Raw genomic sequence first — 55,008 nt, forward strand, 5'->3', positions numbered from 1 at the left:
ACTAATAAATTATGTTTTGAATTATTCCAACCACGTGTTATTATCACTGATAAATGTTGTTGTCCATAGCACTACAAGCCACTGTACAGGTTAGTAACGGACTAAAACATGTTAGACGGAGCAGCGTGGCACGCTATACAATGTTGTTAGAGATCCGACTAACAAATTGGCTTTAATTCAAGTATACTTGGACTGTAAAAGGCCAACTATTTAGAACAACAAAATATTGTTGAAACTACTTTGAATGTGGATATTTAGGCCTTCATCTACAAACTTATAATCCTGTGCGATTATTATTAAAATACTTTGTCTTGATTAAGTAGATAACAGATCTATGGGGACCACATAAAAATCTCCTAAATTGAGTAAGTAGGGTTCTGCCTTTTTAGGAGAGTGGTTAATCACCTCTGTTTAATGACCAAGACTGACAAGCTTGTATTAAGAGATTGTATACCCGGCTGGTGCGAGACTCGAGATGCTATAGGAATCTGAGTAAATGAGAATAAGGTATAACAACAAATCAAAAGAATATTCAATCATAATCTAAAATAATGTGAAAGGAAACAAAATAATCTAATCAATGTTTTATAATTGGAGTCAGATGAAACGAGGATAAATATATTAATATTCTAAACCACCTCATACTAAAATTGGAGTCAGGTATGAGTTAAGTTTAATATAAATCAGCATTGTGCACTGGAAAGGCCGAACATGCAGTGAACCTTCATCCACCAGTGGATACCGTCATTGGACCAACTGGCTGGACCTTACAATGTGAAGACAAAGGCGGAGTTTGCCCGAGTCTGGTAAAGATGGTGTGCCGCCATTACACAATAAATATAAGAAAAAGAAAAAACAGCTACTAGTCAGTGTAGGATATTCCATATAGCACCTAATAAGCTAGTTTTTTTTTTTTTTTTTGCGTAAGATCACCCTCAAGTTTCCCTTTTAAATATAAAGGAGTTTCAGGAAATGGGCTAATAAAGTAGTTTTAATTTAATAAATGATAATTCTTTGCTACGGATTTCCAACATTCTTCACTGTTAAATCCACATGATTTGGATTTCGTAATTTAAACAGAATTTAAATTAGTTGTTTTGCTAGCTTACGTTGTTATTTCTAAAGTAAACAATTATTCCGTGCTGAATTAATGTAATTAATGTGCTGAGTTAATGTACTGAATTTTTGTATTTAATTTAATTTAATTTGTTAATCAAATTCGGACCCTCTGCTTCCACATTTGGAATGGTCTTCCTTACATATACAGCCGTGGATGCGCACATCACTTGTGCAACACTGTATAACAAGAATCACTATTTTGACATGACTTTGACGGTTAGGTTTAGTGTTCGGGTGGGGGAAGACTTTAATAAAATACAATTAATGGGAAATTTAATCAATAATATACATGATTCTCATGGTTAATCAGCCTTACTACTGTAATAGAGAAGACTCCAGATCTGTTTTTACATTACTGAGACGGTTGGGTTTGAGAAGCCCCTGTCTGCAGCCTGTAGATCTGGATGGGGATGAATGTGGGGCGGGGCTGCACATTCAGCCACGCCCACCTGTAATTTCATTGGTTAGTGGAAACGTAATAGCGTGAATGCCCACTACGTGATATCAGTAAACAGGAAATGCATTTACAACTTCTTAAATGTTGTTTTTATTGTTAATAAACACAAAAATACACAAAAGTGGACATTCTTGCTGAGTGTTTTATCTGTTAATTATGTTAACAGTTATGTGAATTTCATAATGGTATTTCTCCTGCTAAAAAATATTACAAAAGACTCAAAAGACTGTTTTCACAATGGTATTACTTAAGAAATGCAGTGATTTTAATTCTGATATTTTAATGGTTTATCATTTTGCTTCAAAATGCTATTGCATATTGCATATTTACAACAAATAAAGACGGAGTCTGAAAAAATAAATAAATAAAAATGCAGTGTTTTAGTTCAGTTTAATTTTTTACCTTTGAATGGGAGAGTTCTCTGGAAAATTTACAATTGAAAATATTAAAATTATACTTTGATTTAAGGCTATTCAAAATATTAGCCATGTGTCCTGTTGTTTCTCTTTCAATACTGCACTGCTTTGAGTTTTATTAAGAGCAGAAATAAGCTATTATTTATTAAGGGAAGTATATGTTTGTAACCTTTTTACTTATTAATTCAGAGTATTTCATCATATAATGGATTTATTTTTACTTTGATGCTGCTATGAATATAAACGTATATTATCTGTTATATGTAAATGTTTCAGCATGAGTAAATTGTTTTATTAATTTTTTTCATATTACATGGTGTGTCATCTATGAATGCAATCAATTTCCTTATTTATTATTTACTAAACCATTAAAGTTTTGTTCAGTTTCTCCATTTGAATGAAGACAGTGCTCTGCTGCCACCTACTGGGTGGTTTAAATATCTGTTCTACATTTTAATTAATAAGTTACAAATGATTTTATAATCTAATATTACTGAATTAAAATGCAGTCTTCTTGGTTTTATTTTTGTAATATTTGTAAATACAGGGTAAATACTTTCATACCACTTTTTAACAACACTTCTGGGTCCATTTCTGCACTGTAGATCTTTAAAAAAAAAATTTTATAATGATTTTGTTTGGTTATTAAGAGTCACATACAACATTGTTATTCTATTTCATTTAATTAGAAAATTAAATACACTTAATATTATATTAATAGGGTGGCGTGGCACAAATGGACAGTTTTATTTATTACTTATCTATCAGGACACAAATTAATGAAAATAAATTTGACAATAAGTGCAGCACTCATGTAAACTTCTGAATTTTTTATTTGACAAATGCTGATAAATACATACCAACTTCATCTTCAGTAAAAACACCAACACAAAGCAATACACTCTGTTGAAAGTCCTTCTTTCTCGGTTCAAGTAAAAATCTGGCAGATGTTTTTTTTAGATGTCAGATGTCTCACCTACAGAACATCTGTGTATGCACATGCACACATGTACAAAAGGAAGACTGACAATTATAGAAAATAATAATATTAATTTAAGAGACAGCAGTTTGTAATTATTATTACCTTTAATAAACATAAAAACAATTATATTTTTTTTTACAGGGAAATTCCACTACAGAAGTAACAATCTGCTGAGCAATATATTGGGAAGTCATTTGTTGAACAGAATGCTTGCAGGACCCCCCTCTCACCATAACCAACAGACAAAGCACTTTGTCAAAGTATATGGCTCTCTGATTGATGACACCTAAAAAAATCAAGTACATATTTAAGCAAGACACAACCATAATTCAAAGTTTTAAAACTAACGGAGTACTGTAAAAACTGCTTGGCATATTCTGTACTCTTTATCATGTGTACACACACACACACACACAGCCTGCTTCTTGAATTTCTTAGTTCCGTTTTCCGCACCAAATGATTATAGCACCTTGACATGTCTTGTTTTTGTACATTTGTCAAAACAAAATGAAAGATATGGGAGGCAAAAGAACTTAAAATATTATCACTTCTCACATGCATATGTTACCAGCCTCAGACAGTGAAGTATGAGAGCCAGTAACTTAACATTTTCTCTTTATACTTTTTAAAGCAGCAATAAACATCTGTATACAATTCAACACCTTTTGTGTCTTACCACCACCATATGCCTTCATTTCACACATAAATTTATCTTAATGATACACATATATTTTAGACATGGTGAGGTATTGTACAAAGAAAAATCAGCATCACTAGAGTACAACAACATTATAAATTTGATTAAATATACAATTTATCAAAATCAACAGTCTTCGTTTTATATATCTATATTGCGTTTAACCTTTTAGACTACCACCATTTTGTGTTTTCTCTTTTACCCTTTAACTGCAGTGAGTAACATCAGTATAGCACAATATCCAGTTTAACCTGACAAATCCATCCAGATTTTACAGAAAATACAGTAAAAGTTATTTAACATCTTTCATTAACACATTATGTTTCTAAAGTATGATGCATTGTAAACTCTATTATTCAACTTGTAATTACATAAACTGAATTGCACATAAAGTACTCATTTTTAGAACTCAACAATCACCTTAACTGCACAACCATCATGTATGATGTTCATGAACCTCTTAGATTTCAATATAAATGAGTATTGGGTTATAAAACCGATTTTACATACCTGTAAGAAAGATGCAAGACACACAGATTAGGATCTGCTGCGTTCTGGCGCTTTCTTTAATAGCTTTGCCCTTTGACCAGAACATAACTTCCTCATTGCGCTAGTGTAATGCGCCCTCTACAGGCATCTTGCCGAACACACTTCAGTTTATGTAACAGAACACAAGTATTATTGAGGTCTTTTTAAATATAAAACTAAAAGAAAGATTTAAAAATAATAATTTGGGGTGCACTATTTTTGCTTAAAATTTTATATTTTACAGTTACATTTACAGTCTATCACACATATGTGAGGGGTGTAAGGTCTGTCTTCACATGAACAATTGACTGAAACTATCACACCTTTCACAAAGTGAAATTAAAAAGACTGTACAATGTTTAGGGTAAAAAAATAGAGACAAACTGCCTGAAATGTTTTATTTTATCAAAATATTATGGGCCAACTTTTTGGAACTAAATTGAACTAGTTTTGAGCACAAATCCAAAAGGTTACCAAAATGCCTAATGTATCAATATGATATTTAATAAATTTATAAAAACATGTATATGGTATAAAAATGGATCTTTATAGTATTAATAAACATCTCAGTTCCAAAAAATGTGAATATTCTGAATATTTGTTCATGTGTCAGTTTAAACCAGGGTTAAGAATCATTATAATCAAATATATAAAATTTATATAGGGGAATTTTTTAATCAAAATATTATTTTCTATTTTGTCTGAAACATATTCAGTAGGCCCACACTGAATCCATATTCCATATTTACTCAGTTTTTAAATTCATTTCACTAATATTAACAACGGATAACCGAGCAACGGATCAATCAAAAGGTCAATGAAGAGGGAGGAGTGGTATAATTTTGTATTCAATAAAATACAATTGTATATTCATATAAAATGCATGATAAACATTTTTTTTCAACCAAAAATATGCATTTATTTTGTTTAATATGTATAATAACATGCATAATTTCAAAAATAGTTTTGGCACAATGGCGCCCCCCCCCCATGTGTGGCGCCCCTATGCGCCACATACACTGCATACCCCCTTTTTGCGCCACTTCATGCCACAAAGAAAAATATATATTTTTTATCTTTGATATCAATAAACTTCATGTGATGGACTGTGTTGCTCAAAACTCTTTAAAGTTTACATTATTTTTTTAAGTGAATAAGACCGCCAACTGTACGATCAACCTGGAAAACGCCAACCCTAACACAGAAAACATTTTTTTAAAGGCTTTAAAACTTCATATCTCCTTAAAGGCCTTTAATTAAATAAATTACACATAATACGTAGCCCGTGAGGTGTACTGCACTATAATTTAACCATTTAGGCTACATGACAGAAGACGTGTACTTACCATGCAGAGATGAAAACCGGAATCGAAAGCATACATTACATCAACGTCAATATGTTTCCGTGAACCAATGAAAGACTTGTAGGCGGAGCGACATGTTCAGTCCTGCCCACTTATGGGCGGGGCTGAATATGCAGCCCCGCCCCGTATTCAGCCCCGCCCCGATCTGCGGGCTGCAGACGGGTGTACTTGTTGGGTTTAGGGTTGAGGTGGGGGTAGATGCCCTTGTAAACACTCACTCCAACGGGTTCGCATGGCTCTCGGTCCCACTCAAAATGATCCCAGCAACCAAGCCAACCAATTTTTTGAGAGGACAGCGTTGGCTATAAATCAGCCTTTACTCTTCCTACAGAGGTAAAATATGTATTCAGAAGATCTTTCCAACAATATATAGTATGTCATGATTGGATTAGGATTTAATTTTGATATAGTGAAGTAAACCCAAGCGTGCCGCAAACGGAGCATTCACAGTTAAGCGAGTAAAAAGAAAACAAGTAACTCATAAAGGTTTGGAGCCACTTCTTGAATAAACAATTGAATGTTTTGGGTGATTCCTTCCCATTTTAAAAATTAGAAAATAGAATTTAGACAATCCTCTTTTAGTAGAGCCAAGCAAATCCTTCATTCACAACTCAATCGTTTTATTAGTTCTTCAAAAGTCTCATCTTACACCTGTCGCATTTTTACCACCATAGAGTCCACAAGTGTCAGAATCTCTCCGAAATAACCGTCCTCCTCTCCTACGTCCTGCTCTGTGAGCACCAGCTCCTGGTACTGTTTTTGCAGTGCACTCAGAGAGGCTGTTAATCCGGCGTTCTGCTTAAACTGAATCTGACACTGAGCCATCATGGCAAGAAGAGTGCGCAGAGCTTTCTCTCTCCAGTCGTGCTCGGGTGACTCTAAAAGCTCAGGCACCAGACGGCACCAGCCCTGCTCCACCAGCACCGGCAGAAGCGACACTTCAGCATACTGACGCAAACGCTCCTGGTGAGAGGAATCTGGGATAATGTCCAGTCCCACCTGCGAAATGAGCTCCTGCAACACAAAGAACAGGGAAATGAGCTCAACATTAGAGCCGGGTTATGCAATGGGATCAAGAAAAAGGTTGCAACATCCTAAACCCAAGTGAGGAAAGTCTGAACAGTGAGATATAAATATAGAAGACCAAAACAATTCAAATAAAAAAATGTCTTTGGGATTAAACAAGAACTGTCACGATATACATATATAACCAAAATTTACTGAGATAACAATATTATTGTCATTTTAAGATCATTTTAACAGTGTAATCGAAGCATTAAGCAATTGCGCTCTTCCAAAGAACACATAATATTTTATTCTTAAGAATATTTTATTTAATTATAGTCATTTTAACTAATAAATAATTAGACATTGGAATCAGAATGTGAAAAGGTATATACTAAACTAATAAATGTTAACAAAAAAAGTGCAAGGTAAAAAGTAACAGAGGCTGCAATATCAGCTACAAGATCTATGTTCAGTTGTCAGACACCCACATGAAAATATACTATAGTAATTTATAGTAAACACTAGAGTGTTTTTTAACCATAGTGACACAGACACCTCCAAAGGGGACAGAGAGGCTGTGCGATCGTTGCTAGAATTAGTTTTTATGTATGGGTGATGTACACTTACCGGCCACTTTTTTAGGTACACTTGTCTAACTGCTCGTTAATGCAAATTTCTAGGCATGCAGACATGGTTAAGCAGATCTGCTGCAGTTCAAACTGAGCATAAGAATGGGGAAAACAGGTTATTTAAGTGACTTTGAACATAGCATGGTTGTAAGTGCCAGACGGGCTGGTCTGAGTATTTCAGAAACAGCTGATCTACGGGGATTTTAATGTACAACCACCTTTAGGGTTTACAGAGAATGGTCCAAAACAAAGAAAATATCCAGTTCAGAGGGCACTAATGCCTTGTTGATGCAAGAGGAGGATAATCAGACTGGTTTGAGGGGATAGAAAGATAGCAGTAACTCAAATAACCACTCGTTACCACCGAGGAATGCAGAAGAGCAACTCTGAATGCACAACATGCCCAACCTTGAGGCGGATGAGCTACAGCAGCAGAAGACCACACCGGGTGCCACTCCTCTCAGGAAAGAGCAGAAAACTGAGGCTATAATTCACACAGGCTCGCCAAAATTCGACAACAGAAGATTGGAGAAACGTTGCCGGGTCTGATGAGTCTCGATTTCTGCTGCAACATTCGGATGGTAGGGTCAGAATGTGGCTTCAACAACATGAATGCATGGATTTAAGACCATAAGTTCTGTTGGAAAGAAAGAGGGTCCAACCTGGTACTAGTTCGAAGTACCTAATAAAGTGGCCAGAGGGTGTATATTGCATCATCAAAAATGATTGAGGTCATGTCCGTGTGTTGTGAAGCAAGTCGATATATTTATTACTGTGACAGGCCAGATTAAATCAAATTGTGATTCAGTTTATTTTTCATCTTTTGGTAAAAACAGCTTTCCACAGTTATCATGTTGATCTGAAAATGTCTACTCTTCATGTTGTGTTTGTGTCATATGCACACTATATATATTTGATGTTCATGCATTTAAATGATCAGAACTGAAAACACTACGATTGTAAAATTATAGAAAAAAATAAATGACTATTGTTTTATATTCCAATAAATTTAACATGTATGATAATGGTGGTACGGTGGTGCAGTGGGCAGCGCTGTCGCCTCATAGAAAGAAGGTTTCTGGTTCAAGCCTTGGCTGGGTCATTTTGGTGTGGAGTTTGCATGCTCTCCCCGTGTTGGCGTGGGTTTCCTCTGGATGCTCCGGTTTCCCCCACAGACCAAAGACATGAGGTATAGATGAATTGGGTAGGCTAAATTGTCCATAATGTATGTGTGTGAATGAGAGTGTATGGGTGTCACCCAGTGATAGGTTGCATCTGGAAGGGCATCCGCTGCAGCAACCCCGGATTAATAAAGGGACTAAGAGACTAAATTCCTATGATATCAAAGCAAAATGATCGTATAACAGATCAGAGATAATATAAGAAATATTTTAATTAGGCACTGAATATTTCACTATTTTATTTTATCAAATATTTTGGTGCTTAAAGGGATAGTTTACCCCAAAAATAAATCTGTACTCATTATTTATTCTCCCTTAAGTGGTACCAACCCTTCCCTCCACTGAATACAAAAGAAGATATTTAGTAAAATGTTGGATACTATTAGGCAATGTCATCTATACTAGGAAACAAATACTAACAAAAGTCAATGGCTACTGATTTCTAGTTTTTTAAATATATATTTTCTGTTCATGAGAAGAAAGAAGCTCAAATATAACTGAAAGGCGAGTAAAAGATAACAGAATTTTCCTTTTTTTTGGTGAACTTTCCCTTTAAATATTTAATAAACTCATAATACCTTCTTATAATTCTCTTAAAAAACAGAATGTCATTTTTTGTAGTATTGTTAAAGTCTTTACTGTCATTTTAAAGCACTGTAATGCATCCCTGATGATCCCTAGCACTCTTGCGCCAAGCTGAAACTAGCAAACAACAATTTCGACATACCTTCTGTTAAACACAATTTTTTTGAAAAATGTTGAAAACTGGTAGCCATTGCCCTCCATATATACCTTTTCTACTTTCAATGTCAACAGCTACCGATTCCCAACATTGTTCAGTGTTAAAAAATTTAAAAATCTAAATTTACAATGCTTATTTTGCTAGCTCACATTGTTATTCTTAAACTGGTAGCCATTGACCTCCATGTACATTTTTGTCTACTTTGGATGTCAATAGCTGCATTTCCATTGTCATGCTTCAAGCAAGCAAGCAGGGCAGACTGCATTTCTACAGTCACTTCCAGAGCCTGATTGAGCCAAACCCTGGCTTCCTTGGGGCCAGCAGCCGGCTTTTTTCTGCTTTTTCAAGGTATTCGGCAAATACCTTGGCCCAAAGCAAGCCAGCTGGGGCTTCGGGGTGGTTTGTAAGAGTTGAAATATTACAAATATTTTTGATGTCTTTGACAATTCAAAACATGAGCTGAAAACAGAGACTGGTGACTCCACAACCCAGCAGGTGGGAATGCGGGAAAAACCAGTTCCTGCTGCATTTGCATCTGAGTCTGCTGAAACTCGGCATCATCCACCCCATCTCACACATTTGGTCATTTCAATGTTTAAATCTTCTAGATTAACCAAACTGACTTTAACTATCATGTTTGATATCATTTGAAATGTCTCAGTGTGATTGGTACAATGGTCTCATTCTCTCAGAAATAGACATAATCAAAACAATAAATATATAACCTCAGGCATCTTTTGAACCACTGTGAAGGGTGTGACTTTTCCACAGGCAGCACTAAGTGTGAATGCCTTTTGTTATGCACACACCCCCTCCCTTGAGGGAATTATTGGATTATTTAAGGTAAGATTTGAGAAAGGCTCAGCGCGATTCTGCCTAACCAGATCAGCCCATAACATGGAGCCTGCTCCATGTTATGTATATTTCAAAGTCAGGATATGCATCTTTTCATCTTGGATTTGTCTGTGATAATTTGATGTGTTGTATTGATCGTTTATGATTTAACTGATTGAATTTGGCATAATACATTTACCTGACTAATAAATTATGTTTTGAATTATTCCAACCACGTGTTATTATCACTGATAAATGTTGTTGTCCATAGCACTACAAGCCACTGTACAGGTTAGTAACGGACTAAAACATGTTAGACGGAGCAGCGTGGCACGCTATACAATGTTGTTGGAGATCCGACTAACAAATTGGCATTAATTCAAGTATACTTGGACTGTAAAAGGCCAACTATTTAGAACAACAAAATATTGTTGAAACTACTTTGAATGTGGATATTTAGGCCTTCATCTACAAACTTATAATCCTGTGCGATTATTATTAAAATACTTTGTCTTGATTAAGTAGATAACAGATCTATGGGGACCACATAAAAATCTCCTAAATTGAGTAATGTAGGGTTCTGTCTTTTTAGGAGAGTGGTTAATCGCCTCTGTTTAATGACCAAGTCTGACAAGCTTGTATTAAGAGATTGTATACCCGGCCGGTGCGAGACTCGAGATGCTATAGGAATCTGAGTAAATGAGATTAAGGTATAACAACAAATCAAAAGAATATTCAATCATAATCTAAAATAATGTGAAAGGAAACAAAATAATCTTATCAATGTTTTATAATTGGAGTCAGATAAAACGAGGATAAATATATTAATATTCTAAACCACCTCATACTAAAATTGGAGTCAGGTATGAGTTAAGTTTAATATAAATCAACATTGTGCACTGGAAAGGCCGAACATGCAGTGAACCTTCATCCACCAGTGGATACCGTCATTGGACCAACTGGCTGGACCTTACAATGTGAAGACAAAGGCGGAGTTTGCCCGAGTCTGGTAAAGATGGTGTGCCGCCATTACACAATAAATATAAGAAAAAAAAAAAACAGCTACTAGTCAGTGTAAGATATTCCATATAGCACCTAATAAGCTAGGTTTTTTTGTGCTTAAGATCACCCTCATGTTTCCCTTTTAAATAAAAAGCAGTTTCAGGAAATGGGCTAATAAAGTAGTTTTAATTTAATAAATGATAATTCTTTGCTACGGATTTCCAACATTCTTCAGTGTTAAATCCACATGATTTGGATTTCGTAATTTAAACAGAATTTAAAATAGTTGTTTTGCTAGCTTACGTTGTTATTTCTAAAGTAAACAATTATTCCGTGCTGAATTAATGTAATTAATATATACAGCCGTGGATGCGCACATCACTTGTGCAACACTGTATAACAAGAATCACTATTTTGACATGACTTTGACGGTTAGGTTTAGTGTTCGGGAGGGGGAAGACTTTAATAAAATACAATTAATGGGAAATTTAATCAATAATAAAAAATAATAAAAAATATTACAAAAGACTCAAAAGACTGTTTTCACAACGGTATTACTTAAGAAATGCAGTGATTTTAATTCTGATATTTTAATGGTTTATCATTTTGCTTCAAAATGCTATTGCATATTGCATATTTACAACAAATAAAGACGGAGTCTGAAAAAATAAATAAATAAAAATGCAGTGTTTTAGTTCAGTTTAAATTTTTACCTTTGAATGGGAGAGTTCTCTGGAAAATTTACAATTGAAAATATTAAAATTATACTTTGATTTAAGGCTATTCAAACTATTAGCCATGTGTCCTGTTGTTTCTCTTTCAATACTGCACTGCTTTGAGTTTTATTAAGAGCAGAAATAAGCTATTATTTATTAAGGGAAGTATATGTTTGTAACCTTTTTACTTATTAAATCAGATTATTTCATCATATAATGGATTTATTTTTACTTTGATGCTGCTATGAATATAAACGTATTTTATCTGTTATATGTAAATGTTCCAGCATGAGTAAATTGTTTTATTAATTTTTTTCATATTACATGGTGTGTCATCTATGAATGCAATCAATTTCCTTATTTATTATTTACTAATCCATTAAAGTTTTGTTCAGTTTCTCCATTTGAATGAAGACAGTGCTCTGCTGCCACCTACTGGGTGGTTTTAATATCTGTTCTACATTTTAATTAATAAGTTACAAATGATTTTATAATCTAATATTACTGAATTAAAATGCAGTCTTCTTGGTTTTATTTTTGTAATATTTGTAAATACAGGGTAAATACTTTCATACCACTTTTTAACAACACTTCTGAGTCCATTTCTGCACTGTAGACCTTTAAAAATATTTTTTTATAATGATTTTGTTTGGTTATTAAGAGTCACATACAACATTGTTATTCTATTTCATTTAATTAGAAAATTAAATACACTTCATATTATATTAATAGGGTGGTGTGGCACAAATGGACAGTTTTATTTATTACTTATCTATCAGGACACAAATTAATGAAAATAAATTTGACAATAAGTGCAGCACTCATGTAAACTTCTGAATTTTTTATTTGACAAATGCTGATAAATACATACCAACTTCATCTTCAGTAAAAACACCAACACAAAGCAATACACTCTGTTGAAAGTCCTTCTTTCTCGGTTCAAGTAAAAATCTGGCAGATGTTTTTTTTAGATGTCAGATGTCTCACCTACAGAACATCTGTGTATGCACATGCACACATGTACAAAAGGAAGACTGACAATTATAGAAAATAATAATATTAATTTAAGAGACAGCAGTTTGTAATTATTATTACCTTTAATAAACATAAAAACAATTATATTTTTTTCTACAGGGAAATTCCACTACAGAAGTAACAATCTGCTGAGCAATATATTGGGAAGTCATTTGTTGAACAGAATGCTTGCAGGACCCCCCTCTCACCATAACCAACAGACAAAGCACTTTGTCAAAGTATGTGGCTCTCTGATTGATGACACCTAAAAAAATCAAGTACATATTTAAGCAAGACACAACCATAATTCAAAGTTTTAAAACTAACGGAGTACTGTAAAAACTGCTTGGCATATTCTGTACTCTTTATCATGTGTACACACACACACACACACACACATAGTCTGCTTCTTGAATTTCTTAGTTCCGTTTTCCGCACCAAATGATTATAGCACCTTGACATGTCTTGTTTTTGTACATTTGTCAAAACAAAATGAAAGATATGGGAGGCAAAAGAACTTAAAATATTATCACTTCTCACATGCATATGTTACCAGCCTCAGACAGTGAAGTATGAGAGCCAGTAACTTAACATTTTCTCTTTATACTTTTTAAAGCAGCAATAAACATCTGTATACAATTCAACACCTTTTGTGTCTTACCACCACCATATGCCTTCATTTCACACATAAATTTATCTTAATGATACACATATATTTTAGACATGGTGAGGTATTGTACAAAGAAAAATCAGCATCACTAGAGTACAACAACATTATAAATTTGATTAAATATACAATTTATCAAAATCAACAGTCTTCGTTTTATATATCTATATTGCGTTTAACCTTTTAGACTACCACCATTTTGTGTTTTCTCTTTTACCCTTTAACTGCAGTGAGTAACATCAGTATAGCACAATATCCAGTTTAACCTGACAAATCTATCCAGATTTTACAGAAAATACAGTAAAAGTTATTTAACATCTTTCATTAACACATTATGTTTCTAAAGTATGATGCATTGTAAACTCTATTATTCAACTTGTAATTACATAAACTGAATTGCACATAAAGTACTCATTTTTAGAACTCAACAATCACCTTAACTGCACAACCATCATGTATGATGTTTATGAACCTCTTAGATTTCAATATAAATGAGTATTGGGTTATAAAACCGATTTTACATACCTGTAAGAAAGATGCAAGACACACAGATTAGGATCTGCTGCGTTCTGGCGCTTTCTTTAATAGCTTTGCCCTTTGACCAGAACATAACTTCCTCATTGCGCTAGTGTAATGCGCCCTCTACAGGCATCTTGCCGAACACACTTCAGTTTATGTAACAGAACACAAGTATTATTGAGGTCTTTTTAAATATAAAACTAAAAGAAAGATTTTTAAAAAATAATTTGGGGTGCACTATTTTTGCTTAAACTTTTATATTTTACAGTTACATTTACAGTCTATCACACATATGTGAGGGGTGTAAGGTCTGTCTTCACATGAACAATTGACTGAAACTGCTATCACACCTTTCACAAAGTGAAATTAAAAAGACTGTACAATGTTTAGGGTAAAAAAATAGAGACAAACTGCCTGAAATGTTTTATTTTATCAAAATATTATGGGCCAACTTTTTTGGAACTAAATTGAACTAGTTTTGAGCACAAATCCAAAAGGTTACCAAAATGCCTAATGTATCAATATGATATTTAATAAATTTATAAAAACATGTATATGGTATAAAAATGGATCTTTATAGTATTAATAAACATCTCAGTTCCAAAAAATGTGAATATTCTGAATATTTGTTCATGTGTCAGTTTAAACCAGGGTTAAGAATCATTATAATCAAATATATAAAATTTATATAGGGGAATTTTTTAATCAAAATATTATTTTCTATTTTGTCTGAAACATATTCAGTAGGCCCACACTGAATCCATATTCCATATTTACTCAGTTTTTAAATTCATTTCACTAATATTAACAACGGATAACCGAGCAACGGATCAATCAAAAGGTCAATGAAGAGGGAGGAGTGGTATAATTTTGTATTCAATAAAATACAATTGTATATTCATATAAAATGCATGATAAACATTTTTTTTCAACCAAAAATATGCATTTATTTTGTTTAATATGTATAATAACATGCATAATTTCAAAAATAGTTTTGGCACAATGGCGCCCCCCCCCATGTGTGGCGCCCCTATGCGCCACATACACTGCATACCCCCTTTTTGCGCCACTTCATGCCACAAAGAAAAATATATATTTTTTATCTTTGATATCAATAAACTTCATGTGATGGACTGTGTTGCTCAAAACTCTTTAAAGTTTACATTATTTTTTTAAGTGAATAAGACCGCCAACTGTACGATCAACCTGGAAAACGCCAACTCTAACACAGAAAACATTTTTTTAAAGGCTTTAAAACTTCATATCTCCTTAAAGGCCTTTAATTAAATAAATTACACATAATACGTAGCCCGTGAGGTGTACTGCACTATAATTTAACCATTTAGGCTACATGACAGAAGACGTGTACTTACCATGCAGAGATGAAAACCGGAATCGAAAGCATACATTTCATCAATATCAATATGTTTCCGTGAACCAATGAAAGACTTGTAGGCGGAGCGACATGTTCAGTCCTGCCCACTTATGGGCGGGGCTGAATATGCAGCCCCGCCCCGTATTCAGCCCCGCCCCGATCTGCGGGCTGCAGACGGGTGTACTTGTTGGGTTTAGGGTTGAGGTGGGGGTAGATGCCCTTGTAAACACTCACTCCAACGGGTTCGCATGGCTCTCGGTCCCACTCAAAATGATCCCAGCAACCAAGCCAACCAATTTTTTGAGAGGACAGCGTTGGCTATAAATCAGCCTTTACTCTTCCTACAGAGGTAAAATATGTATTCAGAAGATCTTTCCAACAATATATAGTATGTCATGATTGGATTAGGATTTAATTTTGATATAGTGAAGTAAACCCAAGCGTGCCGCAATCGGAGCATTCACAGTTAAGCGAGTAAAAAGAAAACAAGTAACTCATAAAGGTTTGGAGCCACTTCTTGAATAAACAGGTGAATGTTTTGGGTGATTCCTTCCCATTTTAAAAATTAGAAAATAGAATTTAGACAATCCTCTTTTAGTAGAGCCAAGCAAATCCTTCATTCACAACTCAATCGTTTTATTAGTTCTTCAAAAGTCTCATCTTACACCTGTCGCATTTTTACCACCATAGAGTCCACAAGTGTCAGAATCTCTCCGAAATAACCGTCCTCCTCTCCTACGTCCTGCTCTGTGAGCACCAGCTCCTGGTACTGTTTTTGCAGTTCACTCAGAGAGGCTGTTAATCCGGCGTTCTGCTTAAACTGAGTCGGACACTGAGCCATCATGGCAAGAAGAGTGCGCAGAGCTTTCTCTCTCCAGTCGTGCTCGGGTGACTCTAAAAGCTCAGGCACCAGACGGCACCAGCCCTGCTCCACCAGCACCGGCAGAAGCGACACTTCAGCATACTGACGCAAACGCTCCTGGTGAGAGGAATCTGGGATAATGTCCAGTCCCACCTGCGAAATGAGCTCCTGCAACACAAAGAACAGGGAAATGAGCTCAACATTAGAGCCGGGTTATGCAATGGGATCAAGAAAAAGGTTGCAACATCCTAAACCCAAGTGAGGAAAGTCTGAACAGTGAGATATAAACATAGAAGACCAAAACAATTTAAATAAAAAAATGTCTTTGGGATTAAACAAGAACTGTCACGATAAACATAAATAATCAAAATTTACTGAGATAAACAATATTATTGTCATTTTAAGATCATTTTAACAGTATAATCGAAGCATTAAGCAAGTGCGCTCTTCCAAAGAACACATAATATTTTATTCTTAAGAATATTTGATTTAATTATAGTCATTTTAACTAATAAATAATTGGACATTGGAATCAGAATGTGAAAAGGTATATACTAAACTAATAAATGTTGACAAAAAAAGTGCAAGGTAAAAAGTAACAGAGGCTGCGATATCAGCTACAAGATCTATGTTCAGTTGTCAGACACCCACATGAAAATATACTATAGTAATTTATAGTAAACACTAGAGTGTTTTTTAACCATAGTGACACAGACACCTCCAAAGGGGATAGAGAGGCAGTGCGATCGTTGCTAGAATTAGTTTTTATGTATGGGCGATATACACTTACCGGCCACTTTTTTAGGTACACCTGTCTAACTGCTCGTTAATGCAAATTTCTAGGCATGCAGACATGGTTAAGCAGATCTGCTGCAGTTCAAACTGAGCATAAGAATGGGGAAAACAGGTTATTTAAGTGACTTTGAACATAGCATGGTTGTAAGTGCCAGACGGGCTGGTCTGAGTATTTCAGAAACAGCTGATCTACGGGGATTTTAATGTACAACCACCTTTAGGGTTGACAGAGAATGGTCCAAAACAAAGAAAATATCCAGTTCAGAGGGCACTAATGCCTTGTTGATGCAAGAGGAGAAAAATCAGACTGGTTTGAGGGGATAGAAAGATAGCAGTAACTCAAATAACCACTCGTTACCACCGAGGAATGCAGAAGAGCATCTCTGAATGCACAACATGCCCAACCTTGAGGCGGATGAGCTACAGCAGCAGAAGACCACACCGGGTGCCACTCCTCTCAGAAAAGAGCAGAAAACTGAGGCTATAATTCACACAGGCTCAATAAAATTCGACAACAGAAGATTGGAGAAACGTTGCCTGGTCTGATGAGTCTCGATTTCTGCTGCAACATTCGGATGGTAGGGTCAGAATGTGGCTTCAACAACATGAATGCATGGATTTAAGACCATAAGTTCTGTTAGAAAAAAAGAGGGTCCAACCTGGTACTAGTTCGAAGTACCTAATAAAGTGGCCGGAGGGTGTATATTGCATCATCAAAAATGATTGAGGTCATGTCCATGTGTTGTGAAGCAAGTCGATATATTTATTACTGTGACAGGCCAGATTAAATCAAATTGTAATTCAGTTTATTTTTCATCTTTTGGTAAAAACAGCTTTCCACAGTTATCATGTTGATCTGAAAATGTCTACTCTTCATGTTGTATTTGTGTCTTATGCACACTATATATATTTGATGTTTATGCATTTAAATGATCAGAACTGAAAACACTATGATTGTAAAATTATAGAAAAATATAAATGACTATTGTTTTATATTCCAATAAATTTAACATGTATGATAATGGTGGTACGGTGGTGCAGTGGGCAGCGCTGTCGCCTCATAGAAAGAAGGTTTCTGATTCAAGCCTTGGCTGGGTCATTTTGGTGTGGAGTTTGCATGCTCTCCCCGTGTTGGCGTGGGTTTCCTCTGGATGCTCCGGTTTCCCCCACAGACCAAAGACATGAGGTATAGATGAATTGGGTAGGCTAAATTGTCCATAATGTATGTGTGTGAATGAGAGTGTATGGGTGTTTCCCAGTGATAGGTTGCATCTGGAAGGGCATCCGCTGCAGCAACCCCGGATTAATAAAGGGACTAAGAGACTAAATTCCTATGATATCAAAGCAAAATTATCGTATAACAGATCAGAGATAATATAAGAAATATTTGAATTAGGCACTGAATATTTCACTATTTTATTTTATTAAATATTTTGGTGCTTAAAGGGATAGTTCACCCCAAAAATAAATCTGTACTCACTATTTATTCTCCCTTAAGTGGTACCAACCCTTCCCTCCACTGAATACAAAAGAAGATATTTAGTAAAATGTTGGATACCATAAGGCAATGTCATTTATACTAGGAAACAAATACTAACAAAAGTCAATGGCTACTGATTTCTAGTTTTTCAAATATATATTTTCTGTTCATGAGAAGAAAGAAGCTCAAATATAACTGAAAGGTGAGTAAAAGATAACAGAATTTTCCTTTTTTTGGTGAACTTTCCCTTTAAATATTTAATAAACTCATAATACCTTCTTATAATTCTCTTAAAAAACAGAATGTCATTTTTTGTAGTATTGTTAAAGTCTTTACTGTCATTTTAAAGCACTGTAATGCATCCCTGATGATCCCTTCCAAAAAAAAAAAAAAAAAAAAACATTAGCATGGCAGTGCATCAATTATTTAGGCTTGCAAACAAACATTAACCTTCTCGATGATCATATCGTAGAGAACTGTGATGATTCTGACTCGCATGGCCTCGGCTCCTGGTGTCTGAAACAGTTCACTGAGCACCTGCACACCACCCAGCTTCAGAAAGTGACTTTGAGCAAACGGGAAGTGACGCAGTAGTGAAGCCACAGCAAACAACACCTGTAGTAGAGCAGAATTAATTTAATACATTCATCTACATTGACACATTATCCATGTTACAGACTAGGAATGGGACAGTTCATGAAAAAAAAATACACAAACATATTTAACACACATCTGAGTCTAAACTGAAAGTACACAAACGTAGAGGATTTTTTGAAATGACAGCAGCCAAAATTAACACGCTGCCATCATTACTATCAACAACAAAAGACTAAATAAAAACTTTAAGACTGAAATCAGAATACACTGGGCCTTAAGAGTAACTGTTTTTACTGTACTGTGAACGGTAGAGTATGAGGCTATGCATTTTATGCTGATTTATGGTATTTCTTAATGGTACTTAAGAGTTACAATGTTAAATGAATCAAACAGAAAACCATGATATGAATCTACAATTTTGTGAGCCATCCCACCCCTATTACAGCCAATTTACTGTCTTATTAGACGATAATGCTTTCTGGTTTGTTGTACCTTTTTCTTGACTGTCATTGGTCTCTGAGTGGCAAGCAATGTCAGCAGCTTCTGTAATGCACCGCCTTCTACTGCCTCAACCTGCACTGAAGGATTACTAGAAAAACAATACACACCACAGAAGGAATTACAAAAGAGGAAAGGTGCAGTAGCATCCACTATATTGCATTGTCTACTATATAGTGTAGCAATTAATCAAGCACAGCTCACAAAAACAGATTCTTTTCATTATTGTTTCTACTTGCTATAAACTTGCTTTCTCATTACCCTAATCACAGCTCAGTGCTGTTTCTTTTTTTCTTTTTATTTGCATTTTACTCAATAACACAACAATTTCAAAGAGATAGTAATTATAAAGATTTTGTTCTCATAAAATATAATCTAATGTTTTATTGTGCCTCTCAAAGTGCCGGCTTGCCAGACAGACTTACATGTTATAAATCAGGGGTCCTAAACTGGTTTGGCCATGGGACCCACAGTTTTACATGGTCATCAAGCCGCGACCCAAATTTTTAGGAACTATAATACAATTTTAGGAATTATACTTAATTTGTATTTATTTGTTCACATAAACAAATAGTGACAGAAACATCATAAGAAAATCCCCAAGACATACAAATAAACAATATTTTATTGCTGTCATTTAACAAAATGTATCAAATTATTGAAATATTACAGAGTAAAAACAACAAATACTGTTAAAAATAAACTGTTAATAAAACATGTTTTCTGGTTTCTAATTGTTGTTTATATTTAGAAGGTTGCATGCTCTCTAATGGGAGCACCTCACTACATATGACACTGAGGCTTTAAGTCTTTTTTGTCGTCAATATATCCATACTGTACATATTCAGTTGTACTTGCGCTTCAACATATTTGTTGCAATAATTAAATGAAATTTCACATGTCAACGGTAGGGTTGTCGCGCACACATTTCAAAATAAAAGTCTGTCATAAGCAAAATAAGTAAAAAATTTTACTTTTGTTGTTTTTTTTGATCACACACTCTGCAACCCACTGAAAATGTTCCCACGACCCAAAGAGAGACACTGTTATAAATCACCAACAACCACAATTTCAGCTAAAAATCTACTTTGTTGCTTAACTAAATAAAAAAAAATCTTGGAAGGTCTGATGGGGATATTTTGAAGGAAAATTCTGAAAGGACTTTTTTTTAATAAATAATATAATTTTGTGAGACTTTTTAACTTTAACTCAATAACACCATTACACCAACCTATATTTTCATGTAAATTTACTCACTGATAGGCAGTGTGGCGCAGCTTAACCTTTTTTTGGCTCATATTTTTGGCCGTTTTTCTGTTTTGCCAAAAACCAAAATTGCCTTGTGCATCCCTAGTTTTCACTAAAACTAGGGGCTCTCTAACAAAGCTGGTTTCTGGTGAACTACTGGAAGTCTGAATTGGGAAATCTTACGCTGTCACACTGAATCGATGTGATAAAGACACCAATTTACAGTTGAAGTCAGAATTATTAGTCCCCCTGAATTATTAGCCCCCCTGTTTATTTTTTTTCCCCAATTCCTGCTTAACGGAGAGATTTTTTCAACACATTTCTGAACATAATAGTTTTAATATCTCATTTCTAATAACTGATTTATTTGATCTTTGCCATGATGACAGTAAATAATATTTTACTAGACATTTTTCAAGACACTTCTATACAGCTTAAAGTGAAGCTTAACTAGGTTAATTAGGTTAACTAGGCAGGTTAGGGAAATTAGGCAAGATATTGTGATTAGGATGGTTTGTTCTGTAGACTACTGAAAAACAATATAGCTTAAAGGGGCTAATAATTTTGACCTTAAAATGGTTCATAAAAAATAAAAACTTTTTTTCTAGCCGAAATAAAACAAATAGGACTTTTTCCAGATGAAATAATATTATCAGACCTGCTGTGAAAATTTCCTTGCTCTGTTAAACATCATTTGCAAAACATTTAAAAAAGAAAAAAAATTCAAAGTGGGGGGGGGCTAATAATTCTGACTTCAACTGTATATAGAGAGAATGTTACTTGCCTAGAAACAGCAGATCCGAGCACAAACGCAGCGCACTCCTGGAGACGAACATCTGTACTATTTAAAGATCTGATGACCAGACTCATTCCTCCCATGGACACCAAATTCTGGGCATTATCAACCTACACAATCAATTAAAAAAGGATTCAGTGACTTCATTTCAGGATTATTTTGATTCATAATAAGAACAACTGAAGCTTTACCTGGTGCACGAGATACTCCAAGTCTAGAAGAGCTGCGACTCTCTCTTCGGTTGTGCTGTTTGTATTATTGAACTGGTCTAAAAGCCTCCTCATAACCTGAATATCAGTTTCCACAAGCATGTCCAGAGCCTCCATGTCTTTTTTCAGCTCATCCATTGGCCGAAATTTTGCTCTCACTGCATCTTCTTCCTATAAATCACACACAATTTAACCAAAACTCGAAACGCAACAAAGACAAATGGTTGGAGATGAACTGAAAGGATCTTACTTGTTGATCTACAGGGTCGTCCGCTCCTTTTTTAAACTTTTTCAGAGCCTTTTTCAACTCCTCGGCTGTAAATGAATGGCTGTCCATGTTCATCATACCTTGCCTTAACCACAGAGGAAAAACTATTTACTTCATGATACAGGTCTAAGAGGAGTCATCCAAATTGAATCTGCATTTTATACACACAGCAAGCATATTAAAGGCAAGTACAATTCACTAAATGCCTTCTTTCAAAAGAGACAAACATTTATCTATGATCCAAAACATTCAATATTAAAATTTAAGATTTTGAAATTTGATTAACAGTGTTTAAAATGAATTTTACTAATGCATGAATGCACTTTAATGCCAAACAATTCCTTTAAAATACAAAAATTGATATGCAAAAATGATTAACTGAAGTATAATTCCCATGAAAACTGCTATAACTGCAAAAGTCATTCAGTATAATGGTCTGGACTTTGATTTTACAAATATTTAGAACTTATAATGTAAACACATAAAGAATAGCTAATTATAAAAAAACATATATTTGTTTTCTTCATCATGTGTTGATTGTGATATATTAAAATGACTGTGGATTATTGTTTTTCATAAGTGTTGAAATAACCAGTGGATTTTTTTTTGTCTAAAATATGAAGCTATATTCATCTAAAAAATTAAAAAAAAAAAAGAAAATGTATGTGACACTATCAACAGAGGCAGATTTAGTGATTTGGGAGCCATAAGCAATTTCAGGTATGGGGCCCTAACTTTAGCACAGTAGCAGACTCGAGCAAAATAAAGTAAGATTCAGAGTTCCACATAAGGTGGTTATTAATTAGCAAATATTGTAAATATTATGAATGTAAACATTAGCTTAGCAAGTTACATTTCAACCCTGTGTCCTAACAATACGCTACGTGATGAGATTTGCAGTAACAAGCAATTTGGCTGATTGCATTAGACGAAGCACGACATAAATTTAAATATAGCCATTCAGAAGCACAGAATAGTGCACTTACTGCTCTCCAACGAAATGGTAAGGTTTATAATCTAAGTAATGCATATGAAACCTCTTTAACATTATTATATGTAGATGCTGAATCACTGATTTGTATTGATTTATAACTGAGTCACAGTTCTAAAGGTCAATTTCAGACAGTTTATTTTATTTTCAAGATCTGAAGTGAACTGTCTGCAGCTGCTTTCAGTAGCATGGCAAAAAATCACATTTTTAGCATTTAACACTGAATAAAGCACATGAGGTCTACCCGGAAGACCATTGTCAACAACATATGTTTTCTGTTGTTCAGCTGCAAGAAACAGAAGCCATTACTAATAAATAATAATATTCCTTTGAAATCAGCCTTTAGGCTCGATCGTCAATCTGGCAACCTGCACTTGCATTTGCTTTGATCCAGGAATGTAATTCCTATTTCAACCATACTGCACTTTTAAGTGGAACCTTTATCTTCTTAATGTAAAATTAAATATAATAAATTCACAAATAAAAAAACAAGTTCACAAACTAACTACGTACAGCTAAAGAGCTATATTTGTGATTAGACTTTAGTATTTGCAAGTACAGTATGGAAGAAACGCTCCACTATTCATGGGGGCCATCAGTTTTAAAAAATAAGTAATAACGTCAAAATCTTAATGCTTAAAGACAGATTTTACAACATTCATTCATTCATTTTCCTTCGGTTTAGACTCTGAATTTATCAGAGGTCACCACAGCGGAATGAACCACCAACTATTGCAGCATTTGTTTTAAGCAGTGGATCCCCTTTCAATCGTAATCCAGTACTAGGAAACATACATACACTCTTAAACACATACTAATACTCTACGGCCAATTTAGTTTACCCAATTCACCTATAGCGCATGTCTTTGGACTTGTGGAAGAAACCGGAGCACCCGGAGGAAACCCACACCAACATAGGGAGAACAAACTGGTCTAGCTGGAACTCGAATGATGGATTCGGATTTCTGCCCTCCAATCAGGTCTCATCATGGATCAACGTTTATCCTTTTTTGCATGTCCTGTTTCTCATTATCTTTATTAGATATGATTGATTATTTAAATGAGTATTTAACTTTATTTAAAATTTTAAATTATTTTAACCAACGAATAAGTTAAACACACTGCTTTAAGAAAGAATGTTTAGTGCATTTGCCTGTCTATATGTAACTTTTTCAGGAGCCACCAAACTAGGTCAGAGGTCAGGGAGACCTTAAGTGGAACTGATGGCTAAGGACTGGAAGCGACTCTTTCTATTGCTATTTCTGAGTTATTACTGTCTAAAATGTCTAAAGTGATTTTTGCTATTTTTACGGTGAATTATTTTAAAGTGATTCTACTTTTTATTCAAGATAGACTTTGTATAGTAAGAATATAACTGCCTGAATGTAGATTATACTGGTTTTTAACCAGTTTCGATAAAAACGTCTAAGAGTTGTCACACCTGCTGCAGTGCCCTCTGGTGGTTTTCAAGGGCACCAGTTTTTGTTTTTGTTTTTTGTGTTTTGTATCCTAGTCATGTGATCACTCCTTGTTTCCAGCTGTCCCTCATTGTCTAATTAGTTCTCTCTTTATAAGCCCTGTTATGTTGTGTTTAGTTTGCCTTTGGATTTTTCAATGTTCTGTTTAGGTTTGTCGTGCTTTATTCGTGATCTGGGGGCTGTTCCAGAAAGCAGGTTATGTGACATACCCGGGTAAGTTTGAGAGTAAGTAGGTGGATAACCTCAACTTTGGTTCCAAAATCGAAGGTAACTTCTGGGTATGTTAAGTAGCCATAGCAACTTACTCTCTGAAGATAACCTGCTCCGGAGCAGGTTATGTTTAGAGAGTAAGTTGCTATGTTTTAGAGTTTGTCTGTTTTAGAGAGTTTACTGAGCATTGCGTGCTCTTTTGATGGGAATATTTATGGATGTGGACACGCAGATACAAGTTTTTTCGTTGTGAGAGGGTTATAAGTGCATAGTTTTTTTCATAACCAAATTCATAATGTCAATGTATTTAACAAACCTTTTTGAAATCAAATGTGACAAACCGCGGGTCTGCGCTTACCATAAAAAACATTCAGTGCAGCTCTTTGTATTCGCGTCAGGGCATTTTAGGCAACTGTACAATGTGGCAGTAGGACCACCTGTACAGTATGCCTGGCACTGAACAGTTTTTTACACTTTCGTACAGTTCCTTGGTCATAAATCACTGCGTATCATTACACAGATGATTCAGAGCACGGGAATAGCGTAGTGGACAGTGCGTCGATAAAGAAAAACGGAGCGCACAACTGAGCGAGTTCTAATCTCACTTACAGATCTTGTGTTTTTTCTCTCCTTCTGCACCCTCACATTTTTCTGTATATTTAAGTGGCAGCTTTGTCTTTTGTAGGAAAATATATCTTTAATTTTAGATGTAGGACGTCATTCTTATATATATACATTCACGCACACACACACACACACACACCTACATTTTTTAATATAATATTTTTTTCAGGGTTTCTAAATGCTATTGTGTGCATTAATTGCAGCCGATTTTAAAGATCCATCAGTCACTAAAGGACACTGATAATATAAAATTTCTCCAAAGTATAAGTGTGCAGGTACAACTTAATTTTCTATCCTTAATCTTTTGGTGTTTCAACTATTAAACTCATTACTGCTTCCACTTACCAGCTCATCACACACACCCCACCTCATCACTATGTTGAGGCTAAATGGCTGATTTTCAGGAAGTAATGATTCAAGTGTATAACACAAATATAGTAAAAAAAAAAAAATAAAAAACTATAAAGCAAATGTTGCTTAACACAATGTTTATTTTTATTATATTTGTATTATAAAATAGAATCATTACTGGGCACTACATTGTTACTTGCTGGAGGACAAAAGATACCCTTTTCTGCCTTATACGATGACACACCCTACCTGCAGCCTGACCCAGAGGAAATCTCAGTGACCCAAGCAGACAAAACAGATGGAAGAGTGCTAAAAAATATAATTAATCAAAAAACTATGTTCAATCAAATAGTTTGGTCTGTTCATTTCTTCATTTCCTGAAATAAAATGAATGATTTTGTACACTGCTTTATACACACACCTTTCAACGTGCAACATATTTTTCATATACATTTCTCACCTTAAGGTGATGCTCATGTGACTTTATCTTTGAAGATGGACCTTATACAGCTACTTTAGAATTTAAATATGTAGATAAAAGATTTTGTGATCCAAGAGTAATATTCAAATATGGAAAAGTGCAGAAAATTCTTACACTGCTTGTTAGTTGAGGCAGAAGGAACTTCGTCTGCATGCAAAATAAAAAGAACCTAAAGCTTCCTGACAACAATCACTTACAACAGTGACAGAGTTTGTGGTTTAAGTCAAAAACTCAACCGCTGAAAAGCCTTTATTATAGGACACAGCAGTTAGACAGGCCTCTTTCTATTAGCTGCATGTCAGAAAGAATATTCTAGAGTGTTAAATAAAGAGCTCCAGTAATTAAATATTACCTTTTATGATAATGTTTCTGTGTTTAATGACTTTGGACAGAGTTCTAGCTCCAGAAAGATTACAATTTCTATAAGCCTTATTAGTCAATACACATATTGTGGCCTTAAGAAATTAATGGCAAGAAAAATAAATGCATGAATGGTTACACAACATACTCAAAAAGGATGTTAAAGAGTAGTTTAATTTATCATTACAATAAAATGGAGGGTGGCATGTGTAATTTAATGAACTAATACATTTTCTTATTATTTATTTTTTATTTTCTTATCTATTTCTTATTCTATATTTCTTTCCTTCGTTGAAGCAGATGTGTAATCTCTGTGTTTAAAACCTCCAGCTTTGCCTCTGTAAAGTGCGTTGCCCTTTTTTTCTCACCGTGACTTTCTATGGTGACTCGTGAATTCGGCGATCTACTGAAAATGCCTTCAGGTGTGTGCCGTGCACGCGCATTAACCCGCGGTTATCTTCAGGAGGTTGATTTAACTAACTCTTGTCACCTGTTTTGGAACCAACATACTCGCGGTAAGCAGGTTTTGGGTAAATCAACCGAGAGTTTAGGTTTTAGCAGATGGTAAGTTAACCCAGCTTTCTGGAATACCCCCCTGGTTCATCGTGTTTGGTTTGTTTGTTTGTTCACTTTGTTTAGTATCATTACTATGTTTTTGGATACCTGTTTAGTTTGTGTTTGATTCACTTTTGAGCTTAATTTTTGCACTTCATGTTTTCCTCGATTTTGGTACCTTGCCTGTCCCTTTGTCATTTTTTTGGGGATCTTTATTGTTTGACAATAAATGTGTTTTGCTGCACTTGGATCTTTCCCTTGTTTTTGTGATACCCAGTCGTGACAAGAGTACACTCAGCCTTGGATAAGAAACAGATTATACTTTGTGTGTTCTATTTGATTGTTGATCCGTTTCACAGGTCTGGAGCCAGCCCTAATCAGTCTAAGGGATGTTTGACGTTTATGCTGAAGATTTTGTTCAGAATATACGCACGAACCCCACATGAAATGTTCCTAGTCTATCTGTGTTTTAACCAATCAGGTTAGAACTCCTATATGTATGACGCAGTTAATGACGTTATGTGAGAGTATAATTGTTATTGATTGGTGATTGTAAGCAGAGCGGCCTTATTACACAGTTATTATGTTAATACACTTTTTGATCCCTTTACCTGTTTCCATCCTTCCAGTATTTAAAACCTTCCTCCTCTCCCATCTTGACCTCCCTTTGTCCGGTCTGGAGATTGAGTCTGACATGAGAGCCTGCTGGAACCGCTTGACCTACATTGATTACATGTAATGTTGAATTGAGCTGTTCATCAACTGTTTGATCAGATAAAAACACGGCAGTCAGCATGGGAATAAACCCACCTGGTCTGAGAGTTTGCCACTTGTCTGTGGGTCTGAAAACCTCCAGATCTTCAGGATCTTCATCCTCTAAATGCGTCTCTTCAGCGTTGTTGAGATCATCAGAGTCTTCTTTGATCAACAGAGCTGTTGGTGACTGTGTAAAGAAAACAAATCGAATATTACTTTAACCCTTCAACTGCTCGCTCTTTTGTTTAAAAAAAAGAGAAAGAAAACATGTTAAACGAGAATCTAAAATATTTTTATAGCATATTTCAATAAATGAAGATTTAGCATTCAAAAATGTTTTATGTTAATTATGTTTTCAAATAAATGGGTCTTACATTTCATCTTTTCTGATTTTATCATAGTATATGTATTAATTACAGTATACTTTCACCATATACTAACATATCAATCATTTGGTAGAGGTTGCTATTTTAGAAATTATGGGATGTGTTGAAAGAAAATTCATTGAGTGTGTTAACTAGCGCCATTAGGAGTTAAAAAATGCAATCCAAAAATGTTTGTCTTGGTGGGGTAGCAGTTGATAAAGTACAGAAAAATGTCTAAATTATGGAGATTCACATATATACAGGGTTCATACACATTTGTACTACTAAAATTCTTTTCAACTTTTTCAAAAGCTTAAGGAAAATATTCATGCTCTTGTTTGTACGTGATAAATAAGAAAAAAAAAATGCATGTTCAAATTTATTACAGCATATCAATAAATATGTGACAATCCATGTGGATTATGTTTATTTTTATATCTGTAAAATAGTTTTTACTAAGTATCTTGCTGTGTGTGGCTTGTGTTTTCACAAGACTTAAGATTAGTACAAATTAGCCGCAGTATCTCACCTCTGCAGTTAGATATTGTTTCTGGACACGACACTCAAAATGCATCTTGAACTGCAGTGAAAGCGAGTGAATGAAAGGTGAAGCTAAAATTGCTTTAGATTTTTTAAGCTATTGCTTTTTGTAACCATTTTATTTTTTAGAGTTAATCTCAAATATATTCAAGTACACAGATAATAGTTAAAGACATTTTCATGACTTTTCCCAAACATTTTGGGTTTATTTGTTTTTCCAAAACTTTTCCAGGCCTGGAAAATGCCTTTTTGAAATTTCATGACTTTTCCATGTTTTCTAGGACCGTATGAACCCTGTATATAATAAAAGAGAAAAAAATACAAGATAAAAAACTAAAGTCAGAGGTAAAATTATATAAGATATAGTTTTATGCCTATTTAAGATAAAAAAATGAAATAAATTATTGTAAATTAGAAAAATAGTCCACGTCTACCCAAAAATGTACACTTGTGGATGAAAATTCTGTCTATTATAATAAAAAACAAAATAATAATGTACTGAATACAAGATGGGTCGACACAGTGGCTCAGTGGTTAGCACTGTTGCCTCACAGCAAGAGCGCTGGTTCGAGTCCCAGCTAAGTGAGTTGGAATTTCTGTGTGGAGTTTGCATGTTCTCCGTGTTGGCGTGGCTTTCCTCCGGGTACCCCGGTTTCCCCAAAAGTCCAAACACATGCGCTATAGATTAATTAAATAAATTAAATGGTCCATAGTGTATGAGTGTGAATGAGTGTTTCCTAGTACTGGGTTGTAGCTATAAGAGCATCCACTGTGTAAAACATATGCTGGAATAGTTAGCGGTTCATTCTGCTGTGGCGTCCCCTGATTGATGACTAAGCCGAAAGAAAATTAATGAATACAAGGTTTCGACTTGTTATAAATGAAAATGATTTCAAAATTAATTAAACAAATTTCCAACAGTTGTCTTATTTCTAGAGACAGGTATATAGCCTAGGGCAGGGGTGGCCAATCCTGTTCCTGGAGATCTACCTTTCTGCAGATTTCAGTTGCAACCCTTATCAAACACACCTGTCTGTAATTATCAAGTGGAGTTCAGGTCCTAATTAATTGGTTCAGGTGGGTTTCATCAGGGTAGGAGCTAAACTGTACAGGAAGGTAGATCTCCAGGAACAGGATTGAGCACCCCTGGACTAGGGTATATACCTGTCTCTAGAAATAAGAAAACTGTTTATTAAGCTTAACACAAAAACACACACAGATAAAAGGATACAGAATGGTTTCTTCCATGTAATATAATAATAAATATTAAAATATGGTACATCCCAGCAGCTGATCTCACCTTCACATCGTGGGCAAATATAAGATGAAGACTCAACAGCCAGAAAGTGACAGTCAGTCCAAATCTGACTCTCCACTTGTTTGCCATTACACGACTTGTCAACATTATCTTAATTTAAATAAACGCAAAATATGTGTAAAGACAATATCAGGCTTATCCATTTCCAGAAGACCAACCGATCCTAAAATCCATCCCCGCACTGGCGATTTACGGTTGCTGTTTTACTCTTTCCTGAATTTTGCCCGTTTTACATAAAAACATCTGCATGTGTTGTTTAATATGTTAACGTGCTGAGTTTTGCGGTTGTGCAGTAACAGAAACCACTAGACACAACCATGAGCACTTCCGCAGTCCGATTGAAACACATACGTGAACCAATCACCTGAAAGCAAGTCTGCATTTTAGATGAACGTCATTCATACTGAGTGCGGTGATTGGCTGCATGAAACATACACGTTTCCTGACGCAACCCTACTGAAAGTTAGTCAAATACTAAAATAATTTTTGTTGACAAATTATTTATTAATCGTGCTTCCCCTGACAAGTATTAAGAAATAAATCATACATATTATAATGTATATAATATTATATACATATTATAATGTTATTATAATTATTATATACATATTATAATGTATATACATATTATGTATATGCATATGGCATATCTTATATTTCCCAAGACAAAAGAAATACAATTTAAAATATTAATCGATACACTCCTCCTATTCATTCATTTTCTTTTCGGCTTAGTTAATAATCTGGGGTAGCCACAGCGGAACGAATTGCCAACTTATCCAGCAAATGTTTGAGCCTTCCAGCTGCAACCCATTACTGGGAAGCATCCATACAATCTCATTCACACAATTTAGCTTACCCAATTCACCTGTACCGCATGTCTTTGGACTTGTGGGGGAAACTGGAGCACCCTGAGAAAATCCACGCAAAGACGGGGAGAACATGCAAACTCCACACAGAAATGCCAACTGACCCAGCTGAGGCTCAAACCAGCGACCTTGTTGCTGTGAGGTGATTGTGCTACCCACTGCACTCAGACACAGAACACAAATGTTTTACTTGACGATTTGCTCATTTGTTTTGGAAAGCAGAGAAAGATGTTAATAATAAAGGCAGCTGTGAAGGTTTGACTTTCACATTACACTATGTACTATACGGAATCACTAAAGATTGCTCTATTTTGCAGGATTTGCTCAATATTATCATTGTATTATGCCCTGGCTAAAATGTAAACAAAAACTGCTCAAAATGTTTTATTTGTTTGTATTGCTAATATCTGTTTTATATTGTATTTTTTTTTTTTGTCATTTGATTGATTTTTGTAACTTTACACTCTTTGTATTTATTTTTTGTATACTATTTTTCTGGACTAATATTTATTCTCTGATTCCACCTGACTGCAGCTTTTCACAAGAAGTTTGGCCAGAGGAGAAATGGTGGTGCCAATCTCCACGCTGAAATTTAAACAAGAACCTTATCGCCGTGACGTAGCTTCAAAATTTCATTTTCAAACCAGAAGAATTGCTTGAAATAACGCAAAAACAACCAACTTTCACCTTTCTGTAAAATATATTTGTCCTAACAGTGTTTTTAGCAGCACGGGACACTTATATGATGGTCAACATCTCAAAAAATGTTTTAGCTTTTACCGACCCTTTAAATTAATACATAAATCAACCACTCTTCAATTCATTCACTCTTTTATTTCAACATGCTAATTAATTATATTACAGACCGTTTTACTGAATGTAAAAATGACAAACTGCACAACAAATCATTCACAGACAGACATGCCACAGCTTCAACATTACAGATCTTATCTTAAACATATGATATGATTCACATACTGAATTAGAGACACTACTGTTGAGCGCACTCATTAGCCATGGTCTTTTGTGAGCTAACATGAGTGGGTTGTTGGTACTTTTTCCTTTTCTTTTCAGTTCTCCAGTTTTCCTCCTCTTCGCTGCTCTGATGAGTCTGATCCACATTCTTGCTATTGGAGTCATTTACTGGAGACCTACAGGCAAATCATTGAGTTTGTGGAGGTTCAAAACATAGACCTTAAGTTAAAAAGGCATTTTCACACATTAATTTAATAGTTAATATAACTCACATCATTCCTACTGCCACAGGAGTAAAGATTTTGAATCTTAGAATTTTTAAGGAAGAAAGGTCATTCATTATTAACTCAACCTGGTGCTGTTCTAATAACATTTGCTTGTATCTTAAAAGTTAAAGTGTGAACACCAACAAGCAAACAAGCTCAATTTGTATTATTAATATTTGTGTTGTCCTCGTGTTGGTGGGGGTTTCCTCCGGGTAATCCGGTTTTCCCCACAGTCCATAGAAATGCGCTACAGGTAAATTGGATGAACTAAATTGACGGTAGTGTAGTATGTATGAGAAGTATGTAGTATGTGTGTGAATGAGTGTGTATGGATGTTTCCCAGTACTATGTTGCAGCTGGAACGGCATCCGCTTTGTAAAACACTTGCTGGATAAGTTGGCGGTTAATTCCACTGTGGTGACCCTGATGAATAAAGGGACTAAGCTAAAGAAAAATTTATGAATTTGTGTTGTTGTAGACCAAGAGAAATTAACTACAAGGGAAAACAAACCCTAAAATTGTGTTTCTGTTTGTTGGATGTTGGTTGGATGTGCCAAAACGCTCTTCAGTTAAACAAAGCAGACCTGCCAAGCGGCGAGACTCTATGACTAGGGTCATAACCATTAACATCCATAGTATCGTATTTGTTGTCTACTAGTGTATGGAAGTCAATGGTTAAGAGTTTCTTTAAAATATCTTCATTTAGGCTCAGTAGAAAATAGAAACTCATAAAGGTTTGGATTTGGAACCACTTAAGGGTGAGTAAATAGTGATTACATTTTAATTTTTGTGAACTATCCCTTTAACTAAAGTTTATGATATACAGTACAGCACCAAAACAAGCTGTTTTGTACAGTTTTAAAATAGGGCTGCACGATATTGGAAAAATCTTACAGTGTGATTATTTTGTTTTGTTGCAATATATGTTATGAATATAAATATAATTTCACCAGGTGATTTGAAAAGTGATCAAGTCTTTTTAATATAATAAATTACAAGCATTCAGCAGGTAAAATAAGTATTGAAAACGTCTAGGAATTCTAGAACCACGTATTGATTTTTTTTCTGGGAATAATATTTCTGAGAGAGAAAGTACTGAACTAGAGAACATATTTAATACTTTATATAAAATAATTTTTTGAGGGGGTAATGGCAGCTAAAGACGCCTCTCATATGGGGAATGAAGTAACATGAATTGTTTCAACAGAATAAAAAAATCTTGATAGTTCTGTGGGTCTCGTCTGTCAAATCTGATCTTTAATTTGTATTTTCTATTGGATTCAAGTCAGATAATTGGCTGGGCCATTCTACAGCTTAATTTTCTTTCTCTGAAAGCATTTGAGAAATTCCATGGCTGTGTTTTGGAGTATTGTCCTGCTAAAACATCCACCCTGGTTTCATCTTCATTATCCTGCTAATGTAGATGTTTAAATAAAGCAGCTAATATTAATTTACAATGACGAAGGGCAGAGGGTTGCTGAATGACTATTGAGAGATTTCAGCTGCTGTCTGGCCTTTCGCTACTTTTCTACACCTCCCTGTCTTCATGTGTTCAATACTTTTTTCCTGCGTCATTTGATTTTATTATGCAAAACTTAACTTGCACACTAATTAGAATTATTTTTATTTTTTTTGCATATATGGATTTCTTTGGTTGTTACCAACATCCAGGCCAAATTTCAAGCCAACAGCACCTTTGAAATATGTTTTAGCAGAGAAAAATGGTGAAGTGTTAAACACTTATTTTCCCCACTGTATACAAATGAAGCAAAAATAAAAGTTAAATAACTAATCCTTAATGGTTTTTTGGAGAATCAAACAGTATTTAAACACAGAAATTAAGCAATCAAACATAAAATAACATAGTCATTATTGTATAAATATTTGTATACAATAATTAAAATTTATATATTAATATCTTTATCTTTTAATCCTCAATTAATAATCTAATATTACTATGGGACTATTGTGTATACACACATTGCGATATCGATGCTTAAACAATATATTGTTCAGCCGTAGTTTAAAATAACTCCAAAAGCCAGGCACCTTACATTTACAAATGGCCATGTGTGGTTTTAAATGAAAAAATAATGTGGATATGGTTAAATAAAAGCAGGACATCGCGTAGTCCAAAAAGAAAGAAGATACTATGGCATAATAGAACAACACCAGGATGAGTAAATGATGCCTAATCTAACTATCTCTTAAAGTGTACTCTAATATATTACATTACAGTGTATTATTTTTTAGGACTCTAACATTAATAACGTTCACAGTGATTTAGCAGTTCCTAATAAGCAATCTTCTTAATGTGCAGTCATTAAACCAAGAAGTCATGAGATTAAATGTCAAAGCAAGTTCCTTCGAGCTACAGGATTCCTGAGAGGAAGCGGTAGAGCAGGAAGTGATGGGCGAGGAGTGAGTGTTCTCATAAAACCCAGGAAGAGGAAGATGACAAGCACTGTAAAGTTGACACAGCGCAGCAGAAGGGAGAAGGGTTGGCATGCAGAGGCTGGCACTGACCTGGGTGCATCAGGAATGCATACTGGAGGATCCTCACAAATGCGGACAGACTTGCTCTCCCGAGACAGGACAGGGTTGGGTTCGGTGGGTTGTTCAGACTGCAATGGGATCACAACTGGCTTCTCGACAGGATGACTGGGGGTTTTTTCTTCTGCTTTTTCATTCGAGTTCTTGCTTAGCTCGGTATCCTGGGTTGTGGTTTCGTCTTTTACAGATGCAGAGTTTTCTTCTGGAACAGGAAACTTCTCCCGACGGCGTTTCTGTACTTGTGCTTTGTTCACCTCTGAAAACAAGCAACATAACATTTATGACCAGCATATGATAACAGAGGGAAGTTGCAAATTACCAGTGCATTGATGATATGAACAGTTGGATGTGCCAAAACGCTCTTCAGTTAAACAAAGAGAAAACTGAAGTCAGTGCGTTTGGGAACAGAGATGAGGTTCTCAAGGTAAATGCGTAGCTTGGCTCCATAGGTCAAAAAACAAAAAAAATTCAATCTAGGTGTGATTCTGGAGTCAGATCTGAGTTTCAGTGGTCATATGTCAAATAAGTAAATCAGCATACTAACCTCTCAAAAACATTGTAAGAATTAGAGGCTTTGTTTCCAGTGATGAGTTTCAGAAACTTGTTCATGCTCTTAACCACCAGCAGAGTGGATTACTGTAATGAACTCCTCATTGACCTTCTCAAAACACACTTTTATGTCTTCTTTTGTTTTTCATTCCTTTAAAACTTGTTTTAACACATTTTATGTGTTATTTTATATATTTTTTTATTCATTGTTGTCTTTATTTTCTTGTTACTTTTATTCTTGTTTATGTAAAGCACCTTGAATTACCATTGTATATGAAATGTGCTCTATAAATAAAAGCTGCCTTGCAAATGTATTCGCTCACTTTTTAATTGTTTGTGGTTTAAGAAGTATTTTTATAGGCATTTCTAAAAAACTGTTTATAATGTCATGTCATAAACAAAATCAGCTATGAATTTAATCCCAATGTTGCAAAGTTTAAATTGAAGCAAAAAGTATTTAAAATCTACTATTAATTTTATAGTTCATATTTCCATTCGGGATAAATAAGTTCTTAACTAACTAACCGTTACCTAACTTAACTAAAGTTGTCTTGCATTTAACAGCTTTATATCATTCATTTTAAGTTGCAGTTGTTCTTAGCATCTATGAAAACAACATATTTCAAGCATATGTATGCATTTATAGAAATATGTAAGTATTTTGAGATTGGTTAGATCTGCTGTGTTCACTGGGGCAAAAAATAAGGAACAATTAATTTATTTTTGGCACATTTTGCTTACGATGAGTTTATGTTTGGTGGACTTTTCTGTACAGCGTTGTGATTAGTGTTTTTGTCTGCACTAACTTTGCGGTTAAGCAGAATTGTTTTAAAACCATTGTATTAAAAAGAACTGAGTTCAGTTAAAGCTCACAACAGGGGTGTCTTTACCCTTAGAGCTGTTCAATCACACCTGTGTGATTAGAATATTCAGTTCATTTCATGATCAGCTCTGCTGAATTCAAATCAGTTTTTCTGCCATGGCAATAATAATATTATTTTGCACCATCATCTGACAGATTGCTTTCTTCATATCAGATATACACTTTTTAGGAAGCTAGAATATTTACTCTATTGTTTTCCTAATTAAGCAGACACTTTCATTAACTTCAAGACAAGTTGTTGAATTTATATGTTGTAAATTAGTCAGCTTTAGTTTCTCCACTGCAGTACACATTATAGATCAGCTAATATGATCTATAGAATGCAAATATGTGTTCTCATGTGAATTGTGTTCTTCTTACACACATTTGAGAATCGGAAAATCAGATATACTGAACCCTATTGACCTTATTCTTCAATGTGGAGTCATTTTATGATTGTTTTACAGCTTCCAGTTCAGTTTCCTAAGGGAGTAATGACTAGAAATAATGAACGGTCAAACTATTTGCTCTACAAAAAAAGTGTGTTCATTATTATATAGATAAAGTAGAATAATATAACATGAAAATATCGGTTTACAACATCAAGCAGCATAATGAGCATTTTTTAACATCTAAAATTAATAGAAGTGAAAGAGAGCGGAAGTCTAAAGGCAAAAGATTCAAATGGCTGCACTCGCTCATACACAAAGAATAAGGTCAATAAAGCCGCTCGCATCATATCATCTGATACATGAGTTTCTAAGACCAATATAACATCAATATAAGCAATATTTTGTTTAAAAATCTGCTGAATATGATTTGATACTTTGTATTTTATTGCTTGGATGTTTTAATAAACATATTTTTGCCTGTTTTTGATATGTCAGGCTTTACAGGGTTAATAAGACTGTGGATTTTTGCAAAAAATAAAATAAAATAAAAAATAAAAAATACACTGTTGCTGTGATGATAAATCTGACTCTTCATGAACTTATAAAAGTAATGCATTATATATAATGGTCATATTTAAAAAAAAAAAAAACTCAAGTGGGAGATCAGCTAGAGAATTTAAAACTTGCACATGAAAGAGTTAACAAATCTAACCTTCAATATAGATGTAAAATTAGAAAACTAATGCTTATAGATGAAAAACAATTACCATTAGGTGTGTATTTAATCTTTAGTTCTTCAAGCTTGACTTGAAGCTTCATATTGTCACTGTGTCTTAGTTTCAGTGCTTGCTCTGTGCCATAGAGTTTCCTCTCCAACTCCAATACTCTCTGACTTTCAGAGAGAGCCTTCATTCTCGCCATCGATAACTCTTCCTTTAGTTTCTCTGCATCCTTCCTATAAAAAATATCACCAATATTATTTTTTTAAAGTCCAATAGCACCCTCATAAGGTAAAAGAAACTGATGAGAGAACACTTACTTTGAATTTGCAAGTTGCATTTTTAATAGATCTGTGTAATATGTCTCATCCTTAAGCTCGCCTTCATTAGATGGAGGATGTGGATGGTGGTCTTTTACAGCCATCTGTTGGCGACATGGTTATTAGTAACATGTCTCAAACATTAATGTTTGTTGGATGTAATACAGTAAGCTTACCTTCTCTTTCTCCAGTTCTCTTACTTTCATCATCAGGCTTTCTATCTCTTTGTTCTTGTCAGATAACATGAATTGCAATCGTTCAAGCTGGGCTGGGTCAGCCCTGTTGCCCTGGAGCTGCATAAGAGTGGCTATCTGCATCTAAAACAGCAGACGCAAGAAATAATTTAAATCGACGTACATAATACTGAAATTCTTGGGAAAAAAATGAAATAAAATGTACCTTCATGTGGTGCATATGTTGTTTGGTGAGGACATGTTGCTTTTGAAGAGAATCATAATTTCTTTTCATGCTGTTCAGCTGCCGCTCCATTGCTGCTCTCTTGTCTTCTACCTGTGCAAATCCAAATATTTTTGTCAGGTTTTTAAGTTCCTCATTTGTAATGCTGAGTTTACACTGCACGATTTTCAAAGTAGCAAGCTACGTCTCACAACAAAACACACGTGAGAAGAGTTATGAAAACACATTTATAGTGTGTGTGTGTGTGTGTGTGTGTGTGTGTGTGTGTGTGTGTATATATATATATATATATATATATATATAGATATATATATATATATATATATATATATATATATATAGATATATATATATATATATATATATATATATATATATTATATTTTGCTCACCTAGCATTTAAAGGGAATTTGTACTGACATTGCTCAGATGACATGTCAAACAGACATGGGTGCTCCTGCGAAAGTTTTTTTTATTTTTATTTTTTTGGGTCCAAACAGACCAAAAAACAATCACTTTTAACTTCTCTTCCAACTTCCCGCTGGCCTGGATGCTGCTTTCTCATTGGCTGTAGGTAATCGCCGATGTTATTTTTAATCAGAACACATTTTACAATTGATGACAGCTTCAGATATTTAGCATGCCATATATCTCACGAAGATCGAAAACTTTTCGGCAATTCTCTCACGTCTTTGATAGTTGTGTAATTGTTACTCATATGAACGAGCACTGATTTGCCTGTGATTTCAGACTTTTGTCTGCGATTTCTCAAAAACCTGTCGGTGAGTCAAAATCGTGCAGCCTGAACTCGGCATAAGTTTATAGTAATATATAGTTATTGCGTTTAAGTCTTATAATCAAAGCTCTTGCTACACTTAAATAACACTATGCTAAAAAGTAGAAGTAATGCTGTACCTCAGAAAACAAGGAATTGCCTTTGCTGTTTGGATCTTGTGCCTGCTGCAACACCTGCTCCAGCTGGATCTGAAGGTCTTGGTTTGCCTCACGAGCTTTCTACATGGAAGAGAACAAAAAGGATTATGTATTAATGCCTTATTATTGAGTGAAGAAAATGTGCAGCATGGAAAATGTGTTTCAGAGCAGTAACTCTACTGATGTACACTGTATCATCTTTCAAAAGTTGGTAAATGACAGGGATTCTGCAGGTTTCACCAAGTTAAATTTAAGACTTTTTAAGAGCATTATGAATGAAATTTCAAAAATGGTTAAACACTAAGGAATTTTTCAAATGGCCCAGATGAAAATTATTATTATTTAATATATTTAATAAAACAAATAACAATTTAATAAAAAAAACTAATTACAATATTTAGATAATAATAAGAAAAATATTTTAATATTATGTAAAAACAAGCTAGCTCTAGTTGTATCCACACACTTTTTTACCAACATTAAAAAAAAAAAAAAAAAAAAGTTTAAAAAAATAACTATAAAAAACAAAATCTATGCACAACTATTTGTCCAGGTTGGTGTAATCAGCAGTAAATACATAAAACACCTTTAAACAAACGCTTAAAACCATTATGGTAAATAGTGTTAAAAATGACCTTTTTTAATAAAAAGTCTGGTTTATTTAGATGGTTGTTGGTGATAGTTTGGGTGTTGTCCATATTGTGTAACAATACATGAATAAAAGAAAATAAAGACCTGTTTAGAAAAGATTTAAAACCTACAACTCAATATTTCAGTAAATTTAAGAGTTTTTAAGGCCTATAAAATTTCAATTGTAAGATATTTTAAGACCCCGCAGATTTTCTGAAAGGATCTATTAAATCTATCAACTGAAAGTTAAGCCTATAACATGGTTTCAAAGGTTTTTTTTTTACACAAATGCTGTTATTTAAAACTTTTTATTCATTGTGAAATAAATTTAAAAAACAGATTATTATACTAAAATGGTTTCTGCAGCATGAAAGTTCAGCTTTGATTTATATAATAAATTAAGAATATATATATAAAGTTTTAATAGTAATTTTACTTAATATTAGATCAAATATATTAAACTTCATTGTACTGTGACAAATGTCTATTTTTTAAATCTTACCCAGACTAAGGTATTATAAACAATTGTTTTACAAAAATGTGTATTGACATACCTCCAAAGCGTTATAGCAGGACACTGCCTCTTTCTCTCTCTCCTCCTTCTCTTCTGTGAGTCTCTCTAGTTGCCTCTGGAGGGTGGTGTTGGCCAAATGTAACTGTTCGTCTTTGTATTGAGCCTCCTGAAGCTCCTGCTCCAGAGTAGCCTGTAAGACAATATAACACTTCCACATCAAGTGCACACAAACATGGCTTATGCCCTCAAACCTATATACCTCCATTCAAAATAATTATCAGACAGTACTCTACCATTGCAGATTCCAACTCCATCTTCTGCACTTGCAGCTCAAGGATCTCTGAGGACATTGTTTCATGTGCGCGTTCTGTGAGGGCACGCAGTTCTTCAGTTTTGCTGTTTAGTGCTTCAGCTTGCTGGTCCAGCTTGTGTCTCATCTGCTTCTCGGCAAGCTGAGCCTCCTCTAAATCAGTCTTCATTTTCACCACCTGCAAAGCAATTTTATAAAGTCAATAAATAATTTTGATTTCATGCTTAAAAGGTGAAAAGGAAATCGAATCACTATTTTACTGTCTCTCAATTGGTTCCAAAGCTTTAAGAGTTTTCTTTTTTTTTGTTGAACACTAAAGAAGAAACTTTGAAGAATGTTATAATCCAGTAACCATTCACTTTCATAGTAGAAATACTAGGAAGTCAGAGGTTATCGGTTTTCAGCATTTTTCAAAGTATCTTCTTTTGTGTTCAGGTTTGTGACAAGTGAAAATTGAGTATATGTTGACAGAATTTTCAGTTTTGGGTGAACTATCCCTTTAAACCTTATTAAATCCCTTTCCTCCCTTCCTAGGTCAGAAATATAGGGCTGCATTAATATGTATGGCAATACAAGGTGCATGATATAATAGTATATAATATTGTATATTAACACAATTCTTAATTGATTCAGTATCAAACATGGTGATAGTGCATAAAATAATGGTATTCCCAGAGAGCACGGGTTGGGATATTGAGAGTTGAGGTAGGTTTTTGTGGTGTATTTTCACATCTAGATAAGATGACGAGATCATTGCAATTAGATATAAAGTTCAGCAAATGTATCAATGCACAAGAATAAAAGCAAAGTGATGAAAGCAAAACAAAGAATTAAAGATGGCACAGGCAGAGGCTGTCACATTACCTGAACATTCCAATACATGAAAGTATTTATAACAGGGGAGTCAAAAACTCTGTCCTGGTGGGCCGGTGTCCTGAAGAGTTTAGCTCCAACCCTAATCCAGCTAATCAAGCTAATCAGCTAATCAAGCTCTTACAAGATATACTAGAAACATTCTGGCAGGTGTGTGGAAGCAAGTTGAAGCTAAACTCAGCAGGACACCAGCCCTCCAGGACTGAGTTTGGACACCCCTGATTTATAACAACATGAGCCATTTGTAGAAGATTGTGAGCGGTGTTACTTATATAAGGGCTGGCCGATTAATCAAAAAGTAAACGAAATTGACATTCAGAACCTATAATCAATCTAAGTTTTCCATGCTGATTTCTTTTTTTATTACTTTCCCTACCGCATGTGGACTCACGTGGCCCTGCTAATGTACAAGACATGTTGTGAAATGTAGCTGCTGAACTGAAAAATGTTCAGCACTTACCAGCCACATCTCATCTCTGGTTAAGTTGGATGATGGACCCATTCTTGAGCCTTATTTGCACTACACTGATGATGATTGAAAGCTACACCAGAGAAGCCTTGAGATGGCATATATCCCATTAAATTAAAATGTGTGTTTTAATTTCAACGTTGATGTTCAATAAATAATCAAAAATAGTTGATAGTGTGTGTTTCCTATAATTATTTTAAAATCAAGTAATGCACCCTCTGTTCAAAACTCTTTTAATATGTGAGCGTATTTACTGTACAAAACCTGTCAGTGAACGATGAGGACTAAAAAGAAATAAATAAATTTAAATAAATTATTAACTGTAATGGAGTTAAAATGTTTAATTATTCAAGGTCTTGATTTCAGGCTAAAATTACCCAGCCCTAACTCATATACAGAATAGTAAGCAAGCACAATTATAGTTTTTGGTTGACAAATACATTGATGTCAGGGCTGCACAATATTGAAAAAATCTGACATTGCAATATTTTGTTGCAATATATACTGCAATATGAATATAATGTTACCAGATGAATTGAATAACTCAGAATACACACATGTATATATATATATATATATATATATATATATATATATATATATATATATATATATATATATATATATATATATATGAATACAATAATTGAATACATATAGATTTATAAATATTTTATTTATAAACAAAACAGAGCAATAATAAAAGTTAAATAAACAGTGCTTTATAATTTAGTGAGGGGTTTAACAGTATTCAGATATAGAAATCCAACAATCAAACATAACACGTCATCACTGTATAAATCATTTTAAGCAATATTATACAATATTCTTTATCTTTATTAAATACTTTAATCCTGTGATGTGACTATTTCTGATACACACATTGTGTAATCTATGCTCAATCGATATATTGTTCAGCCCTAATTGTTGTACTGATTTAGGCTGTTAAATTCTTACAGCTGGCACAAAACACATTGTGAAAACACCATTGGGTATATTGTGACATGATTGATACTCCCAGTCAGAAATGATTGAAACATTCAAAAATGATATCCGTCAGCTTTTATGGAAAAAGAAAATAGAAGAGAAACCAATGCTAGAAAGTATGTGACTTCTGAAAAGAACACATGAGCTCACCTTGTTTTTTAAGTCGCTGATCTCCACAGCATGGTTCCTCTCCAGCAGTGTTTGTTGCTGCTCCATTTGATGTTTTTGTTGGGTTCTGACAAGATCAAATTCAGACCTTAGACTCTCCAACATGCGGATCTTTAACTCAACCTCTCTTTGCAAAGTGTATTTATCTTGTTCCAGGGCCTGAAATTAGAGAACATTCATGACATAATAAAGTTTTTTTCATAAGGAAATCTATCACTGACACACAATACATGGTTTCTGCTACATTCATTCTTCCATGGCGAGACGCCACACCAAAATACATTCCTGCCACTGCTTCATTACAGTTTCTCATTAAAAACCTTCAGTTGATAGAAGTAAAGTTGGTTTTATATTCGGATTTTCAGACATTCCCCTTAATAATATTATTTCAGAAAAGTATTCATTGCAAATTTTAAATAGGGAAATCATATTAGCAGCCAATGACTATCAAAGTACAACATTGTTCACAGTCAAATAAACTGTTAATGTTGTTTTCAGGTCACACTTGCATGCTAATTCCGATCGAATATTCAAAGTAACATCGTAAACAATATATAGACTGCTAAATGAACGAATGTGTGAATATAAAACCAACTTTACCTCTATCTTCAGTTGTTGCTTTTTTTAAATAGCGTTTTATAATCACACTAAAACGTATTAAACTGTAAGCAAAATATAAAAGAGTAAACATTTCTGTAATCGTAGTAGTGCTGTGCGTTATTTGTTTAAGGTTACATGCTGACTGACTGACTAATGGGGCTGTGCGATGCGTGAGGCCAGCATTCTAGCTTTTAGTTATGATGAACACAGTTTCCATAATTTTACTTTATTTATAGAAAAAGGTCTTTGGTTCTGCATACAATGACTTTATCTTGCAGGAGTTTATGGCCGTTTCACTTTACTTCAGAATGCATCTATGCCATTGATCTATTGGAGACATTCAGAAATCTTCCTAGTAAATGTTGCAAACATTCTCGTTACATAAATGCAATAAATCACACTTCTGCAGCGTTTATTTGAGAGCGCACAAGAAAATCTACGCTTGAGCAGCTCATATTTTAGGGGGCGTGCTAAAAGTTTTGTGCATGAACAGAGGAAATTGGCGCGCAAGCAATAAGATTTGCATGCTCGTATTACATGAATGCGATCTTAACTCATAATTCTGCACTCATCACATTTGCCATTGAAATAACACCATATGTAGTTGGAAGATCTGTGTAAAAGGCCTGCCACCACGGCTGGAAAAAATCCTAGAGGAAACACTCCAATAATCACATTATTGAGATCAATGATTTGGTCAGTAGTACCTCAATAACATTGGACATCTCAGTTCGTTGTTCTTCCAATCTGTTGTGCAGTTCCATTTTTTCATCCAAAAGTTGAAGTCCATACTGTCCAGCCCTTTGAAGAGCCTCTTCACCATCCTGCACCTTTCGCCGCAACACTTTAATCTCATCCTCTAGATCGGACATCTGAAATGAGAGAGATAAAAATGTGTACTGAATGTGATAGAATTGGTCAAATGTGGTTTTCAAGCATCAAAATAATCACTGGGTGACATGCTGCAAAAAGTAACTATGTCATATATTTTATCATGATTCACGAAAGTAAGAAAATAAAATGCCACTTAATCTAACAGTAATTTAAAACTCAAGCAAAACAAAAATAAATCTTACAGCTTTTTAAAACAAGAATTAGATGACAAATGCTTAATGATACATAATAGTATCACAAAGAGGCACCAACATTTTTGAATATTGAATAAAATTAAAACAATTAATATCCAAATCCAAAATTGAATATTTGATCCATTTCTCAGTGTATATAGGCAATGTATGTTTATGCAAACAGATTTATTAAACAGATATATTTACTCAAATAATATTTCAGTTAAACATATTTAGAAATTGAAAGATACAATTAAATTCAAGCAGAATATTGCAACAAAAAAATAATAACTTACAAAATTTCAAATAAATGTTTCCATTTTACTTTTGCTTCTCTTACTTTTCCTCTTTTTTAAATTTGTATTTAATATTTTTCTATAACAAAGTTGGGTGTACTAGTTTTTGGACCATTATTGTAAGGTATTTTGTTAGATAAGCTCCAGATTTGGCTTCAGTACTGACTAATCTAATGTAAATGCACAAATATAATATTGTATAGCTTTATATTAAAATAATTAATTTAACAGATAGATTTGTGAGGGCATTTATATATGTTGAGCACTGTATGGGTTTATACCATTATAACCATTATATTGCCTATTAGGCAGTTTTACATTTAAAATAAAACTCTAACAGGTTTATGATAAGTGAAGGTTGCGAAAATGATGACAGAATTGTCTGTTTTGGGTGAACTATCCCTTTAAACCTAAAGTGTGTCATTTCTTTGCTACAAGTAGCATTATCAAAGGCAAAAAATACAGTAGTTTTCAGACTTTCACCCTATCCTCCAATGTATAGAAGACTGCATTAATAGGTATCGCAATGCAATAGTGCATATTTATATAATTCTTGTTAATTTATTTAATTTAGTATCAAATATCAAAATATTGCATAAAATGATGGTAAACCCCAGACAGCACACATTTGGACAGTAACATTTAAGGCTAGTTTTTATGGTGTATTTTCACATCTTGACTAGGCACAGGATGATAACCGCCTGCCACCACAACTGGAAAAAATCGTTGAGGAAACACTGCATTAAAGCACCGTTTTCAAGGTGTACCACAGTTTGGAAAAATCAAGGGTTTAATACCGCTAAAATGTTCTGTTGTACCGTTCCATGGTTATATGTAGGGCCAGACGGAATCTGCGGATGTTTTTTGCTATTTCTGCTGAATTTTGGTAAAAATCCGCGGATTTCTGCAGAATTATTTTAGGAGTATCCAGCGGAGTATCAAAACTAAAACCTTAATATATGAAACAAAAAGTAATAAATTACTGAATAAAAACTGAATAAATTTAGATTTACACATTTACTCAAGTAAATAAACAGAATTAATGATGGGCAAAAAATCTGCAAAAATCTGCAAAATTCTGCTGAAAATCTGCAGAATTCTGCGCGCGCAGATTCCGTGTGGGCCTAGTTATATGTAAGGTTTTTTTATGTATTTTTATTTGTTGTAAAGAAATCTGTGCTTTTGAAGCTAATGAAGAAAGCAGAAATTAGTGATTTATTTTAACTATTTAGCCTGACATTTTTAGTGCTCCAAAATATTGTTTCTTAAAATAAAATAAATTGTGTACAATGGGGAAAAGTTTTTTTGTTTTACCCATACATTTAAAAAAATAACTCAGTTTAAAGCAGTAATCACAATACCGTTATATTTTTATACAAGGTTATCATATCGTCAGAAACTTATACCGGCTCAATCTTGACCATCGATACGAGAAGATCACTCCAATTTGGGCATGGGCTGGTATAAGATTTTGACGGTATGATAACCTTGGATAAAAACAAATAAAAAATAAAAAAAAACAGTTTCATGATATTGTAATTACTGCTCTAAATTAGGTGCTTTTTAAATGTCTGGGTAAAAAACAACAACAAATGATTATTATTAAATTAACTATTAGTCAGTTTTACCATTTAAATAAAAAGTAATCATTCATACAGTATGATCACATATTTTAAATAATTAAAGTGAAGCTGAATAACAAAAAATAATTTATTGTCATTTTATTAACTACCTAACTTAACTACATTTTATTAAGCTACTTAAAACATTACACAAGTACACATTTTACTTAACTCTAATGTTCTTGCATATTTAAATGACTTGGGTAAACTAGCATTACATTGTTTATACATTAGCTCAGTCTATCCCTGTCAATCACCATTCACTTTTATTCTTGCATGTGTGTTTATAGAGGAATATTAAATGGTAACTTAACGTTACAAGGTTTTATGTTTATAAGAAAGTTATACATATCTGGAATTGTGATGTTGAGTATCATAAATTACGTTAACAGCATTAGTTCGTTGCTACGGGCTAACTAACTTAATGTTATGTAAACTTCGATCAAAGACATCGCGCGGCATTCATAATCAACCCGTTTTCTTAGCACCATATCTAATTGACACCAACAGTAGAAAGCATTCATCTGAACGGGTTACCTTCAAGTTTGAATGGTATTTGGCGATAGAAACACTTTAACTGAAGACTGAGGAACCTCCGCCGCTTTCCTGCTGGAGAACTTTCAAACGGCTAGTTTGAATTCTGCAGCAGTCGTCAATCACATCTCGCGAGAAAACGCGAGGATTACAATCCCTCCCAAAACACCGCTCTCCGGGCTATAATGCATGCCAGTCACCGTGGTCATTAAATGCATTTCTTGGATTTGGGTTCCAAACAAATTATTAAACAGTGCAAAAAAACTGAAATTACTTTTACACGACGTTGCATATAAATGTTCCATAGATTCAAATATTATAATAAAGTAAAATCCGCTTTGTTGATGTTTCTGTTTTGGCTAGAAGCTAACGATAGCATAGCTTACCAAAATAACGCATTCACTCATTTTCCTTCGGCTTAGTCCCTTTATTCATCAGTGGTCGACCAAAATAGCTTATAACATTATCAGCTTAAGCTTACCCATTCACTAGCTTATATTGGGGCATATTTGTATAAAATGGTTTGTATATAAAATGATAAAACTATTGTGAATTGTACAAATTCTTTTTTCCTCTTGTGCTCAACAAGGCTGCATTCATGTGAAATAAATCTTAGTTTGTACATATGCTTTCTTTCAGCATTATCAATCCAGTTTTTATTGTTACATGATCTCTCCACGGTCCCTTCCTGAATAAAGAGTCGCTTTCTTTCTAAACTTTCGGATTACATTAAAATATTTGCAAAAACTGCTTTGTTGATGTTTATTTTTTGGCACCTGAAAATAGCTAGCATGACCAACAACTTAAACTAGCTTATACTTAATATCCACTATGTTTGGATATCTCTGCTTTGGATAATATGATGAAATTATTGTGGTGAATTGTAAAAAATGTTTTCTTCTGTTGCGCTCAGCAAGGCTGCATTCATGTAAAATCTAACTTATTGTGCGTATATAGCCTACTTTCTTTTACCATCAATCCAGTCTTTCTTGTTATATGATCTCTCCATGACCCTTCCTCCCCAAAAAGCTTTATTTTTTCACGGTCAAAAAAAAAAAAAAATTAAATATACAACATTTTATTCATTTGAAACAGAAACATTTTCAAAAATTTTTACTGTTTACATACAACTGAATGCTTCCTGTCTAAATAAAGAGTCTTTTTCTTTATTTGTTAAGCCTGGTTCCAAATATAAGATCACTTGTATTGTCACATCATCATCAGCACGTGTACTGTGATGAAAAGCTTAGGTGCTGGCTCCAGACAATGCAAAAAAGCAACATACTCCAAAAAACAAAACAATTTACTATTATTAATGTTGACAGTAATCATTAAAGACAATAAATACATGAAAGACAATAAATGTGGTAAGAAAAAAAACACACATGTGCACTGTAAAAACTTATATGAACAATTGGTCGTGACAGCATTTGTAATTTATTGTAACCTATTAAACTAAGTTAATTATGTTCTAACCTAATTTTATAAGTTATGCAAGCAGTTTTAAGTCATTTTAACATAATATAAGTTCAATAAGGTTAATTTCATTCAACTTAAAAAATTAAGGCAACCATGGCTTTGCTACAGTGTGGTAATATTGTTAAGTTAATTCTATAATACTGTAAGAAGAGTTTTTTTTATTTAATAAATCCATTTAACTGTTTGTGTGTTTCTTGTTTGATACTTGTAGAAATGATACTTGTAAATAAAGATTCATGTTTGTACTAAATGTTAATTGTGTGGTTTTTAAGGGTTTAACAAACTAAACATGGGTCGAAAAATAATATATTTATGTGAGTATTAAACTTAAAAGCTCAAGTTTCACTGAATAATAGTAATTTAAAAGTATGCGAGGATTATTACAATAAATAGGTAAATTTAGCTTAAAACAGGTTTGACAAACTCAAAACTACAAGTTGAAAATTGATCAAACTGAGGAGATGTTGAAAGTTGAGAACATGCAAAGTAAAATACAATTTAACAGTCTAAACTAAAATAAAATGAGTTTAAAATACTCAAAAGGCTGATACAAATAGCTGCCTTAATTATTTAGTAGGTGAAAAAATATAGGCAATATTGCTGTTAAGTAAGGATTAATAATATCATTTGTCTATTTAACAGTGGTTATGGATAAGCATATTGTGCCATCCTTGGGTCATCTTGCAATGGCAACAATTTAGCATATTCAAAAGAATTAGCAGACTGACTTTAGGGAGTGTGAGGTATCAATATACATTCAAGGGGTTCCTGTAGAGGCCGTCAACAGTTTCAGGCTTTGGGTTTTAAATTAAACTGAGATGGCCCTTTTTGCACCTGGTTTTATCATCAGATGACTCGATCACAATTAAGTGGATTACTCAATATAGATGTGAATGGTAAAATAAGTGTTTAAGCATTAGATAAAGGTGTAAACTGTACCCGTGGCTCAAGTCAGTTTCTCAAGAAAGTCATCATCAGTTCTGGTATCAATATAGGCACAATTTAACTTTCTACCTTCACTCTCAGAAAAAAGGTTTACAAAATATGTTACAGAGTTTCAAATGGTACATTTTTATATAAGCAGGGTCAGACAGAATTTGCTGATTTTAATTATTATTATCTATGTCTGCACAGAATTGTTAATAAGTGTGCCTAGTATCGTGCAGATTATGAACTGAAAACCTAACCTAATAAAAAGAACACATAAAAAACAATCACAATCTAGAAAGTTGAATTAGGCTTTATTGTATGGACATACAGAAGAACGAAATGTTGTGTCTCGTTGGACCACTGGACATAAGAGCTTTTTTCAAAAACCCATGCATAATTAGCATAAGATACTTAACTATACACAAGACAGGCTATACAGAGTACTTTTACATGAGACTGAACAATGTTGTGCATGATATTGTGCAAGAGAGTTATTAAAGGTGAATATTGAGCAAAATAGGTATTTAAGGATTAATATTGTGCAAGTTATTTAAGGTTAAAACAAAGGCTTGCCTTACATGGGTCTCTTAAAAAATAAATGTATACACTAAGACAGAAGATATTTTATATATATATATATATATATATATATATATATATATATATATATATATATATATATATATATATATATATATATATATATATATATATATATATATGTATAGCAAAATGATTTCCCTAGATGAGTTGAATAACTGTTTGGAAAGTATTTATATTTTATATTGACTGGGATGAATCTGTAGGAGAGTGCATAAATTACAACCTACAAGCATGAATTCAAAAAAGAAAAAGACACAAATTAAATAAACATCATTTTATTGTTTTTCAAACAGTCAAAATGTATTCAGGTAGACAGTAACTGAAAAATCAAATGTAAAATAATACACACTGTCAGTAAAACAGTGAAACAAAATATATAATTGTACCTTTAAAAGTCCCAAATTGGTCCTTTAGGGCAGTGGTTCTCAAAGTGGGGGTCGGGACCCCCCGAGGGGTTGCAGGCCAATGAAGGGGGGGTCGCCTGGTGATTTCCAAAAATCTATTTATTTTTATTAAACCATAAGAATTAACATTTTAATCCATAACCTATTAAAAAAAATGTTGTTTACAGTTACTATATACACTTCTGTAAATAGTAACTTTATAAGCTTATAGTTAATAGTTCTATTGGATTGCGACCCCTCAGGTAATTACATTATATTAAAGACTCAGTAATAGCGTCAGATGCAGCAGATTGATTTTATAAGACCAGGTTAAACTTTCTGGCACATTTACAGCACCGACATACATTTAAAAAAAATAATAAAATGAAGAATAGACTTTGGTTTATTGGTGTGTGTGCTCCATTGCATGCAAGGTTTCTGTATTTCTAACCACCTCAGAGGATATTGGGGGTCGCGAGTCACTGGCATTGTTATTTTGGGGGTCGCGAGCTGAAAAGTTTAGGAACCCCTGCTTTAGGGTACAATTTTGGGCTACAAAGGTACAGTATAGGTGTAAGATAAAGATATATAAAGGCATAGTCTTCATTTTATAAACAATTCAGTAAAATTAATCATTAATAACAGTCACAGGCCTCAAAAACACTTACAAAATCATCAGTAATAATTTGGACCCAACATTGCATATATCCTTGCAAGATAACTTTTGCAAACGATCACATAGCGATATCGATGCTGAAACAATGTATTGTGCAGCCCTACTAAGGTAAAATAAATAGGCTTTATTAAATTATATGCTCAAAAATCTGCAGATTTCTGCATGTATGTGTGGTCATATTAGTATAGCTTATAGTTACACATCAGTACCTAAAAATACAAAAGTTGAATTTTTAGTTAACACCTTTGAGGTAACAATGTTGACTTAAAGACTGTAGCAGTGACTTTTATGAAAAGATTCAACATTCAGTACATCCATATAGAGCAAGTCACCCAAAATAAACCAGTCAATATGTATATAAGGTCAAACACAGTCATGTCACATAAAGATTTTGCAATCAAGTCAAATTATGCAACCAGCCCAGCTTGAAACTTCACCTCACACTTCGAAAACGGTTGTGTCGTGCATATTAAAAGGTAAGAACACACTCACAAAGACTTGATGTTCGCCCATCAGCGTTGAGTGTCATCAAATATCTGTAAAGTGCAGGCTCCAGACACCTCATCTGTTATGCAGATCTCAACCATCAGTTCCTATTGCTCATGCTGAGTGATAGCTCACCCATCTGTCCCCTCAATGCATCTCTTTCTGAAAGAAGACATCTTTATCAATATGGTACCTAGAAAGTGAACTGATTTTGTGTGTGCATTCGTAATAGTGTGCAAATCTGAATATAAAGTGAGATAATGTAAACAATGTAAATACATGTAGGCTAAATAAAATTATGTCATTTTACTGTTATTATAAATTAAACAATTGATAAATGTTTTTTATAGAGGAGCAGTAATAGTCTAAACACCTTTAAATCTCGTCTCAAGACCCATCTTTTTAAGCAGGCTTTCTTTTCACTATCTTTAATCATGTTATTTTATACTTTGTTTGGATCTGCAACCCCTTGTATGCATTTAAAATTATTGTATTTTTTATTTTTTGGCAACATTCATTGTTTTATTTTATTAATTTGTTCTGGTAAGGTTGTTGATGTTGTTAATGTTGAACATTAAGTGTCCAGACAGGCATCATTGACAAATAAAAATCAAATATTATTCATTCATTCATGTTCTTTTCGGCTTGGTCCCTTTATTAATATGAGGTCGCCACAGTGGAATAAACCGCAAACTTATCCAGCATTTCACCCTTGCCAACACGGGGAGAGGATGCAAACTCCACACAGAAATGCCAACTGGCCCAGCTGAGGCTCGATCCAGCGACCTTCTTGCTGTGAGGCGACAGCACTACCCATTGCGCCACCGTGCCGCTGCATTATTATTATTATGTTTAATATATTTTTTTATTCGAATAGACAAATTCTGACTGAGGAAAGTTTGTTATTTGTCTAAGAAATGAAATAAACTACAGTTTTTAAATGTAAAACTTTAAAATATTTCTTTTTTTTCTAATGATATATGATGTAACAAATATAAATTATTTCACTATTCCTTATTTTAAATCTTTAGGAAGTATTTTTGGTACATCAAAAAGTGTGGTTATGATGACCATTCGGCAAGCTAATCCAGCTAAAATTAGTGCTTAAAATATCACTTAAATGCAGTTTTTATATCTCATAATTAAATAGAAAATGAGGCAGATAACTGCAAAAAGGTCCACTTCCTAAGAAAAAAGGAAGTTTTCACCCTTTTCACCAGGTTACGGGTGGGCCTGTGAATTTTATGTCAAATAATAAACTGTAAAAAATATTCTGGTGGCCTTAAATTTTTAAGCTGAATCAATTTAACTTGAGTCCATTGAACTTATTTTATGTTAAACTGACTTGAAACAGCTTTCTAAACTCGTAATTTAGGTTAGTATATGATTAACTTAGTTTAATAAGTCACAATGAACTGAAAACATTTGCTGTCACGACTCTTGATCATATATTTTTTACAGTGTGGAGATCAATGTTTTTGAAGAAAGAAATTTTGAAAGTAGTAATAGTTAAAAATTCTACATGTCCAAATGCTCAACCACTACAGTAGGTCAAAATTAGCAAAAAAAAAAAAAAAAAACCGTTAGATTGTACTTTGTAAGATCCGAAAATGATAATGTTCATCATGTCATTTCAAACCGCAACATACTGTTTATGTAATCAGGACTGATGATTTTTTTTCTTCACATTATTAAAAAATAAACCAAGCCTTGAATTTTTTTCCCGCCTTGCCTGCTCCAACTTGTCTATAGACCTTTTTCACAGCGGAATTGAACACCGGAAGCGCCCTTCGAAGCAGTGTATCGATATTTCCGGGTTCGCTAGGAGTCGCAGAGACATGACAGCCTCGGGACAGCGGATGACTTTCTCACGGTCAACTTTGCCATAATTTGGACAGGAAGATGTTGTTCGTTGAATGTGTAAAACTGCCTTAATAAAACAGCATTTAAAAGATGATACCGATTTGCAGAATTTGTGCAGAAAACGTGTCTTACCGTTTGCAACATCAGGTTCCAGTAAGGTGCACAGCCAACAACATAAGATCTGCTCATTCAAGCCATTCGTAAGCTAGATTAACCTGGCTATTTAACATCCAGCAGAATGAGTTTAATGTCAGTAGTCCCGTCTGTAAACTGTGCTAACCCCCTCCTTCCTTTTTATTCAGAGTCAGATATAGTGAATGGCGAGGTAAGTTAGCTATACAGGCGAGTTGCTATCGGTTAATACATTACAGGTTGTTTAATGCTCGTGAGGTTTTCTCAAGTCTGGAAACACGTTAGCTCCTACTCGTGGATAATATTCATTTTTATTATTTATTTAAAGAACAGAAAATAACATTTTACAATACAAAAATGTACATACCAGGAGGTAATTATGAATAAAATACAAATAATCAAAATGTAATAATGAAATACATTTGTAGAGTTCACACATTTTAAAGTGGGTCGAGTTTCTTGTTTAGAGAGTTGATCCTGGTATTATACAAGCATATTTGTCATCAATACCTTAAAATCTGGTTTCATATTAGAAAATTTACATTTATGAATGTACAATTTTGTTAACAACATAAGCAAATTAAATAAATAAAACTATTTTCCTCTAGATTAGGATAATCAAGTAAAGCCCAAATGTACATTTATCTATAATGAAAGAGGTTTTGAACACAAAAGAATCGTTATTAATACATTTTGCAACTCACCCCATAAGCTGACTATGTACGATGCCAAAATAAGTGTAAAACTGTCTCCTCATATTCGTTACAAAAATACAATTTACATCAATCCCACTTTTAAATTTTTGCAAACAATGTTTTGCTGGATAAAACCTGTGGATGAGTGTATAGGACATTTCTTTAATTCTATTTCTAACATGATATTTCTGTGGTAACAGCCACACTTTTCTTCAATTCACCCTTTAATAAAGACATATAATAAAATTGAATATAAGGTACAGTAATGATTTCTTTTTGGAAAAGAGTATGAATAGCTCTATCATTACTCTTGGTATTTAGTAAAACAAAATTTGCCGACATAAGATTTAGTAATATCAAAAGACAATGCATCAGAAGGATGGTCTTATTAATACCTCTAAATAACATGAATGAATAACATGTCTCTGCAGGAATTTACCCATATAACAGTTAAAACTTTCTGGGTTATTAAGATTTTGTAATAAAGGACTTCATTGTAAGAAAAGTATACCATCTTTATTATATAACTGACTAAACAAATAATTTTGCTGTCAAACCAATTAAAAAAAAGAGATTTGCATTTGTATGAACTGTCTATTATTCCAAAATAACAACAATTTAGGCATAAATCATGCTTATAGATTAATGACCATGATGAGCACTTGTTTGTGGAAGGCAGATAGCTTAACTGGAGTTTTGTCTATATTATAATTACTCATCAAAATAAACCATAGACCACCAGTCTTTAATAAAACATGATAATCTCCGCTTTGAAGTGCATACAGCATACGAACGTACTCCCGC

The 55,008-nt window shown here is 33.9% G+C and overlaps 2 protein-coding genes and 4 long non-coding RNA genes across 9 annotated transcripts; 1 reads left to right on the top strand and 5 right to left on the bottom strand.

Moving 5' to 3' along the window:
- Nucleotides 1-3,059: 3,059 nt before the first annotated feature.
- Nucleotides 3,060-4,227, bottom strand: LOC147840873 (uncharacterized). The gene is made up of 2 exons (XR_015507833.1): nt 4,182-4,227; nt 3,060-3,260 (listed from the first exon to the last, which is right to left on the bottom strand). It is a non-coding gene; the product is annotated as an uncharacterized LOC147840873 (long non-coding RNA).
- Nucleotides 4,228-12,501: 8,274 nt separating this feature from the next.
- Nucleotides 12,502-13,927, bottom strand: LOC147840874 (uncharacterized). Its single transcript, XR_015507834.1, has 2 exons — nt 13,882-13,927; nt 12,502-12,954 (listed from the first exon to the last, which is right to left on the bottom strand). It is a non-coding gene; the product is annotated as an uncharacterized LOC147840874 (long non-coding RNA).
- A 1,102-nt stretch (nt 13,928-15,029) lies between these two features.
- LOC147840875 (uncharacterized) lies at nt 15,030-18,829 on the top strand. Its single transcript, XR_015507837.1, has 2 exons — nt 15,030-17,711; nt 17,845-18,829. It is a non-coding gene; the product is annotated as an uncharacterized LOC147840875 (long non-coding RNA).
- Nucleotides 15,637-30,346, bottom strand: sil1 (SIL1 nucleotide exchange factor). Of its 3 annotated transcripts, none has more exons than XM_087281853.1 (9): nt 30,015-30,346; nt 27,864-27,996; nt 27,665-27,773; nt 21,986-22,088; nt 21,718-21,906; nt 21,515-21,636; nt 19,477-19,573; nt 18,838-19,002; nt 15,637-16,280 (listed from the first exon to the last, which is right to left on the bottom strand). In XM_087281853.1, exons 1-9 carry the CDS (start codon nt 30,117-30,119, stop codon nt 15,912-15,914), a joined length of 1,392 nt encoding a protein of 463 aa, XP_087137979.1. In that variant the 5' UTR covers nt 30,120-30,346; the 3' UTR covers nt 15,637-15,911. The 3 variants fall into 3 exon arrangements, with proteins under 3 accessions (XP_087137979.1, XP_087137980.1, XP_087137981.1); XM_087281854.1 differs by having other exon boundaries at nt 27,864-29,665; nt 29,901-30,346; XM_087281855.1 differs by lacking the exons at nt 27,665-27,773; nt 27,864-27,996; nt 30,015-30,346 and adding an exon at nt 27,090-27,272 and having other exon boundaries at nt 21,986-24,644.
- Nucleotides 30,347-31,715: 1,369 nt separating this feature from the next.
- spdl1 (spindle apparatus coiled-coil protein 1) lies at nt 31,716-47,045 on the bottom strand. 2 transcript variants are annotated; one of them, NM_001104942.1, is given in 12 exon segments: nt 31,716-32,052; nt 34,669-34,951; nt 37,266-37,453; nt 37,538-37,641; nt 37,714-37,854; nt 37,937-38,047; nt 38,870-38,968; nt 40,072-40,221; nt 40,325-40,519; nt 42,821-42,997; nt 44,146-44,310; nt 46,961-47,045. In NM_001104942.1, coding segments are annotated over 11 exon segments (1,773 nt in total). In that variant the 5' UTR covers nt 46,961-47,045; the 3' UTR covers nt 31,716-31,892.
- A 3,183-nt stretch (nt 47,046-50,228) lies between these two features.
- Nucleotides 50,229-53,589, bottom strand: LOC147840876 (uncharacterized). The gene is made up of 2 exons (XR_015507838.1): nt 53,510-53,589; nt 50,229-51,676 (listed from the first exon to the last, which is right to left on the bottom strand). It is a non-coding gene; the product is annotated as an uncharacterized LOC147840876 (long non-coding RNA).
- Between the last annotated feature and the right edge of the window lie 1,419 nt (nt 53,590-55,008).

This window comes from Danio rerio, chromosome 14, assembly GCF_052040795.2.
Source record: "Danio rerio strain M-AB ecotype USA chromosome 14, GRCz13ab, whole genome shotgun sequence".
In the NCBI taxonomy this organism is placed as follows: domain Eukaryota; kingdom Metazoa; phylum Chordata; class Actinopteri; order Cypriniformes; family Danionidae; genus Danio; species Danio rerio.

Excerpts from the sequence above, each read along its gene's own strand:
- sil1 (XM_087281853.1), bottom strand. The coding sequence starts at position 30,119 with ATGTTGACAAGTCGTGTAATGGCAAACAAGTGGAGAGTCAGATTTGGA. Across the intron at positions 19,574-21,514 it reads CTCGGATCTGCTGTTTCTAG|TAATCCTTCAGTGCAGGTTG; the intron begins GCAAGTAACATT and ends TTGTTTTTCTAG. Across the intron at positions 16,281-18,837 it reads ACGATATGATCATCGAGAAG|GAGCTCATTTCGCAGGTGGG; the intron begins GTTAATGTTTGT and ends TTTGTGTTGCAG.
- spdl1 (XM_087280755.1), bottom strand. Across the intron at positions 42,998-44,145 it reads AGATGTCCAATGTTATTGAG|GCCCTGGAACAAGATAAATA; the intron begins GTACTACTGACC and ends CTCTAATTTCAG. Across the intron at positions 40,222-40,324 it reads TGGAGTTGGAATCTGCAATG|GCTACTCTGGAGCAGGAGCT; the intron begins GTAGAGTACTGT and ends ATTGTCTTACAG.